This window comes from Camellia sinensis, chromosome 4, assembly GCF_055761805.1.
Source record: "Camellia sinensis isolate YWXY chromosome 4, ASM5576180v1, whole genome shotgun sequence".
Taxonomy (NCBI): domain Eukaryota; kingdom Viridiplantae; phylum Streptophyta; class Magnoliopsida; order Ericales; family Theaceae; genus Camellia; species Camellia sinensis.
In genome coordinates this window covers 6,442,924-6,515,012 of record NC_138964.1, presented here as the reverse complement: position 1 = coordinate 6,515,012, position 72,089 = coordinate 6,442,924, and the positions used below count along the sequence as shown (strand labels likewise).

Below are 72,089 nucleotides of genomic sequence, written 5' to 3'. Positions count from 1 at the left end.
TTATTAAAGAGTACAAAAGACGATAAATATATTGTAAGAAAAAAAGAATGTTAGTGAACAAATTTTGTTTTTTATTTCAGTGATTTAAAGTTTCTCTTTCTTTTCTCACCACGAAGTCAAAATCCATACACACACAAGTTAAACTTGTGGGAAGGGACTAAAAAGAACTTCATTCAAATGTCTCTGCAGTGTAACCCAATATGTTAGCAAGGAATCCAGTAATCAGATCTCCTTTAAGAGTAAAAAAGAAAATGTATGCAATTGCAATTTGCATAATCAAAGATTTAGAATTTAAAAGATAATTAACTTTTTTCTTTTTTTGATGATGAAAAAAAAAAACCAAGACAGTGAACAGCCATCAAATAAGAACAATCACGATATTCTTACAACCATTTTGTTCTTCTTGCCAGCAGATAAGAGCAGAACTTTGCCGCCCACAATGTCTTCAGCTTCAACCTTCTTGCCCTCGCTAGTGACTCTGCTGTTATTGAGATATAGGCCTCCTTGCTGCAGTAAGCGGCGGGCAGCTGATTTGGTCTCGAGCAGGCCGGTAGAAACTGAAAGATCAACAAGAGACAAGTTCAAAACCTGGTTGTAAGGCAGCAAGCAGGAGGGGACATCCCCTGCAATCCGTTCTATGGTCTCAGAATCCAATCTGGTCTCAGCACCGGGCCTCAGAGCGTCAGTTGCCTTGAGTGCCTCGTCCAAACCTTCTTGGCCATGGACAAGGAGGGTGACTTCCTCAGCGAGCCTCCGCTGAACTGAATTGGGCAAGTAGTCCGGTCTTTGCATTTTACTCTCAAGCTCGGCTATCTCATCCATGCTCAAGAAAGTAAGAGTCTTGAGGAATCGGACAACATCAGCATCAGGGACAGAGAAGAAATGCTGATAGAACTTGTAAGGGGATAACATGGAGTGGGAGAGCCAGAGGGCACCGTCCTCCGACTTGCCGAACTTGGTGCCATCGCTCTTGAGGAGAAGGGGGAAAGTCAAGCCATAGGCGGCACCCTCCTCCGCTGGCTGCAGGATCTTGCGAATGAGGTCAGTCCCAGCGGTAATGTTACCCCACTGATCGCTTCCCCCAATCTGAACTCTGACACCTTCCTTGTCAAACAGGTAGAGGAAATCGTATCCCTGCAGCAGCTGGTACGTGAACTCCGTGTAGCTCATCCCTTGTTCCGACTCCAGCCTCTTCCTCACGCTATCCTTGGACATCATCGTCCCCACCCTCGCAAATCGCCCCACTTCCCTGAGAAAATCCAATAATTTGACATCCTTCCACCAATCGTAATTGTTCAGGACCACGAACCTATCTTCTTCCGCCGCAGCGTTTCTTCGACCCAGAATACGGCGCACGGTGTCCACAATGCCAGCCGTATTCCTCTCCAGGGTCTGGGGATCGAGCTCGGGTCTCTCGAGGCTCTTTCCAGAAGGATCTCCCACGCGGCCGGTGGCCCCTCCTACGAGAGCGACGGCACTGTGGCCGCAACGCAGGAACCAGGAGAGGACGATGATGCCGATGAGATTCCCGAGGTGCAGGCTCTCGGCGGTTGGGTCGAAGCCGCAGTAGACCCTGAGGGGAGGGAGAGTTGGGTCGGAACAAGCGGACCTGAGATTGTCGCTGGTGAGGGTCTCGAGCAAACCCCTTTCTTCCAGGATTTCGACGACATTGGGACGGTGGATTAATTGAGTGGCTAAGGTTTCCTGAGAGTGCCTGACGGAAGAAGGAGAAGAAGAAGGCGACGACGATGATGATGAGAAAGAGCAATTGGGGCCAGACAAACGTGGTCGTCGATGATGATGATATCCGTTGGTGCTGTGAGTGGGAAGTAGAAGAGTCCGTATTTTAAAGACAGTAGTCAGGAAGAAGGAAGAGGAGAGTAGCCTCCGATTGCTGCCGCCCAGGAAAAAGGTACTCGAAGCAGCCGGCATCGCTTCCCTTCCCTGTGTTTTCCTCTCCGTGGTTTGAGGATTTGGGAATGAAAAAAAAAAGGAAATGACCCTCAAATCAGAAAGTACTCATCAGTGTTTGGTTTCAGTTTCCTTGATTAAGTTTTTTGGAAAATTAAATTTTTTAATTTTTATATTTTTTATTTTTAGTAAATATTTTTTTTATTTTTTAAATACACCTTACTTAGATGTACATAAAAAGTAAAAAATTTATGAAAAAATATTTTTTAAAATTAATAAATATATAAAAATACAAAAAAATATATTGAATTCTTGTAATTTTTTTATTTTTTTAGTATTTAGTGAATTTTTAAAAGATTTTTTTTATAACTTTTTCTCTTTAGGTGTATTCATGTTAGGCGTGTCTAAAAAGTAAAAAAATTACTTAAAATATTAAAAAAAATTAGTAAAAACAAAAAAACAAGAAAAATAAAGAAGTAAAATTTTCTGAAAAGTATTTTTCAAAAAGTGAAAACAAAAAAAAAAACAAAAAAATTCTAGCTATTTCAAATTGTGAATCGTCTGATCACATCACATGGGTCTGCATATCTTATGGGTCTACATATCTTAATTTAGAGTTGCTAATCTTTTTTCATGAAAAAATTGAAAATTTCAACCCTACACACCTCCACGGGTGCGTGGCATGGTTGGGATGGTTTTAAGGGTAAAATTATAAATTGAAGTCTTATTTGGTAACCTTTTGTCTTAGTTAAAAAAATCAAAAAATTACTATAAGTTGTCATATTACTCTCTCTATTTTTTTGTACATTTTTTCGTAAAAAGTCAAAAAATTAATAAAATAGATTGTTTCCAAACGATGCCTGAATAGTGGATTGGTAAATTACAGATTGAACAATTTTGGGTGATTTGACGGAATGATGAATATTTTAATCAATTATTAAGTTTTTGGATAATATATTAATCGCACAGAGTCGTCAAAAGAATTATGCGGATGTCCGAAGCAGAGACAGATAATATGAAGTTGGTGACCATGTGTTTATCAAAGTGACTCTTATGAAAGGGCAAACACGGTTTGGGATTAAAGGCAAACTGGCATCGCGGTACATTGGGCTGTATGAAATCCTTGAGAAAATTAATCTGGTGACGTTTCAAGTAGCCTTACCTCCAGTCATGGAAAATATGCACAACGTTTTCCGTGTTTCGATGCTTCGGGATTATTTACGGGATCTGTTACATATAATTGAACCAACACATGTACTTCTAAAAGACGATTACACGTATGAAGAACGGTTAATCCAAATTGTGAATCGTCGAATCAAAATATTGAGAAAAAAAAAAAGAAATTATATTGGTGAAAGTAGATTGGCAAAATCATAGAGGGACGTATGCGACTTGGGAGACCGAAGGGGATATGATGAAGAGATACTCTAATTTGTTCCCTCTAGATCTGATATTCTTCCAAAATGAAAGTAATTCGAGTTTGGAGGACCAAACTCTTCAAGGGGGAAGGCTACAACAACCCCAATCTGTGATTAGCTTGTTATCCTTAATTAAGAATGCTTGATGCGTAATTAAGAGAAAATTCTATATTAATTGCATGTGTTCTGTGTTAATTGTGCTTATATCTATCTGCTATAAGACTATCTGTTTGAATTTCTGATTCAATATGCGAATTGAAGGTCTTATTGGCATTTGAACATGAAATTGACTACGTATATGTGTTATTTAAAATTTTTAAAACCTTATGGTAAGTTTAATTAGATTTTGATTCGGAATCAAATAATTAAAATAAATTAATTATTAAAATAATTGAACTTAGCTCCAATAACATTTAATTAGTTTAAGCTAATTCAATCTATACATGCACTAACCATGAGCTTAGCTCATTATTTTGAGCTCAACATAACCTAGAGAATCTTAGAGAGAAAGAGAGACTACTCTTGAGAGAGAGACCATCATCTAACAAGGGTAAAAGGAAGAATTACTAACGAATTGAAGAGAATTAGAAGAATTGTATAAGAAATCGCTAGGATTCAAGGAATTGAGGATTCTAGGTAAGAATTTAACTCTCATTTTCTAAAATTAAACAACTTTGCATGTGAATTCAAGAGAAGTTAGAGATTACATACATGAATTGAGCTAAGGAAGTAGTAACGAGGAACAATCCATGCATGCATACATAAATCACCAAGTTTTGAGTTTAATTTCCAAGAATTCATATATTCAAGTGTATATTTTTGCTAAGTCTTGAGAGCTCACCATGATTTCACATTTAAACATTTCATTGTCCATGTTTTGGGAGTTTTGAATTCAAATCATTCCATTCACGTGTTAAGTACAAGTTTCAAGCTTGGATTTGGAAGAATTGTTATGGTTTTGGGCTTTGATTATGAGAATTGATCTTTAATTCATGTTTTTACATAAGTTTCTAAGTATTTTCCAAAGTTTTGGCCCAAATGAACAAGTTTTGTTGCATTGAAATTGTGTTTTGAACTTGGAAGCAAATCTGAAAATTTCAGAATTCGTGCTCTTCACTCAAGGGGTGGAGTTTGCGTTTGAGCGAAGAATGCGAGCTTCCAGTACTTTTGCAGAGTTTGGGGGTTAGCTCGAGCGACAGAACCTGCGCTCGAGCGACTACCTTTTGTTTTAGACCTTAGCTCGAGTGAAGGAAGTTGCGTTCGATCGTAAACTAAGAGCTCTCAGAAGTTTTGCAGACCAAGGGGTCCGCTCGAGCGACTAAAGTTGCGCTCAAGCGAACTGCCCTATTTTTGAAAATTTGACTAAGTGTTTCAACTTACATTTTGGCATCCTTATTGCATCTTAGGCATTTCTAAGCCTTAATTAAGATATAATAACGAGGATAAGGATTATAAACACACCAAGATTGAAAAAGAAATGAGTTAAGCGTTTTCCGAGTGTATGTTTCAATGTGTATCCGTTATGTATTTGTGTAGGTCACGTGCCATAGACTATTTGATCTGTTTGCTCTGTCCATTCTGCTACTGGAGCTATTTGTGAGTAATAACTCTGTAAAGCTATGTTCAACTTTAAGTATTTTCTGAATGAAATGATATGATCTGTTTTCTGAAATGCTACCTTATGATTGAATGAATGATTGTCTGAATTTCTAAAATGTATTCGTGTCATCTTTAGTATCATGTCTGTTATCTGTTACCTGGTACTAGAGGTTCCATTATGGAACTAGTTAAGTATAACCGTTATCTATTCTGTATACGTTCCTTTATGGGTCATCTGGTCACTTTACGGGTCATCTGTTCTGTTAGCGCTAATAGATGTACCACGTATGACTATTTGTGAATTCTGAATATGAATCTGTTTCTGACTCTGAACTCTGATTTTTGAATCTATTATGGATATCATTCATTAAAACCTTTACTATGTTATTATTCATCGGGCTCCAACTCATTATATTATTTATGTATGTAGGTGACTAGGTGCGTGACTAGGCTCAGTGACGACTGCCTAGAGATCTGTTTTGTCAGTCAACCATTGCGCCTCCCAAGGAGGTTCCCAAGTTTAAATGCTGTAATGTTTCGGCAACAAGTTTCTAAGTTTTGTGTGTTCTTCTGTTTGTCTGAATAGTTTTTCTATACTCTGTATTTAGGGCTTAGTCCTTTTGACTGTATCTGTGTTGGTGACGTGTAACAACCCTCATACTGTTTACCGATTAATGACTGATTAACTGCTAATCACTGTTAACCGCGACTGATTTTGACTGATAATTGAACTGCCTAAGGTACTGAACTGACTGACTGAGAACTTGAATCGAATTGACTGAGTATGTGTGTGTTAAATTGTATTCTATCTGTTTGACTGTTTGATTATCTGTTCCTGTGTATGCTTAAATTGCAAATTGAAGGCCTTATCGGCGGCCGAATCCAAAATTGATTGGTGTTTAATGATCCTCATAATTAATGTGATTTTATGGTAAATTCATCTGAAAACTGATTAGGTATGATTAAATTAGATTAAAATGAGTTAAATTTGCAATAGTTGCCTTATTTACCAAACTAGCCTTGTAGTGGCCCACTACCTCAAACCTTTTGAGCCTTATTACACCTAATGCATTTGATTAAAACAACATTTCCTCAGCCTTCTTCTTGTTCTAGCCGACCATGAGAGGGAGAGGGTGAGAGAACTTGTCTTCCATCTTGAATCTTCTTGCTAATTGAAGAACTTGAAGGTTGAGTGCATATTTGAACCTCTAAACTTGCATTCAAGGAACCTAGGTATGAATTTCATCCTTTTGATTTTGTGTTTGAACTAGTTCTTACATGGTTCATGCTTCATTGTAGAACTAAGTCATGAACTGGTCCATTAATGGTGAATTGAAGCTCAATCTTTGCATGCATGTTAGTATTGTTGGATTTTGAGTTGAGTTCATGGCAAAATGTTACATGCATGTTCACAACTATGTTTAAGTCCATGATTTCATCATGTTTTGGAAACAATTGGCTCCTTAGAGCATCAAATTGGAGCTTCAAAATGATTTGAATTCATGCATGTTGCATGTTCATATTGTTCATGAAATTGGTTTGAAAATTGAGTTTGAATAAAACACCCTTGGGCTTTGATTTCTCAAATTGAGTTTTGAATCATGTTTAACTATGAGTTTACATGTGTTTTCTGGAAATTTAGCCCAAGAGGTCGAGTTTTGATGCTTTTGAACTTGGTTTTGAGCTTGGAGGTGCAATCTGGGTTTTCCAGATTTCGCACTTCCGCTCGAGCGGGAGAAGTGCCGCTCGAGCGTGGAATCCGAGCATCCAGCATCTCTCTGCACTGTTTTGCAGTCCGCTCGAGCGGAGGATTGGGCGCTCGAGCGGAGTCATGTCTCACGCTCGAGCGGGCGTCGAGCGGAGATTTCACCCATCCAGTACTTTTACAGTACGCTCGAGCGGGAAAGTTTACGCTCGAGCGTGTACCTTTGTTGCATTGCCGCTCGAGCGGGGAAACATGCGCTCGAGCGGAACTCTGTTTTTCTGAAAATGCTTTTAAATGTGCGTCTTTGCATCCTCATCTCATTCTAGGCATTCTTAGGCCTAGTTGTAAACATCTTGATGAGGATATCGTTGTAGAACACACCAAGGCAAATTAGGGATTATATCGTTGTAGAACACACCAAGGCAAATTAGGGATTAAGTTATGATATTTCCCAACTGTGCAGCTTAGTGTGTTCAACCTGTGAACTGTGTAGGGTTGGCGACTGGGGAGACACGCTCTAGCATACCGTAGCCCAAACTCTGTGAGTAACAATTGTGTAAAAATATGTTCAACCGATATCTTTTGAATACTGAACTGAACTGTTTACTGAACTGGTATTACTGAATGAATGTATGTCCTTTATTTCTGAACTGTACTGTGGCATCCTTAGTACTTACTGTATACTGTTACTGTTACTGTTACAGAGATCTCTGTCGGTTCCCTCGTGGAGCCACTACTGTTTACTGACTGATGGCCATCATTACTGTTCGGTCTTTTAAGACTTACTGTTACTGATATGCTAATGGATATACCACATATGACTGTTTACTATACTGAGCAACTGAAATACTGATTGAAATGAACCGTTTTCATTACTGTAAGGACATTCATTCTAAACCCCTTTACGCTTTATGTTATTCACTGGGCTTTAGCTCACTGTTTATATATATATATATGTAGGTGCTCAGCCACCAGATCGGAGCTAGGAGCGTGGGTTAGACTCCAGTTTGGTCAAGCCAGCCTTTGTGCCTCACTACGAGGTTCCGAGTTGCCATGCTATGGCTTTGGGGCGTTTTGTTTGTTTTCCCCCGTCTGTCCCCATACTGTTTGGATTACTGCATAGACTGTCAGTTGCTAACTGTACTGTTATCAAGGGATTAGGTCCCTGTACTGTGTGACTGTAAATTTTGTATAGACTGTACTGTTTGTATATGTATGAATGCATGAAAAATCTTTTTGGCATACAGACTGTCACAGCTCATTGGACATTGTTTAATTACTGTATTGGCTTCCGCCAGGCCCTGTACTCTGTTTTACTGTATTACTGTTAAGCAGGCCTTCGGTAATCTCGGATTACTGGCCGGTTACGGTGCTAAACCCATAGGGCCGGGTTTGGATCGTGACATGACGTAAGACTAATATAAATATGATATCACATATATGTATACAAGTTTTAAATTTTCTGTCTCATGTATGTTCGCACAGCTCTATGGACATTGTATTTAATATTTGCTTCTGTCAACCCCTTTAATTTTGTTTAATTTGTTTAAAAGCTTTTGGTAATCCCAGGATTACTGGTCGGTTATAATGTTAAAACTATAGGGACGGATTTATGTCGTGACAGGTACTTGCACTTTTCTAATGAAATCGTTTTTCATTTTTATATTATATATATATAAATATTAATTTAAAAAATTTCAATTAATATACAAAGGTACTAATACTCTAAAACACTCAAAATATTTTTCAATTAAATTTAAAATATTAATTTAATATTTTTCAATTAATATAAAAAGGTATTAAAAATTTTCAATTAATATTTTTGAAAAATACCAATTAACACAAAAAAATATATGTTAGTGGCTTTTCAAACTCACATATTAATACATACGAACTGATTGGATTTCCTTGTAAAATAATGCTTTGATGTACGCTAAATTTTTTAAGTGAAATAAGTTCAATTCTTTTATTAGTTGATGTATGTTCATTTTTCTTAGTTGAAATTAGTATTTTCAAGGTGTTTGTATTATTTTTTGTCGTATGAGATATGGTCAATTAATTTAAATTTTTCCTAATCTTAGAGAATGATATATTAAAAATCATATTGTTTCTATTTTTATATTTATAGTTTTTATATAATAAGAAAATTAACAAATATTATATATGCAGTTGCAATAAAAAAACAATTGAAAGAATATCAGGTGCACCATTATGTACAACAAATAAGCAAAGTCCTGAATGAGTGAGGATAACAGATTTGATAGAGAGTTCATTACTTGATTTTCTGGTATATAATTTATCATCCTAATAATAATTAAAATTTTCAAATATCATGATTTTTCTTTTACTTCACCAAATTAATATTAATATTAATATTAATACACCATAAAATAAAAATATCCATATAGAATATACATTGTTCCTTCAAAGCGACAATCATTTGTATAGACAATTTGGATCAACCTTGATATATTCCTCGTAAAGTATGCAATAAGAAAGTTGATCAAACTAAACAAGAAGCAGAATGTAGTAAATGCAAGAATTCAAATTCAGAGTATCATTCAAGGTATGTGATAGTTCTACATAACAACACAAATTAATGCTTAGCATTTGTTAAATATCAAAATTACAACATCGAAATATACTTATCTTTGCCACATCAAATATTAGATATTTGATGAAACTTACAATGAGAGATGGAGAAAAACAACTGTATGTCACTATTTGAAGCGGCTGAGAAATTATTATATGTCTAGTAATTGAATTCATAGCATCCAAAGAAAAGATAAATTTACCAAATACATAAACAGTGTCACATTAGTAACATACATACATAGCAAAAGAAAGAATTTAATTTAAAATTATACTATTGCTATTGTTATTGCAAGAAAGTAAGAATAACAAATTTTGTAAGGCACTACATACATATTTTGCAGAAGACTGGACAAGATAAATGATAAGGATCTTTGCACAAGACTGGACAAGATAAATCACAAGGATCGCACATTTAAAAAGATTGTAGTAGCAGAAATACAAAATAACGAAAATCAATATGGAATGAAAAATAACAATATAACAAATTTCTAAAGTTTAAACGCAAAGAAGATCAAACTAGAGAATGGATAAATTTTATAAGAATACTTTACCTTTCAATTTCTTTTACTTATTTATTTCAAAATAATAATAATAATAATAATAATAATAATAATAAGAATACAATATTAGTTGGATGTTTTATTTCCTCGCCTTTAATAAAAATAATATTACAATGTTAGTTGATTATTTTATTTCTTCACCTTTTAATTACCAAGTGATTTTTACATATATACACATAACAAAATTCAAATAACTTGGTGAATTATATATTTAAGGGCCATTTACATACAAGTCCCATATTGTGAACTTATAATCCATTAAATTCTAGATAAAATTATTTACTTCTTTAAGTCTCATTAATTTTTAATAGACCAATTTACCATTTCAACAAGCTCCAGGCGGGCTATAATAGCTTGGTGGGTGCTCTAATGGGGGAGAGGCAGGGCCTCACCTTTGCTCTGAGAAGAGAGTGAGTTCCAGTGGTTCTTGATCGCGTTGTCGGTATGACCCGAGAGGAGTTGAGCGATCGTAGCCCATTTGTTGCCGAAATTTTAGGTTTTTTGAGGGGTTGAATCTATGGCGTCTTTGTGTAGGAAGGATGTGGATCAGATCATGGGTCCGTGGAGTTTGGAAATGACGAACTGTTGCAAACCCTGGTGCAGAGGCACGGGCCAAGGAACTGGTCACTGATCAGCAAATCGATTCCGGGTTGATCCGGGAAATCGTGCCGGTTACGGTGGTGCAACCAGCTGTCACCTCAGGTGGAGCACCGTGCGTTCACGGCCGAAGAGGACGAGACGACCATGAAAGCCCACGCAAAGTTCGCAAGATGGGTATGAAGAGGCTTCAGTGACTGTGTTTCTTAATATAGAGTGAGAGAGAGTCACAGAACAGCTAAGAGAGAGAGAAAGAGAGATCTAAGGATTTTTTGAAATCGAGTACTTTATCAATTTATAATATTCTTAATTTTAATTATAAAAAAATTAAAAAATTTGTCAAAATCGATAATTATAAATTTCTTAGTTTTGATAGTTTTGATAATATTCTCAGATCATATTAGGGGGGAAAAATGAGAAATTTCTTAGTTTTGATAATTATAAATTGAGAACATTTTCAGTTTTGAAATTGAAAACATTCTCAGTTTTAAGATTAAAGGGCAAAACATATTTTTACCTGTAAATGAGACTTATTAGTTCAAAAACTTTTTGAGAGGACCTAAGCTACCACTAAATATGTAGATAGGACTTTTAGGTAATTAATTCTATATTTAATAATAATTATTTTATTATTAATTTTAATTTACTTTTAAAATTCTTAAATATTAATATAAAAATATAAAATAATATGAGATAAAAATATAAAATAAAATTTTAAAATTATTTTATAATTAATTTTAATTTACTTTTAAAATTTTAATACTTAAATATTAATATAAAAATATAAAATAATATGTGCAACACACGAGAGTAATCTCTAAATGACTTTGTTATAGAGTGAGGCCTCATTTGAGAACATGCTATTTTAGTAATTTTTTGACTAAAATATGAGATAAAAAAAATTAATATATTTGGGGTAACTTTTTTACTTTTTACAAAAAGATGTGTAAAAAATAGAGAGAAAAGAAAATCTTTGACTTTTTGGTGAAGGTTTTACGTTTTTTGACTTTTTTAGTAACTTTTTGACTAAAATATTAACTTGCCAAACAAGACCTGAATGTTTGTCATATTATTTTATTTATATATTATCATTTTATCACCATTCATCTATTGATCACATCGAAAATTAATTATATACTGTGGATGTTTGAAAAGTTATCATTTTAGTAGACTATTTTAATTTTTAGCTATTTTAATTTTTAACTATTTTAATAGGCTAAAATTTTTATGTTTAGAAATATAGCTGATTTTTTTATAATTGGATATGATATTTATGAAAAAAAAAAATGAGATGATTATGGGTTTGATGTGATATTTTGTCTTATTGACTATTTTAACCTATTTTGCCTCCGTTTGGGAAGTGGGTTGGCTTTTTGGCTTTTTGGCTTTTTTGGCTATTTTAGCTTGGGCTAAAAAGTTTGGTTTGGGAAGAGCTTTTTGGCTTTTTTGATTTTTTTTGTGAGAGAAGAGTGCAATGATTATGGGTTGGATTTGATGTTTTGTTTGTTGTGGCTAAAATAGCCTGTTTTGTCTTTTATGGCTATTTTAGCCCCAACCCAACTTGCCAAACATATCTTTTTGTAAATTTTAGCCCAAAAAGCCAAAAAAAAACTCTTGCCAAACACCTATATCACATCAGTTGTGAGAAGCAGGCAATAATACATTTGTGAGTAAGCACACACCACATCAGCTTTAAATATAGAGAAATTTACATTTCAGAGGAAATTTCAAAAACTATTTGCAAATTCATGAGAAAGTATATAATTTTAAATTTTAATATTTGTAAAATTTGTCATTAATTTAAAAATATTTTTCCAAACATCAACTGATTTTGAATTACCCCTTAAAAATATACACTTCAGTCCATTCAACAAGTAGAAGACAATTTGGTGTAAATAGCTATCAAAGGTTCCAAATCTTCCACAAACACACTCCAAACTAATTTCATACGATGTCGTTTTCCACTTAACAGAGACACTATACTAAGGTCGTTCCGTAAGTCTCAATCTTTGCTATCAACATCGTAGCTTCTCTGAAAACAAAATCTCAAACTCCAATAAGAATCACAAGTTGATTAGTTCCATCCAACTTTAGAAAAAATAAATCTTACGTATACCATATGCCAAAAGACTCATTCACATCTCTAAGAAGAATAATGCAATTCCTGGGTATTGATAGAGCCTGCAGCAGAGGGACACTAGTTAACCACCAATGAATATAATGATAGAGTCAACTGATGAATAGAGTTTGTCGCCTCACTGGACAATTGCATCAAAGTCCTGATCAGACACCATCTCTCCCAACGAATGTAGTCTCAAATATCATTTGGTTATATGAATTGCATACAATTGTTTAAGCTCTACATGGGAGTCTCCAGCTTCCACTTCCAGATGGATAACATAGTAGCGTCAACACCAGAGAAAGGTTCTTGACTTCCATTTTCTTTGATCCACTCAATGCAAGTTTATCATCTTGATGTATGGTAGTCACCAGTCAGTCAGCCAAAAAACTCCTAATACATGTGTAGAGAACTAGTATTTTACAAGGGCTGGTAGTGAAGCATGAAGTTCAGCCAAGCATTGGAAGATCCAATTGAGCAGTTGTCCTCTTGGTAGTTCCAGAAGAAGTTCTGCCTACAAGACGGTAAAGGACATGAAGTAAGGGAACATGTGACGAAAAAAATTATCCCCAAAGTCTACGGGGTATGTCAACATCATATATCTTCGCTAACACTTTCCTAGGTAGATGGTTACATAAATGCATGAAAGTTGAAAAACAACACTTGATGGATCCCAACATGCAGGGAATGTGGAAGATATTGGAAAAGTATTCAAAGATCAGAACACAGATGGGTGTTTCAGCTATTGGCATTGTATGTCGCGTACATGGAACCATAGACACCTGCTCTATTAGATTTTGTTTCCATTGTCATGGAGCATCTGGAAGATATGGCCAATGGTACAACCATCCATCATATCTGCTAAAACTAACAAAAAGCATAGACATGAATGACATTTATATACATAAACACACATTAATACCTTAATTTGGTCATCCTTGAAACCCAGAGAATGACGGTGAACCTCAGATGCCATTGAATCTGTTACCAGCTTGAAAACCTTTTTACTCATGTTTGTTTTCATGCCAACCATCTTTCCTGAAGCATATATCCTTGTAATCCCTAGATCTGCTGCCATTCTTCTCACGTAAAGCTTTTTCAATAGGATTTCCATGGAGTAAGGCTCTTTTCCATATTGACGGCGCAGATTCTCGGTAAATTGCATCAAACTCCATATGTCTTTTTCAGCAGCATTTTCAGCGTCATTAATTATTTCCATGGGATTCTCCAAGTAGTTTATGTATTCAGAAGGGAGATGTGGTTTTATATTCAAATCGAGCTGGCACAAAAAAAAAAAATGAAAATTGTGTTATTCATTATTTTAGTTTGAGGGGTACTTCAGTATTTTGGATCTTCTAATATAAATATGAGTGTCTAAGAGGAGAATCCTAAGGTTTCTATCTATCATTAACAATATACTGGGTATCCTCTTCTTTCGCTTCCTCTTCTTAATTTCTTCTTTCTTTTTTGAATCTAACAAAAACAGATGGTGGAAATTAAAGATGTTATTGGTTTTCACTCTATACTCCAGATCAATTATAAGGTGGATTGTATATGCTCATTTATCCAATAGTTGCATTCATCTAATGAGACTAATATTTGGCCTAAATTTCTTCTAGGATCCTTCAAACTAAAACTACTGGTTGCACTACAACCTTGCCATTTGACTGAATTTCCCCAAAATTTAATATTATGTTGCCTCATCAAAAGTTTTAACAACTAAGTAACTAACTCATCCTTTATCCTTCAATGTATTAATGGAATCTGAGGAACTTTCATAACTCCAGGTCCTCATTTCATTTTTTACCAGGAATTAGTACATTTCCAAAATCAAATGCATAACCTTGGTCTGCTCAATTTTCATTTTTTTTTTGTACTAGCACATGTAAGAGTTTTGAGAATTGAATAATATATTCATCTCTGTAGAGTATATAAACATGTTACCAAGACTATAAACAAGAAATGAACAGAAATTAGGTCTGAATAAAAGCCTAAATCTAAGCCCTAATATACGTAATGAATCTTGAAAAATACATGAAAGGAAACAATTAATGGACAGCTGAGGTTGCCTAACAGCATGTTCCTTAAGTTAGAAAATACCTGTACAGATTGATAAGGAACTGAAATAACACGATGTTCTTCAACCTGGATCCCAAAAAGGAGATGTAACTAAGCGTGAACATGGAAAGTTGTCTACGGAAAATCTACAAACCACATTTCTTAGCAATTACAATAAAACATATCAAAAAACTGGTTGGCATCCATTTCCTTCTGTAACGCACTTCTACAATTTAGAAGTGCAACTTGTGCGGGTTCAACCCCAGCAACCCGAATATTTTTCGGGCTTGGGAAAAATATTTTTGAATTCGGTATGGGCTTGGACAAAAACTTAGAAGCTCGAATTAAATTTGGACGGACTTCGGCAAAGACACCAAACAACCCGAAACCCGAATTAGATATATATATATATATAAATATATAAAAATATTAAATAAACATATAAATTATTAGTCATTGGATGATATCAAAGTAATTTAGATCATTAGATCATATTGAATATATATTATATACACAAGTAAACAACATAAAATCTTACCTTTTTTTTTCTTACTCATAAATTGTAAAGACTATCATAATGGCATCTCTCTTATATTATATAAATTATTTGTTTTGATACTATTAATGATTTCATAAAAATATATATATAAAGTCTAATTTTTAAAAATTAATCTACTTAGCTGCACTAAAAAAGAAAAAGCAAAAAATTGAAATTTATGTACAATTCGGGCAATTTAGACAACTCAAGTTTAACTCAGGTCAGTCTTGGGTAAACAATCTCGGGTTACAATTCGGGCTTGGACAACTCTCAACACAACTTGGGTTGGGCTTGGACATCAAACCGTCCGAACCCACTCGAATTGCACCCCTACTACAATTACAATGACTCAATGTCATCCCTTATGCACTTCCTTTAGAGAACAAAGTAGAAAGAAGTTTAGCAAAGGGATTTCATAATTAAAGCTAAAAGCAAGAGCTTAAGAAGCACGGACACGGACACGAACACGAACACGGACACAGGAAAGAAATGTATTTGATGATGTGTATTTTTTTTTATATATCTCTCTTGGAATATATATTGTATATATATATTGGGTAGAGATATGAAACTTGATCACAATAGAAGATTGTGCGGATGAAATGAGAAAGTATTGAAAAATTTTGAGAAAGTCCGAGACATTAATATAGACATATATTGTATTGACATTTCATTTCATGTTCATTGTTTTTCTTTTGAATTGGCATTGTTAAGATCACTTTTGAAATGAAAATGGTTTTGTGGAACAAATGTTGTTAATAAAAATGGTTTTTGTGGAACAAATGTTGTTGATGAACCGTTTTGAGGTAAATATGGTGAGAAGTCCTGTTAGGGGGTGTAGTTTGAAAATTAAGTTGGCCTGAGTGTCCTTGGTGCAAGACCAGAAACACACGCGTGCAGGTGCCTAAGCCCTCAGGTTAGAAGCCGGTAAGGTAGGATTTGGTAGTGTTTGATAAGCCTACTTGCAGACACTAGCCCTGGGGATTTGCTTGAGTCATATTTACCACTCTTTGTTGTTACATGGATATCATTGGATTAATTATAATTTATATATATTTTTTAGACATGCATTGTACATAAGGCTTTCAAAAGAGAAAAATTATCTTTTTGATGTTTTTAAATGACATGTGCATCCATCTCATGAGACTGTATAAAATGTATATACTTCGTTAAGAATTCTCTATTGGGTTTTGTGCTCACCCCTAGTGGATTTTGTTGCAGGAAAAGCTGTTGTGACCTCGCCAAAGTAGAGGCGTGGAGAATAGTTTTGGGAGCACGAGGCTCTTATCTTTTGTTGTTTCATTTTTGACAAGTCAAGGACTATATTTGTGTGGGTTAGAAAACCATTTACTTGCGATCCAGGCAAGGCCTTGGAAATTTGTAGCCTTTAAGGCATTACCTTGGATAAAACTGAAGAATGATTTGACTCGATTATGTCAATTGGTTTCATGTTGTAAATCAAGAAATGTAATGAAACAAGTAGTTAAATTCTGTTGATTCTGCATGTTTAAAGGATATTGTGATGGATTAGTATTTCTATTTTTTTTTGGGGGGGGGGGGGGGGGCGTTACAACTTGGTATCAGAGCTAACGGTTTGAATACCTTGAGCTCGTGGGATGTGGCTTTTGCCACAATGGGTTTATCATGCTAGGAAGGGACGTTAATTTACCTTGTATGCTTTATGTGTTTATGTGACTATGTGGGTATGGGGTCAAGCTTCTAGGATACAACTTGAGCCTATTGCATTCATCGAAATCCTTTTGGAAAAGGCACCTGATTAATGTTTTTTCCACTTGGAAGTCTTTGAGCGCCATGGGACGAGTTGATATCTTAGGAGAGTGATCTGCATGTGCTCGACTATGTGCTTATATGGTTTGCCTTATGTGAAAGTAGGTACATGTATAGGCATATGTGTAACTCGTGTATGGCGTGTGAGATCTCATGTGGAGTATTTAAGTGTGGGTTAAACCTTATTTCTATTTTCTTATAGGATGTAAGGACGAGAGTGACCCCAAATGGGGGAAAAACTTTTGGGACTTGAATCTTTGGCACCACTTTTATTGGTAAGATATATCGTTTTGGGATCACGTGAGAACGCGATTATGAGATTGGTGTGGAACCTTAGTTTACCGATTTTGTAAGTTCATGAGAAGCAATTGTGACCTTATGATAGTAGAGATTTTATTGGATGGTGAACTATTTGTGGTTATGAAGACTTGAAATTATCTCATAGACTCACATTGAAATTTTGGAAATAGGCTAGAAGGGAAGTCTTGGAAGTGGAGTGAGGTATGGATTAAACCTTATGGTAATGCACATTGATAGAGGCCTTAAGGACGATTGGAGTGACCTAAGGATAAGTGTTTTGGAATGTTAATATCGGAATACAAGAATTAGTTTTAAACTTTTTCAAACTAGGTGAAATTAGTTATGTTTAACTCGGTTGGCGGAGTAACATAAGGAAGAGGCTATGTGATGGGTGTCTTAAGGGTTGGCTTCACAAGTATTGATACTGTGACTCAAGCTTGGAGTTGTTGTGAATAAACAGAGACTTATGATAGGTATTTTGAAATAATTGATGTGGTTAGGATAGGAAAATTTTCATAAGAGGTTGTATTTGGCTTGCTGAGACAAAGAGGCGTGCCCTTCATGTTCCATCATTGTTATGGGGTAAGAGTTATGGATACGGGAAATGTAAACAATTGTTTGGGGTTGGTTTTGATGCATGCCATGATGGAGTGAGTATAATTATGTTCTTGATATACCGAATTAGTAGTGTCATTGAGTTTAGCCGAGACCTTCAATTTAGAATGATTGATAATTGTTAATTATGACTGTTTCGGATTATGAGTTCAAGTTTTATAAGAGTTATATATATGAAAGAGTTATGAATGGAAATGGTGTAAATTGTGGCGATACAGGTTATATGGTTAAGGCTGAGGTTGGCTTCTTCACTATGTTCAATAGGCTATGATATTATTTAAATTACATTGAGTTAATATCAATTATCTAGTGGTCTCACCCTAAATTTGTCTTACGGTTAAAGGGGAAGAAATTTTGTGTAGTAAGGGATGTGCTTCTTAGAGAGTTTGTTTTGTTCAGAATTCTGTTGTAAATCATAAGTGAACGAACTAGGTAAAGAATTTTGTAATAGATTGGGAGAGATTGGCCTTGTTTGGTTTGTGTTTCTCAAAAAATTTTGAGAAAAATTCTCTATAAATAAGTTTTCAAAAGTAATCAAACCAAACAAATTTTTCCAAATTTTTTTTCCAAAACTTGTTTGGTTTACAAATTTTCCAAACAAATCTCTCTCTCATACACATCAAATCAATCACTTTTTCCAAAACTCTCTCTCAAAATAATTTTTCAAAACATCTTTTGAAAAAAAGCTAAACCAAACAGATTTTCGTACTTTTTATCTCAAAACATGTTTCTCAAATACAAACCAAACAAGGCCATTAAATTTGATTGGGATTGCGCCATTTGGTGGAATTTCTAGTAGTAAAATGGTGATTTGTGAGTAGACATTTTGAGATGTGTAGCCAAGTTTTGAATGTTTTCGAGTTTGGTGGAGTCAATTCTCTTAGAGTTGGTTGTTGAGGTACTCAAGTGCAAAATAGGAATGTTTAGGGATATGATGTGGTCAGTATCTCAGGAATTGTATTAGAAAACAAATGTTTTTAGAGAAATTTTTGAAATGATTTTGTGAGAATGCTGTGATTTTATGGAGATTATGATTAGGTGCCTTGAGATGGTTGATATGACTATGATTTGAGTATTTTTATAGAAATTTATGCTTGATCCACCGTGAGAAATTAATGTTAATTTTTATAGTTACCGTTAAATATATGTCATATATTATGTAAACCGGGGGTACACATGATTGTGTTGGGTTAAGTTTGGTGTGTGTTGTGATGGTGTGGATTAGAGAGCTAAAATGGAGATTTATTTTGTATCCCTTATCCTTTAACCATAAGTTGTCTGGTATCCTTGATGTGAAATTTTTGAGTTCCTTGTTAGTCCTTTGTTTCCCTACGAGGGTGGTGAGAATTTTGTTGTTGGTGCATTAGTCTAGTATTGTCAATGAGTTTAAGAGGGGTGTACTTGAGCTTAAGTGAAATTACGAGGTGCTTAGTTTTACTTGATAAAGGTTGATTTCTTATTTTAATTTTATCCCATCGTGTTTTGTGGTGAAATATTTTAGAAGTTATTCGGTTGACCCTTCGTTGGGAAAAATTGGTATGAAGTGCTTTTATTATTTGGTTAGTCATGGAGATTGTTTTGGAATGACCGTTGTTGACAGAGAAATTTTTTTAGAGTGAATGAGTGGTATTATAACTTGTGGTTGTATATAGTTTCAGTAAGAGTGAGCTGACTTGAGACTTTGGAGGAAATTTGAAAGTAACTACGACTATGAGTATTTGTTGGTGTAGCCTTTCGTCTTGAGTTGCGTAGGCTTTTGTGGCGGGTTTGATATGGTAGTTGGTGTTGTCGTTTTGTGACCTGAGCAGCTGTGAGAAATAGATTTTATTTTCATTTTGGTAAGCTGTGGTAAATGACTTCCTGAGTTAAATTATTTTTCAGGGATGGAGCAGCTTTAGTAGTTATTGGGTTAAAGTATTGAAAATATGATTTTGTTAGAATTTTGTAATAGAGGCGTAGTATTATTTTGGTGAGAGATGCATATTGAATTTCGTTAGAGAGATTTTATTATAATCTGAGATTAATTTATTTGTTAACAAAGTGAATATTTGTCATTGAGTAAGTTCATGTTATAGAAGGTATTGAATTCAGGTTTGACCTCGTGGGACATCATAATATTAGTGTGGTGTGGAGTTGTGTTTCATCTTTGGAGTTAATATCATGGCATTGACTTCAGGGAAGGTAGTGTGTTGTGCAAGTATGGGTAGATGATTTTTCCTTATGTGGTGTGTTAGTTATTGTTGTGGCATCAGGAGAGGTTAACTAGGAGTCACCTCAAAACTTGTCTTAAGTCTAGAAATGAGACTTGTGGATGAGAATTGTTTGCTTGGTGTGTGTGTGTGTCACTCGTGGGAGTGACAAATCATGCTACTTGCTCAATAATTGTTTCTAGTTGGTCGCGTGCGATACCCAAGATAGGATAGTTGCGAAAATTGCTTTTGAGAGTTGGAAAATTTTAACGAGTGGTCGATGAATTGTGATGATAGTTGTGAGGGAAAAACGATTTCAGAAGTTTATAAGTGAAGTTTATTTGTTGTTTTATTTCACCTTATCGTTATTGTTTTGAATTATTGTTGCATGTATTATTGCGATTGGTTTGTGGCATCACCTTGGTGATGGGATCATTAGTTGGGTGACGTTTGGAAGTCACCGGTTGAAATATGTCTGAGAAAAGAGTTGAGAACATTGTTTTCCTATTAAGCATGACCTTATTTTCGCCGAAATTGAGAATTTATCGTTATGGAGAAACTAGTGAGTAAAGGAGAAATAGTCATAAAGAGGACGTATAGAGTCTCATGATATGTAAACCCTTAACTATTTCATAAAATAAATAAATTTCTTTTTCAAACTCTTCAATTTTACAAATCACTTGTATGCGTCTGAAACATTCATTTTTTATACATATAAAGTTTTCTACCAAGAGTAATCTCTTTTAATTTCAAAAGTCAGGAAATATTTTTTTTGGGTGTTTTTGGTTCTGAAGTATTTCAAAAACAAAATTGAGTAAATGCGTGGGCATGGAATACTAGTTGTGTTCTAAGAACGTAGTTCGTGATATTTTGGTTTTGTTGGGTTGTGTTTTGTCGAAGGCCATGATTTGTGGATGGAACTTTTATTAGAATCTTTTCTTCTCATGAGAGGGGGTTGAGGACTTATGTGGTAGTGTGAGGTAATTGTTTGAAGATTTGGTTGCTGAGTGACCGGTAGTTGTTTCTTGGGGTGTGAATGTGATGTGAGAGCTTCTTTCTAAGATTTAAGGTCGTTAGATAACCGATAATTATTCCCTTAAGGTTGAGTCTGTTTGAGACGCGAGTACTATGGGGTTTGTTAGTTGACACCTGTTACTTGACTTTTGTTTCGTAGGATCGATGGACTCTTGTGGCTTGTAGAGGTAATTCTTGTGAATTAAGTTGAAAGAGAGACGGACCACTTTCGAATTGTTGTTCACATCATTTGGGGTGTTGTCAGAATACCAGTGTGGGACTGAAATATGAAAGTTTCTTTTAGATTTCGAACTAGATTTTGAGTGGCTATTGTAATTCTATTGGGAGTTATTCTACCCCTTATATCATTGGGTTGCTTTATCTTCTTTCGTGAGAGCTGTTTCTTTTTCATCATGTGTAATCTTTTGCGTTGGGAGAATCTTCTAGAAACTCATTGTTGAGTAGAGGTCGTTTGTGATTAGTTGGTGGGAGTGTTAATTGCAATATTTGTTTCATTTCGGTTTGTCCAAACTTTAATTCTTGAAGTGTCTAATTTCGGGGACGAAATTTCCTAAGGTGAGGAGAATGTAACACTTTGTATTCCTTGGACTAGTGGGATTGCTCTTGACACTCTTATTATTGTACTTTGAGCCTCTTTGATTCATTTTAGAATATTGATTGAGGTGGTATCACAATAGTGAAGTAGGATTGAACCAAAAACATTGGTTCAAATAATTGTCCTATGAGCTGTCTTCACTCTTTTACTTTTTTCTATTTCCACACTTTGAATCTGGATGTGAGGCTAGAACCATTGGAAAGCTTGTTTCTGGGACTTCGATTTAGACATAAGAACGACCCAAAATGGAGTCTGGATGAGGGAGTTATACCCGTTTGAAATTTAAGTACCTGTGCTGGAAGCAAGTCCACTCGAGCAAACTTTTGGCAGCTTGAGCGGTCTGCGTGAGTTACAGAGCTTTCTTTCACCACTTGAGCCAAGTTTTGACTGCTCGATCAGTTTGTTCGAAATTAGGCATTTTAAAGCCACTTTTTGGCTCAAACTTTTCATTCTTTTTTCCTCTCTTCTCTTCCTTTCCTCCATACCCGAAACCCTAGACCTTCAAAACTTGATTTCATCTATTTTTCACCAAGAATCCACCATAGATTTTGTATTAAAGGTGAAGAACAAGAGAAGATCAAAATTTTGACCGATTGGATATGACTTCGTGAAGAGTTCTTCTTGAATCTTGCTCCTTCTCCCCTTCTTGCTTTAAGGTAGGGATTTTCTTTGAGTTTTATATATATATATATATATATATTTGCAAGTCTATGGTTATTTTGATATTGTTTGGAGTGTGTTGAATTATGATTTGATTTTTATGAGATTATGTTTTGCTCAAAGAGGGGTTTTCTCAAATCTTTCTTCAAATCTTTTAATTTATGAACTATGAGAATGTTTTGGGAGTTTCATGAGCAAAAACTTTTGTTTAAATGAGGAAGCCCTAATTTTGTGACAACCCTAGGCTTAAGGAATTTTGAGGGAAAAATTGTATCGATGAAAAATATGAGTTGTGTGATAGTTGGAGTTTCTAATTGCATTAAAAAAAAAAATTTAAAAAAGGAGAAACTCTAATTTTCTTTTGTAAAAACTTAAGACTTAGTGAAATCATGAATTGTTGAGATTCAATTTTGAGAAATGATGAGAAAATTGTTATATTTATCCCTATTGTTGAAATCCCTTGTAAGAGAGAAGTTGATATTGAGAAAATAGTAAATAGTATGTTGTTGTACTTATCTTGAAAAGATGAAGATTGGAAATGATGATTTTCATGTTGAAATTTATTTGGTTTAAAGAGGAAAGAAATGTATTTGATGATGTGTATTTATATATATATATATATATATATCTCTTGGAATATATATTGTATATATATATTGAGTAGAGATGTGGAACTTGATCACAATGGAAGATTGTGTAGATGAAATGAAAAAGTATTGAGAAATTTTGAGAAAGTCTGAGGTATTAATATAGACATATATTGCATTGGCATTTCATTTCATGTTCATTGTTTTTGTTTTGAGCTGGCATTGTTGAGATCACTTTTGAAATGAAAATGGTTTTGTGGAACAAATGTTGTTATTAATAAAAATGGTTTTTGTGGAACAAATGTTATTGATGAACCGTTTGAGGAAAATACGGTGGGAAGTCCGATTAGGGGGTATAGTTTAAGAATTAAGTTGGCTTGAGTGTCCTTGGTGCAAGATCAGAAACACGCGCGTGTGGGTGCCTAAGCACTCCGGTTAGAAGCCGGTAAGGTAGGATTTGGTAGTGCCTGATAAGCCTACTGGCAGACACTAATCCTGGGGATTTGCCTGAGTCGTATCTACCATTCTTTGTTGTTACATGGATATCATTGGATTAATTATATATATTTTTTTTGACAGGCATTGTACATAAGGCTTTCAAAAGAGAAAAATTATCTTTTTGATGTTTTTGAATGACATGTGCATCCATCTCATGAGACTGTATAAAATGTATATACTTTATTAAGAATTCTTTATTGGGCTTTGTGCTCACCCCTAGTGGATTTTGTTGCAAGAAAAGCAGTTGTGACCCCGCCAAAGTAGAGGCGTGGAGAATAGTTTTGGGAGCACGAGGCTCTTATCTTTTGTTGTTTTATATTTGATAAGCCAAGGGCTATATTTGTGTGGGTTAGAAAACCATTTACCTGTGATCTAGGCAAGGCCTTGGAAATTTGTAGCCTCTAAGGCATTATCTTGGATAAAATTGAAGAATGATTTGACGTGATTATGTCAATTGTTTTCATGTTGTAAAATCAAGAAATATAATGAAACAAGTAGTTCAATTCTATTTAAGTAAAAAGAATCGCATGTGTGCATGTCAAATAATTACACGAGAAGTTATAATTCTGCATGTTTAAAGGATATTATGATGGATTAGTATGCCTATTTTTTTGGGGGACGTTACAGACACAGACACAGACACGGACATGGCAATTTGAAAAAAATAATAAATTTAAAGACAAGATATAAATATTCATGGTGGGGATATGGCAAAAATATATATATATATATATTTGCTATGTATATAAATATAACAACCACACAACCAAGAATAATAAAAAAGTAACACTAATTGAATAATGAAAAAGCAATTAACTTCCAGAATAAATAGTCTGTCCATCAAAAATATATAAATCACAAGTCAAACAATATAACAACCAATACATCATTACAATCTGTGATATACAGAGTGTGTCCGAGCCGTGTCTATGTTTGATACATGTTGGACACTGCCACGACACCCATTTTGGCGTGTCCATGGTTCCTAGGCAAAAACAAATAAATGATTCATCACATTAAGCTGAGTTGCATCTTTCACCTAAAAATTGAAGTTAAATAACAAAAGATCATGAAACAGAACATACCTTAGACAAGCTCTCAAAAAGCATTTCAAAGAAGAGATCAATGCCAACATTACCAATGTCCCCTGTTTGCTGCTCACCAAAAATATTGCCAAAACCTCTTATGGCCATATCTCTTTCTGCAAGTTGGAAGCCTTGGCCAAGATCACGACACTCTTCGAGGGCTACCAGCCTCTCCTAGGTACCAAAACTGTGAATATTACTTTACAACATATAGGAAAGAACACAATATTGTCTCAGAAATAAGCCAATGGGTTCATAAAAAATATAGAAATGCAAAAACTGTTTGCTTCAGACAGAAGAAATGGTAACACACAAAGGCAGGATAACATCCAGACATTTCATATGGAAAATACCAGTGCTTGATCAGAAAGCAGCGACTTATTGGGGTAAAATAAGTGTGCGTGAGCTTCCTTATCTGCCCTCCCCACCCTTCCACGCAGCTATTGACGAAGATCCCCCCCCCCCCCCCCAAAAAAAAAAAAAAAAAGGAAAGAAAAAAGAAAAAAAGATTCAGAAACCAATGACATCTCATTTTATCCAATAAAACCATCACCACAAATAGAAAGGTGGGTTAATCAATTCTAGCATGAGAGAGCAGGAATTTGACAAATAATTCACAAATTTGTATAAGCAAAGCCATGGTACATAAATATTTCTTTTTGACAAATAATTCATGGTATTTGCAAAACTGTCACTATTTAAGCTGAACTTGAACTTTAACAAAATGGGAAAATGTGTAATTTGAATATGAAGACCCAGTGTAATTTTTCCAAACTAATGGGGCCATTGTCTTTATCCCAAATAATAGGGAAGGTCAATGTAATTTATCCTAATATCAAATATTAACGCAACTAAAAAAGGCTCTAAACCCTCCTTGAAAGATAAACCCTAAGCACCTGCTACGCATCGTTCTTGACAACATTTTTTATGCAGTCCACAAGGAGGAAAAAAGTAAAAAATAAAGAGGCAACCAACTTTAGAAATTGGTTGGTTTCGTGCTAAACTCAATTGGGATTAACTGGAAACATCTATAATTAAGTTTTTAGGCTTCATAGAGTCTAACACTATGACTATTTAGACTAGGTATTAATTTAGTCAATCTTCTAAATAATTTATTAAGATTTATAGCTCAAGAATATTTTGGAAATTTTTAAAATTCGTGGATATAGGTTGTAGGGATAGCCCATGGGTCAAATATGCAATGGGGTTTTATTTATGGGTCTCATATTGGTTTAAATAGGTTTTGGAAGTCAAAGCCCTATTAGGACCAGGAGTTCTATGAAGTCTATGTAAGATCACGAAATATTTCTAATTCAATAGAATTGAGCTTTTAGAGAATTGTCAGAACATTGATGTGACTTCTGCATTTTTTTTCTTCCTCCTTTTGAACTATTCTTATTCTTCTAAATGCTTTGCCTTCTGAATTCATCTTCTGTTGAATTTCTGAATTCTTCTTATTCTTTTGAATTTCTGAAATTTGAATAATTTTCTTCAAAAGAAAAATAATTCAGAAGCAGAGGACTCAAGAGAAGAATTCAGAAAAAGAAGATTCTAAAGAAGGTGTGATGCCTAAAATTAGGTACAATGACTAGACTTTCTTCTTTCTTTTCTTTTTCTGCATAATTTGCATTATCAATCAAATTCCAACAAACTACCAAGCTTATAATCTAGTCAGATCTCTTCCATCATCAAACCTTAAATTGAAGCATTATATAATACAACCATCCCCTAAACTTATTGTTCAAGGGTACTGCTCCCAGCACCCTAAACAACCTCAAAACTTTAAATTCCTTGTTTTAATTCAAGCCTTCAACTTTAACTTTTTTTTATACCTTTTATAAACCCTAAAGCCCAAAAATTTCACTATTTTCACTTTTTCAGAATTTAAAAAAAAATTTTTTAAATCAAAACGAGTTTTTGAAAACAATACCAAATGAACCCCATAAGAATTCTCTTGAGCCCTTCATACGAAATAAGATACCAATCTATGAAGTACCAACACTTCAAAATAGGTGTCGGAGCCATGTCGAACACTTACAGGACACAAACACAACAGGTACATGTGTCCAACATGCCACATGGGTCCGACATGCCATGTGGCATGTCCATAAAATAATGTTTTTCATTCGACATGGTGGGGTCTTATTTTAATTTATAAAAACTAATTTCAGGGCTCATATTATAATATTTGAAACACGAGGGTTGGAATTAGTTTGTTCTGAATGCTAAATTAGTGTTAATTTTTATTAATTTTGGTTTTTTATGGACATAATATTTATATACACAGTAAAGTACATATATTTTCCGTATCCCCATTATTTCCATGCATTGATTTTTTTGAAATCGCCATGCCCCGTATCTGTGACCGTGTCGATTGTGTGTCTGCCTTGCAGAATTTTCAAGCTAAGAATTTTCTGCAATTGCTCTTTCAAATTCCATGAATCATTAGAAACTCAAATAAGAAATTGTGCAAGAGTGTGAACAAACAAGGAAAAACCTGGTACAATTGTGCCAGGCCAAATTGTTGAACATCCTGAATTATGATGGTATTTGCATTTTGAATGTCAAGCCCACTTTCTACAATGTTTGTGCATATGAGAATCTTGACTTCACCATGTGCGAATTTTTCCATGGTTTCTTCAAGTTGCTTTGAGTATTGCTGCCACAAGGATACATTAATATGTTAAGATAGTACATAATAGTTGATGTTTTGTTCATTCATATAAATGTATATATGCATATATAATAATATAATCATGATTTACTCCTGAAGCATAAACATGAGCTAGTACAGCAAGAAAGTAAAACCCTATGGTAGCGTTTGGTAGAATTTTGTAAATGTGATTTGAGAGTATGAGTTGTATTTTGAGTTTGTGTGTTGTAGAATTATGATTTGAGTGTAGAAAATTTGTTTGGTTAAGAGTTTTGAAAAGGGTTTTGATTTGAGTGGGGAATTATTGATGTGACATTTGATATGTGATACAAAAATTTATAACTCATAACTAAACATACAACTCAAAATTATTTTAAAGCACATAAATTTTTTTTAAAAATTTCAGAAAATGTTTTTTTCGATTATATAAATCAATTGCAAAAAAAAAAAAAAAAATTCACTATTCCGGATGACCGGCCGGACGTCCCGTCAGGCAAAATTTTCAAAAAAAACGCTGAAATGCGCGGCTGAGACAGAGCAGAGACAGAGCTCTCTGCAGAGCGTTTGAAATGTGATTCCAAAACACTAAACAAACATCATACTCAAACTATGGTGTAGAATCACGTTTTGAAATCACAACCAAACACAGCCTATGTTTTTTTGTAATGCATAAGAAATTATGAGATCATTGCACTGAGTATCGAGTAACATGTGCTGCAATTAATATCGTGGGACAACTAGATAACCAGTCATCATACAGAATCAAAGTAACAAATTTTGACTATTTTATCTGCTATATTCATTTATCAACTAGAGAAGTAAATTGTTCGAAGTCACCAAGTTCTCAGTATCATTATGGAATAAAGAGAGATCACAATAGGTTCAGGAATGTTAAAACTGGACAACATATGAAAAGCCCAACAAAGTTTAGGAAAGGAGTTACATGACAATGATTAAGATACTAATGGATGACTTGTGAATTCCTAGTAGCATCCCAGCCTATGTGCCAACCGAAAAATAAAATGCATGCTATAGTTCTAAAATTGAAAGAACTAGGGGTCGCAACAAATTTTCACTATTGGACAATAGCACGGGCCTAACATTGTTTTGGTTGTTTACTTCTTGTTATAGATTTATGTAAGTAGAACAGAAGAAGAAGAGAAAAAGATAAAAATTGAGAAGAGTTGAGGCAGAATACGTAGCAGAACACATAAAGCTGAAAGTACAAAAATGCCCCTTCTAATAAATGATAACTATCACATATTGGGCAACAGTTTCATATAGAAACATAAAGTTCAATGCATACTCCCATTCCTGGTTACAAAATGAAACAGCTTACCAGAATCTTCTCTTCACCTTTTTTTTTTTTTCTTTTTCTCCTGAGATGTATATCTGCATTGTTTGAGATAGTTTGGCAATGTGCCACGTAAACATACTAGCACAACAATGAGAAGTGAGTTTATCCAAGTCAAAGATGCAAAAGGACAAGAGGAAAGCTGAGAAAGACATGGGGTTGAGGTTGTGAGAAAGGACATGATTGACTTGGATTTGACCAAGGATATGGCTTTTGAATAGAGCCCATTGGAGAAAACAATCTCCACGTAAACCATCCTCAACTAATTTGGACTAAATCTTGTTTAGTATGTGTACCTACATCATTTAGAGGAATTTGACCTCATGACCCTTAAATGTTGTTTATGCATATGAGAATTTGATAGTTGCCGAAATGTACACATTAAGCCCCTTAAAGTATACTTGTTAGGTCCTTTAATCATTGTTACTTGATGATTTTAATATGTTTGTGTATGTGCAGGCCACTTAAGCTTATGAGTAGAAATTGGACTTTAATTTCATATTTTGTAAAAGAAATTGATAGAGAGAGAATAAATTGTATGTATTATTGATTGATATATGTTATTAATTACAAATGGTGAGGGGCTCCTTATATAGGAGATGTAGTGGAGTAGGTGGTAGTAGGTGGTAGTGGTAGGTGTGTAATAGGTGGTAGTAGGTGGTGGTAGGTGTAGTAGGTGGAGTAGGTGATGGTAGGTTTTAACAGCCCCCCGCAAACTCAAGGGGGATAGGAACTAACCAACTTGAGTTTGGAGAGAGTAACAAAACAAGAAAATAATCTGAAAAATAAAAAATGGATAGGAGACACTGTATGGTCGTGTCAGACCGTTGTAGAAGACTGTATGTTTATGGCAGACTGATGTAGAAGACACTGGCTCGTGTTGGACCGATGTAGAAGACAGTTTATGGGGTCATGTCGGACCGTTGTAGCAGACAATGTTGGGACAGTTGTTGTGACAGTTTACGGAGTCTTGCTGGACCCTTGTAGAAACTAACCGAAATCAATGTCGGGACAGTTTACAGAGTCTTGTCGGACCCATGAAGGAGCTAACCGGAATCAATGTCGGGACAGTTTACAGAGTCTTGTCGGACCCATGAAGGAGCTAACCGGAATCAATGTCGGGACAGTTTACTGAGTCTTGTCGGACCCATGAAGGAGCTAACCGGAATCAATGTCGGGACAGTTTATAGAGTCTTGTCGGACCCCTAAAAAGTCGCACCCTCAAAAGGTGTGCCCAATCTTTCAAAAGGCGTGCCATCAAAAGACGTGCCATCAAAAGGCGCGCCCAAGTTGTCGGCGAGCACCGAGAGGCGCATGATGCGCGTGTCTGCCTCTTCATCATGGTCTTTATAAACCGAAGCGGAGGCTGAGGCTTGGAAGCATAACAAACCAGTTGAAACCTCTTCGTTCTCTGAGAGCTTGTCGCTAAGAGCTGCAAATCTTGAAACACTCTGTAAACACTCTGTAACCAACCTTTCTCTGAAACACTCAGCAACCAATAACATGGCCTCGTCTTCCCGTTCAGCTACCCAGAATATGACCTCTTCGTCCCGTGGTCTGCTCACTCTCTTTCCCGACCTCAACGAGTCAACAAGGGAGATAACTGGTGCGGTGGCCAGTGAACCTCAACCAAGCGCCTCTGGTTTTGCTCCGTTGAACTTTCCGATGCGGTCGGTGGAGCAAAAAATGGCGGTGCAAACGGATATTGAGGTCAATCAGTATACTTTGAAGTCATGTGTGGAGACCATGACGGCGGTCACAAACCTGTCGCACCGGCTGCAGAGTAGGACAAATGAGGTGCAGCAGTTAAACGCCCAACTGGCTCTGCTCCAACGCATGTATAAGGATGCGCGAGCAGAGATAAGTGTGCTAAAGGCGGAAAATAAGGAGCTGAAGCGGAAGGCCACCGTGATGTTCCGATTTGGAGGTCCGCCATATGCTGTAGTGGAGGAGCAGGGTGGAGTGATCGTGCCCAGTGGAGTGGGAAACACGGAGGCAACACCGTCAAGGGCCGCCCAGGACGGAGGCAAGAAGAAAAGACCGGCGGAATAGGCGAAGAAGTGAGGTCGATTGGTGGCCGGCTGCAGAAAAGAAAACAAAGCTTTTGGTGTTGTGTGGTGGTTTGTTGTTGTTGTTGTTTTTTTTTTTTTTTTTTTTTTTTTGTGTAAAATTGTGATCGGGGTTGATCCCTGAGATGAATAAAATATGATTTGGTGTGCAAAGCTATATGGTATGAATGGAATTGGAAAAAGATTAAAAATAATGTGAAAGAAAAATAAAGAAAGAAATAATAAAAATATATTTGAAATCAAAAATGAAAGATGGGGGAAATAAGGAAAGTGGTTTGGAGAAAATAAAGAAAAAATAATGGAGTTTGAAATCAAACGGAGGAGAGATGATAATGTTTTTTTTTTTTTTAATATAATATAATAAAAAGAGATATATATATATATATATATATATAAAATAAAGAAAGTGGGGAACAAGAGTGTAATGAAAAGAAACAATATAGGTTGGAGAATCTGAGCATCGTGGGGCACATGGGTGAGTGGTGGTAAAGGAAGTAAAAGAAAAAAATAAAGAAATGAGTGGGTGACCCGGTGGATGTCCTTGAGTAGAGAGAGAGAGAGATTTACACATTCAGAAATTTTGCTTCCAGCAGAGTGTGTAGAGTGAGCATGCCTTCAAAACCTGAAATACCTAACACCAATTTATCTCACCTTCCTAGACAGCAGAGAAATCAATCTTGGATGATTTTAGTTTTTATGAGGAAAGAGAAAAAAAAAGAAAAGAAATGGAATTCAATTTATATATATGTATATGCTTACATATTAAAATATAGATAGAAGAAATTATGATGAGGTGTTGGGTGGGAAAAATGATAAATTATTGTAAGAGAGAGTGGGTGGTTCATGTGAGTAGTCTCGTGGGTGATGAGAAAAAGAAAAGAAAAGAAAGTGGAAGAGAGTGTGAACATATTGATGAAGAAAAGTGGGAACCAACCCATGTGGGGGGAGGTGGTGTGTAGGGTATTCAAACACTTAATTAAAAGGAAGAGAGAGAGAGAGATTGAGTGGGTGCCCCCATGTGCGTTGCAGAGAGGACTGGTGTGAGTTGCCTGCTGCTATGGCCAATGTTCACTGGGTGGAAACCATCCACATCTTTCTCAATTGAAACAACATTTAAGATTTTCTGCTCATTCATATGGGAAGGCAGAGGTAACTGAACAAGAATGCCATGTACTGAGGGCTCATCATTGAAGCCTGAGATATACTTAAGCACTTCCTGTTCTGTGGAGTCTTCAGGCAAATGCGCTTCATAGGAATTGATCCCCACAGATTCACAAGCTTTTTTGTTGTTGCGTACATAAGTTGCAGAGTCCTTCCTATCACCAACTAGGATAACTGCTAATCCTGGAACAACACCAATAGCATCCTTCATCCTTGATATTTCAGCAGTTATCTCATCTCTGATTTGCTTTGCAATTGATTTTCCATCAATGATCATTGCAGAGGTTGCAGATGCCATGACAGCAGTGAGAACAGAGGGAGAAGAAGATGAGTGACCGTTGGCGACGATGGTTCTCAGGAGGCTATGATTCGAAGGTGAAAACTTGAAGGGCATCGACCAGTGAGAGTGAAGGACGCTGAGTCGACTCAGGGGCAGAAACCGAGTCGCCGCCGCGGTAGAAGATGAACAGTCCGCGAAAATCACCGACGCCATTTCGAGGAATTGGACTGTCAGCCCTATGCTGAGAAACTAGGGTTTTACAGGTTCTGTGTGTGTGTGTGTGTCTTTCTCCCTGAATTTCAATACAGAGAGAGAGAGTTGAAGATGCAGCGGAGTGAAGGTATGTGTAGAAAACTCTAGCGGGCAGTGAAGGCAAGGTTGCCGGCCGACTGCCCGCCGGTGAGAAAGAAATATAGGCCTAAATCTTATAGCTCTGATACCATGTAAAAGAAATTGATAGAGAGAGAATAAATTGTATGTATTATTGATTGATATATGTTATTAATTACAAATGGTGAGGGGCTCCTTATATAGGAGATGTAGTGGAGTAGGTGGTAGTAGGTAGTAGGTGGTAGTGGTAGGTGTGTAATAGGTGATAGTAGGTGGTGGTAGGTGTAGTAGGTGGAGTAGGTGATGGTAGGTTTTAACATATTTGAAACCCGAGACCAAGCTCCAACTCAACTCTGAAGGCCTAGAAGAATCTAAATGATTTTAATCAAGCAAGAAAAGCCCAACCCATGAAGTTTGAAAAAATAAAAGTTAGATTTGATGCAATCCCGCTAGAAGAGTCACTCTGCACAATATTCGGTATTTTGGACATATCTCTCTCATCTGATACCGGATTAAGGTGAATCAAGAAGTATTGCAAAGCTAACGTAAAGGGTTACAATTTTGTGTGAAATAGGAATTCTCCAATTTTGACATTTACTAGGTCAAAATGGGTCTGCAAAATGAGTAAAAAAAGCTGGGAATAATTCTATCCGAATTTTCCTTTTATTTTGGAGAATTCTAGCCTTTGTATTATTTAGATGTGTCTTATGTATGTAAATAGAGGAGCCTATTGATCATTAGGGTGATTGAGGATTCTAGAGAAAAAGTGAAGAGAGGCAAGGAGAAGATGTTTTTCACCTCAACAATGAGCGGCTAATCTTCTTCTTTAGGATTGAGATGAAGCCCTAATCAAGTAACTTGTATTAATCTATTGTGATTTTAGTTTTGATTTAGTTTGGATAATCATTGTATAACTTTCAAAGATTATTTATTCAAGTAAAGTTTTTATCTAATGAATGTATTTGATTTCTCGGTAGAGGGAATTGTTAGGGGAAGGGGCAGATTTAGATTGACGTGAGCTAGTGTAGTAAATAGAGATATGAATCTCCTTAATTTGACTAACCAAATCGCCTTCAATAGAGTTGAGTGGAGAAGAAGGATTCATGTGGCCGACCCATTTGATGGGACTTAAGGCTTGACTTGGTTTGATTTGGTTTGGTTTGGTTTGTTTTAATGTATTCGATTTTTGTCATTGAGAATATATTGTTATACAATTGTTTTATTCGTTTGTATATACAAACTATGAGACGAGTCATACCTAAGGAAGACGAGTTATGTTATAACCCTAGTTTAGTGTAGACAATTCGTACCAACCGAAGATGATTCATGCCTGCGATTTGATTATCCTCATTCTGCTGACGATAATATCAAGGCTTGTAGCCATGATACATCGCTATTATCCGAATCATTGATTTACTAGAATTCAATAAATTAATTACTTGTTATGAGATTAGAGGTGGATTCCAAAACCCCAAACTATTTTCTACTTCAATTCCACCTCAATCTTTCTTTTTGTATAATAATTGTTTTTAGTTAATTTCAGATTAAAATCAAAATATTCATCTGATTTGAATTAATTAAGAATTGATTTTCTAATATTTAAACAACTTAGTCTATGAGTCCCAGTGGATCGATACATGAACTTATCATTATTCTATAGAATTGAGGTTTAGTTTAGTTCTTTATTTTTTATGTGAAAACGACCTACCAGAATTCAATGCATTATCAATGGTATTATAGACTTTAAAGATTTAATTTTTTCTATCTTATGTGTCAACAAATTGAACTAATTTTCAATTAAAAGAAACCTATCATGCAAAACTGCTAATTAGGTGTTATGCTGATTTGATAAAGAGATCATCATATTTGGGTGTTGGAATTCTAGAAGATGATTAGAAGAAACCATCCTCAGTTGTATTAACATATTCGGTTCGGTTGCTGGTTTGAGGGCAAAACCGACTTGAACCGACCCATGAACACCTTTAGTGTGCACTAAACCAACTAACATTTTAATAGCAATTAGACAATCACTATGAAGCACATATACTTTTAAAAGGGAGGAGTCGTACCCATATCATACCTGTATTGGATAGCGATACTTCTCGGATATTCGCACATACATATTTGATACTTCCTAAACATATTTGATACTTGATCTTAATTTTGAAAAGTATTAGACACTTTTTGAACACTTTAAGTCACGTATCCAAACTATTATGAATTGAAATTGTAATAAATTTTGCATATTATTAGAGTATAATTGTTAGAATAAATACAAGAATAGTTTTCCAATATTTTCTTATTTATTACATGAGAAGAAAATAGTGAAATTGAAGCAGTACTCTACTATTTCATTTTTTTATCAAATTAGTGTATTCATTGAAAAAAAGAAACAGAAGTAAATTGACTATTGGCTCTTAAACTAATATCTAATTCTTAAAGAATGGTTTCTCACTATTTTTTGACTTCGTGTATGACATATTACCGAAAATTATAAATAAATAAAAATTCAACGTATCCTAGCCGTAGCAACGGGTAGGGTATGGGTCTGGGGGGCCCTAGTGGGAGAATATTAGATTTTATGTATGTATGGTAGTATATATATTCTGTATATATATTAGGGATTGAGTGTATATTTTTGTTTCCTTTTCAGTTCTAGGGTTAGATTGCTATATAAATCGATATATTCTTGTATTACAAAAACACAATTGAATATACAGATTCTTCAGAAATCTTATATAGTATCAGAGCCATGCTTGAAAACCCTAATCAGCCTCCGAAGTCGTGCTCACTATCAGCCTCTGATCTCGTTAGAATAGTGACCCACCAACCGGAATCACGACCCATCTCTTCTTGTGAAGTTCCTTGTTCCCATCTTTACTTCCATTCACAAACTTGAACCCATCTGCCTCATGACCCACCTAGTTTCTGGTTCGTGAACATCAAAATCGTGACTCTCTCTCTTTATCTCTAGTTTGTGATTTTGTTCTCACTCATTTGACTTCAACTTTGACTTCAGATTCTGATTCGTCTCTCTCAACTTCAGTCTCCTTCCGTCCCTCTCTAGTTCTCGAAGTCTCTTTCTGTGGTTCTCGATTTGTTCGGTGGTTCTCAGTACTGCTCTCAGACTACTTGTGTATTACACTTAACACCCTATTTTAGGTTTATTACACTAAAACCCCCAAAGTTTCTGTTTATTATAATTTGCTCCATTAGTTCTCTTCTTTTTTTGGTTCATTACAATGTGAGAGGATAAAATTCAAGCAATCAAATGCAAACTCATTGGTGCCAATTATGCTTATTGGTCCAGTGTTGTGAAAATTTTTCTACTTGGTCGAAAAAAATGGGGATATGTTTTTGGTTTTGTTCTTCGTCCATCGAACCCGAAACAAGAAAGATATCTAACTTCCTGTGACACTTGGGATTGTGATAATGCCCAAGTTTTGACCTGGTTTCATAATTCTGTGGATGACCGCATTTGAATGATGATTTCCAAATACAGCACTGCCAAGGAGGGGTGAGATTATTTATCGGGTGTTTATCAGCAGTCTAACTTTGCCAAACAGTATGAGGTGGAAATAGCTAGTTAGAGTGCTTGCCAATGGGATTAGACTATACAGGATTTCTATATTGAGATGACATGTCTCTGGGATCGGTTGGCTCTCATAGAATCATCTAGCCTTAAGGTACTAGACGCTTATGTTGAGTTTTGGGAGCAGGATTGTTTAGTGCATTTCTTAACGGCTTTCTCCCCTTAGTATGAGGCTATCCGTGGTGGCATCCTTCACTGGTCTCCTCTTTCCTCTGTAGATGCTATTGTTCGTGAGAAAATCCATCTTAAGAGGGCCAGTTAGACTCTGCCTCCCTCTGTCTTCTTGGCTCTTGCTAAGCCTTCTCTGTTATTAACCCCGCCTCCTCATCAGCTTCATGCCACTACAAAGCCCAAGAAGGGGCAATTAGGTCTAGATGAGTGTGCTTTCTACCATCAGAGGGGTCATTAGAAGCACAACTATCCCAAGAAGGGACATTAGCCTGCTCTATCTTCTCAGCCACCTTAGATACAATTCTGACTGCTCTGCTCTGTCTTCTCAGTCTGCTCTGCTCTGAGTACTTTCCGACCTCCTGTTGCCTATACTGCATTTGCTTTGGCTCCTGATCCTGACTTGGCTTCCTTGAGTGCTCAGATTGCTCAACTTTAACATATCTTGTCCACCTCTCAGCCATTCCCATCTACCTCCACTCTTACTTCTCTTCATTCAGGTTTGCTTGGGTCCTCTTCGGGCATCCCATCTTCTGTCTGACTTTTTTATTCTGGTGCCTCTTATCATGACTCCTCACCTTTCATTACTTCAGAACTGTATTCCCCTTCATGTTCTTATTACTGCTCATACTACTAATGGATCTGGTATGTCTGCTCTATCTATTGAGTCTGTCTTACCCTCTGCCATGTTTGCTCTTACTATTCCCTTTGTTTTTTATGTCCCTCAGCTATCTGTTAGTTTATTATCTATCAATCAACTTAATGCTTCTAGTTTTAATGTTATCTTTTCTTCTTCTGTCTGTTATGAGTAGGATCGGGTGTCTAAGAAGCAGCTTGGGATCGGCCATAGAGTTGGAGATCCCTATGTGGTAAAAAGCTTGCATCTCCCTTTATCCACTTCTCCAATTGCACTTTCCTCGTTTCAGTTAGATTTTTAGTCGAGTCAGTTTTATTTATGGCATTCTCGGCTAGGTCATTTGTCTGTTGACTGCTCACGGTCTTTAGTACAGTCAGGATTGTTGGATAAAATTTCTCCTAGTCAAATTGATGAATGTTGGTAGTGTAAACTTGCCAAAATGTCTGTTTTACTATTTAATAAAAGTACTTCTATTTCTGTTTCTCCTTTTTCTCTTGTGCATACTGATGTATGGACCCTTGTTCTCACTAAAAGTGGTTCTGCTTACTATGTGCCTTTTATTGATGATTGCACCTGCTATACTTGAGTTTATCTTATGACTCATAAAATCCGACTTCTACTAGATATACTGTACCTTTCAGTCTTTGATCACTACACAGTTTGGATCTACAATTAAATTGTTAGAGTCTGACTTGGGTGGGGAATATTTTAAAACTAAGTTCTGTGAGTATTTGGCCAATTTGGATACCATTCATCAAACTTTCTGGACTAATACACCCGCCCAAAATGGTCGCGCTAAGCGTAAACACCATCGTCTTAAGATAGCTAAGTCTCTCCTCTCTGCCTTTGATCCGGCTTCTTTTTGGAGTGAAGCAGTTCTTACTGCTGTTTTTCTTCTAAATTGTATGCCTACTGCCCTTCTCTCCGGTCATTCTCCTTATGAGACTCTGTTCTCCCAATTTCCTAATTACTCCCATCTGCGTGTTTTTGGTCTGCTTGTTTTGTCCTTCTCCCCATTAAAGATTGGACCAAACTTAGTGCACGATCTGTTCTGTGTCTTTTTGGGCTACAGTCTTACCTAGAAAGGCTATCGTTGTTATGACTCTATTTCTCGTCGCCTTTATGTCTCCTGCCATGTTGCCTTTTTCGAAAAACTGTCTCACTTTCAACTTCCTCGTATCATTGCTCTGGTTTCTAAAAAGATTTGATTCACATCGATCCATTTCCTTTTGAGGTCCTTCCAGATGAATACATCTCTACTGTCTCCCATGAGCTTGTTCTCTGTATTACCCTTCCTACTGAGTCCTTCTCCACTGACCCTCATAAGTCTGTTTCCTCTTCTCCTCCCCCTTCGGCTCCATCTCTGTCACTTCCTCCGTTGTTAGTCTATTCTCGTCGCAAGGCTCCCCCTCCACCAGTTGTCTCTGCTCCTGCCATCGATCCTCTTATCTCTGACGACTCTGATCTTGCCAATCGTAAGTATCTCCTTCGCATCCATAAACAGGTAGTCAAACTTGGCTTTGCTAAAACATGTTTTTCTCCTTCATAGTGAACTTTTCTGTTTGCTATTCACTCTTTTTCAGAACCCCAGTCTTACAAAGAGGCTTGTCAGGATCCTAATTGGATTCGAACTATGGAGGATGAGTTGTACGCCTTGCAAAAGACTTCTACTTAGGAGTTGGTTCCTTTGCCTGCTGGTAAGAATCTGATTGGTTGCAAATGGGTTTATAAAGTCAAGACTCATTCTGATGATTCTCTTAAGCGCTACAAAACTCGCCTAGTTGCCAAAGGCTTCTCACAAGAGTATGGTATTGATTATGAAGAGACATTTGCCTTTGTTGCCAAGATGACTATTATCTGTATTTTGATCTCTATCACTATTGTTCATCATTGGCCTCTTTATCAGATGGATGTTAAGAATGCTTTTCTTAATGGCCATTTCATTGAGGAGGTTTATATGTGTTCTCCCCCTGGCCTTCTTCATTCCACTGGATAGATTTGTCGTCTTTGGCGTGCTCTGTATAGTTTGAAGCAATCTCCTCGTACTTGGTATGATCGCTTTCAGATAGTTATTACTGAGCTTGGGTTTCATCCTTGTGCCCATGACTCCGCTTTGTTTCTCCTTCACAAATGTGCTGGTTTTGTTGCCTTACTACTGTACATGGATGATATGATCATCACTGGCTCTGACTGTTCTACTATCTCTTCGGTAAAGCAGCATCTCTTCCGCACCTTTAAAATGAAGGATCTGGGCCCATTGCGGTATTTTCTTGGTATTGAAATAGCTTATTCTCCCAAGGGCTACTTTTTGTCTCAGGCTAAGTATGCCAATGAGGTTATTCATCATGCCGGTGTTACTGACGCTAAGACTTCTGATACCCCCATTGAGCTTAATATAACAATACTACTGATGGTATTCCTCTGAATAATCCAACTTTATATTGAGAGCTTGTGGGTTGCTTAGTCTATCTGACGATTACTCGTCCTGATCTTGCCTATGTTGTTCATGTGGTAGCCAATTTGTTTATGCTCCTCGTCCACACATTGGGCTGCATTGGTTCGGATTCTTCGCTATATCCGAGGTACTATATTTTAGGGTTTACTATTGTCCTCTACTTCCTCTTTGGACTTGGTGGTGTATGTTGATTCTGATTAGGCTGGTGATGTTACTAATCGCAAGTCCACGTCTGGATTCTATATGTTTCTTGGCGATTCCTTGATCTCTTGGAAAAGTAAGAAACAAATTGTTGTTGCTCGCTCTACTGCCGAAATTGAGTATCGTGCTATGCCTCATGCTACTGCTGAGATTGTTTGGCTTCGTTATCTTTTATCTAATTTGGGTGTCCCTCAGTCTTCTTCGACCTCCTTTTACTGTAACAACCGTAGTGCTATTCAGATTGCCCACAACACTGTCTTCCATGAGCGGATGAAGCACATTGAGATTGATTGTCACTTTGTCCGCCAACATCTGCAGTCTGACTCTATCTCACTTCCTTTTGTCTATTCGGCTCTGCAACTTGCTGACTTCTTTACCAAGACTCACACTACTACTCGGTTTTAGTTTCTTCTTGACAAACTCTCAATGTTTTTTGCTAAAACACCTTGAGTTTGAGCAGGGCTGTGAGAATATTAGATTTTATGTATATATTGTAGTATATATATTCCGTATATATATATTAGGGATTAAGTGAATATTTTTGTTTCCTTTTCAGTTCTAGGGTTAGATTGTTATATAAATCGATGTATTCTTGTATTACAAATACACAATTGAATATACAGATTCTTCAGAAATTTTACAAATACCCCATCCCACCTCCATTTCCGCTGCTTGCCCCCACCCCCGACCTGACCCTCGTGAAACTCTCCCCCACCCCGACCCTACTTGATATGCAACACAATAAGAAATTTAACAATAATATTAAATTTAATAATTAAAACTAGAAAATGCTATTTATAATTAAAAATATATATTATATATTGTACATATAATCCATACCAACTTTGTAACACACCTAACCAATAAGACAAAATGTCACATTAAACACATTATCATTTCATTTTTTCTCTTACAAACATCACATCCAACTATAAAAAAATCCAACCATCTTCCCATACACAAATTTTAGCCTACTAAAATAGCAAAAAACTCTAAAATAGCCAAAAATTCTAAAATAGCCAATTTCCCAAACGAGGCCATTATATATATAACATTTTTTTGGGATAAATAATCAAACTTTATTAAAAAACATCAAGACGATGCAAAGAATACAAAAAGTCAACCCAAAAAGGGCCCAACTATGCAACACCATCAACAACCTACTCTCTAACCATGATACGGAATGGCACACATCCTGAAAAACTCGCCTATTTCACTCCAACCAAAGCAAACAATGGGATGCAAGTACCCAAGCCTTCCGACGCCTCTTCCCCACCCTAGCCCCACCCCAACTTTGTAACACACCTAGCACAGACCCTGGTTGCACCCAAACCAAACCAAACCAAACAAAGCAATAATAAAACTCCAAAGTCAAGACGTAACCGGCCAATGAAGAAGCAAGTGATCCACCATTTTCGCATCCTCACAGCACATGCAACACCAGTTGACCTAAACATGCCTCTGCTAGATTAAATTGGCAATAGTCAAAATATGTCCCAAAGTAGCTGTCCAAACGAAAAAAGCACCTTAGACGGTGATCCCGTTGCCCAAATACTCTTCCATGGAAACACAACAACACTACCCTCCACCAACATACCATAAAAAGAAGATACCGAAAAAACTCCTTTGGATCTCGGACAATCCCACACCAAAGAGTCCACCCCATCCCCCCTCATACCTCAAACCATACAAAAACCGCAGAAGGTCCACCAACTGATCCAACTCCACTGGATGGTGTCTCTTCTGCTTGGATTAGGGGATAGATCCACTGGCATCCAGTCCCTAGCAGCCGACAGGTATTTGCGTGAGTCTATCCTTGAAAAAATAGATCAAATACGGGGGTTTTTGTTTTATCCAGCGGGGAAAGGTCTTTTGGAAACCACTTATCTCAAGTATCTAAAAGAGATTCGGTTGTGCTTCTTCTTTGGTATTTTTACCGAATGCCTTAGGAAGCTAGGACAAAGCATTGTTGACAAAGCCGAGTTCTTGAGACAACAAATGAGTAGCCCAACGAATTAGGTGGAATGGAATTAGGGACGCTTGCTTATGCTAGCCTTTGCCAGCCCGATGGACTTGCTCATTTACTCGACTCGAACAGAAGAAAGAGCAACTTAGGCTTATCCTAAAGAATCCCCTAAAAAGCTAACTAAAGATCTATATAAAGAATGAGCACAATAAGATATTAAGGAATTAGTCTTCTCTCTATCTTCCTCCAATGTGCAGACGGTGCCGATGGAATATCCCAAATCAGTTGGTTATGGATATGGATCTTACACCTTGTAAGATCTAGGATACAGACCAAGATAACCTGGTGATTTAATTTTATTAAAGAATCAGGAAAGTTTGTTGTAACACTGAACTGAGGTTGGTGTATTTATAGGTTAAATCTTTCCAACTACATGAACCTTCTCAAGATAGAACTCAAAATCTATCTTGAGCTAGCTACTCTACCTCACCAGCTCTATGCCATAAGCCAATTCGAAAGCTTGATCACTAATAAGACCTAAAAGCAATGAAAGCAACCAACAACACAGCTAATGTCTTTCCTCTATTCAACAATATATTATACGCATATTACTTATATATGTAATATTATTATTTATTTATTACTATATTTGCGGGTCGGGTAGGGTTCTGGTAGAAAAATACTCTCCCCCACCCCCGACTTAAACCCAATTAGGTTTTTCAAAAGTTTCCCCAAATCCGACCTACCCTATTCAACCACCCCCAAACCCATCCCATTAGGGTCGGGGGGGAATCAGGGACCCGGTGGATTGGGACATTTTGCCATCCCTACCTGTATCTTAGTTTTAAGATATTTTCATATTACCGTATCCGTATCTATATCCATGCTTCATAGGACAACCGTAACTAATATTATAAGTATAAATAACATATCATTGATAAAAAAAAATGCAGACCTACAAAATCCAATTTCCAAAACTTCAAATACTAACAAATTTATGATCCTTAATAAAAATACATACATACATACATACACACACATATATATATGTGAAATATGTCAATTTTTCATATAACATCAAGATAATTATGTCACCTTTCCATGAGCAATAGCAATTTTAACATTTGGAAATGACTGTTCGAGAAATTCCATCACTTCTTCAAGTCCTGAAGATGGTGGTGAAACTCAAATCAAGAAACAAAAATATAAAATAACAAGAGACGTACTCAGAGGAAAGAAAATTATAGAATCCTCAATTATTGATTTTCAACTTTAACATGTCAACTTTGATTTTGTTGTCTCTCTTTTTATTTTGGGTAAATTACATTGACCTCCCACGAGGTTTGGAGAAAATATAGTAAGCCCCACAATTTTTGGTATAATTACACCGACTCTCATTTAGTAAGGTTAAAGGGTCGAAACTAATGAAGATAGTGTGAAAACATAAAAATAAACAAAGTAGAATATACGTTTCAATGTAAAAGAGATAACAATATTATTTTTTCATCCTTATGACTAACGAATTATTGATAAAAATGGGGTTAAGTGTTATGTGAATTAAAACTTTAAGGGAGCTTAAAGTAATTATGCCAAATCTGTGGAGCTTATTGTGTTTTCTTGAAACTCAGGGGAGATCATTGTAATTTACCCTTTTATTTTTTACCATCTAAACAGTAAGCTGTGATCCAAAGGCAAGCATATTAGATAATATACTCATGTATCATACTGCCTACACGGAAAGAAAATGAGATTTTGTTATTACTGTATTGAAAATGAAAGGTAAATATGTTACCTTTGATACGAGGCAGAACAAAGAAAACTTGGCCACCACGGTCCAGCTCATAGTTGATTGCTGATATTACCTTTTCTTTACTGTATGCTGAAAGATGGGTTCTTATGGGAACTCTTTCAGGAGGTGGCGTTGAAATTAAACTGAATGAAAAAGAAAGATGCCAAGGAATGAAGTACAATCTTAGGACCAAAAAGTAGTCACTATGAATCTCCTAATAGGATGAGGTCAGTCGTGGGGCACACCTAAGTTAGTAAAGAACTCATTTTCATATATCAGTTGGCTTTGGTAACTCCTATGATTTTGTACTATAGTTCCTCTAACAAAATTAATCACAACAAACCAGACATATACACTATTTTTGTATCAGTAAACCTTCCATGAGAACCCTAATACTATGGAACTCATCAATGAACATTGATGAAAATATGATGGACCTGTCAAGGGATACTGCTATTAAATCCAAACTATTCTGCATTACGTTGTACAAAATTAAGGAAATATACTATAATGTTTTAATATATTTAAGTTGCCAATCGAATATACTGTTCTTGTGGCAGATTCCAACACTATCTCTATGCCACTTGGAATATGCAGGTTAAGTTTGCAAGATTTATGTCTTAAATAGGATAAATTGATCTTTCTAACCACGACCAATATCTTCACATAAATTTTACTTTCATCAATGACATAAATCCACAACTTCCCATAACCCCACAGTTAAGTTAATCTGAAAAATAACAGAATTGAACTGAAGATACTCTACTCCACAAGTCCATAGTATTACCTAGCATCACGAAACCCAGTCAACGCTAAATAAAGGGTTCTCGGTATAGGTGTTGCAGAAAGTGTGAGGACATCAACTGAAGTTTTAAATGAAGCAATCTTCTCCTTCTGTTTGACACCAAACCTCTGTAAAGCAAAGAAACATCGCACATGTAAGTCAAGGATCCTTCCACTAGTCAGGGAGAATGCACAGAACTAGAGTGTTCAATTTCCATTCCCCAACACTTTTTTCTTTTTTTTGGCACTTACACAAAGGTGGGAAAGACTCATTATAAAATTAAAGATGAAAGTGTTTCAAATTTTCAATGTTGATTCTGAAATGATTACATATGCTCCTAAGTTTTCTGACTTCATATTGCATAATAATTATCACACATAGGAGACAGGAGACAGGAGACAGTAGGAGAGAACACCACCTCTTAGAAGAAAGTCTTGTGTAATTTACTCATAAGATATTAAGTTGGTAAAAACTGATAACCGGTGCTAATAACAGCAACATATGATAACTCATTAAAGCATTTGGCAACTATAAAGTTGAAAAGAAAGCTATCAGTTGCACTCTGATCCAGCATTCTTCATCTACTAACCCTTCCCCAAACCTAGCCCCACCCAAGGGTTTTCTCCATGTAACATCATATCTCATCATGAAGAACAGCACCTTATAAGCTCAATTAGATATAACGGGGGAGGGGGAAAAAGAAGACTAATGTAAGTAGTTGGATGATGAGATTGACACATGACAGCTCTCTCAGAAAATGGTAGAACACAATGCACAGGACCTTTGAGGTGGATGAGGAGAGAGTGGAGGCACCCGAGAGAGAGAGAGAGAGAGAGAGAGTTGAAAGATCTTTGGCTCGTCAAAGGGGAGCAAGGTGATTGGCTCTCTCCCTCTCAGGCCAATTAAGGTGGAGCCACCCCAAGAGGGAGCTAGCCAAGCATCAACTCTAGCCTCCAAGCCATGTATCTTCTAATGATCTTGAGTGGAGTTCTCAAGCCCTGCGCTTAGCCTAGGCATCCTTAGCCATGTTAGAAATTTCAGTATCACCAAGTCGTGTGGGTGGACAGTTCTAGTTCAGTGTAGGAGATGACAGCCAAGTAATGTGGAGGAAGTGTGCTCGGTTGGAGAATGACCACACCCAAGGCAAAGGAGGGTATGCCATGGTGGGGAACCACTCAACCCAACTGAGGAAGTACCCAAGGATGCCTCACCAAGTTATTCTAGCATCATTACCAAGTGCCATAGCTCAAACAAAGTCTTAGCTTCCCTAGCCTATTATATTTGGTGGAAGAGTGGACAAGGGCCCGTCAGCCCGCTCATGATTTATACGGCTTGAAAAATACATTTATGCTCATAGGGCTAGGCTGGGCAATTTTTTAGGTCCGTTTACAATTGTGGGCATGCTTAGGAATAAGACTTGAAGCTCAGTCCACAAATTATACATATATACAAAAGCTCGTGCAAGGCACAGGTCAAATGCTAAAATGCAACAGTTTGTATGAAAAATGTAAATTAATTAAATTATTTAAGTTGATTACTTGTGTACTATCATTTATGAGATCATAGACGACTTAACTTTTTATAAACTTTAGGCACTAAAATTTAAATGAAGCATTTTATATATTTTAATAAATAAATCATTAAGTCAATTAACAGTTTTTAATGATATAAGAAATATTTTTCAATAAATAATTTTGATAATTTTTTTTTATTGGCACTAGGGTGTTCGGATCAAAAAGCCTGACTAATCTCCAAGGGTGCATAGGTCCTCGGCAAGGAGTTTCTCACAAGTGTACCACGGTTAATTCAATGGTTTCCCCCCAATCCGATGGCCCCAAGGAATTGTTTGCACCTAAGAGGTTTCGATCCTTGAACCTTGGAGGGAGCACCCCCCAAGACCCAAGGCCTTGCCACTAGGCCAACCTCTTGGGGAATAATTTTGATACTTTCATTGTTGCATAAGAGAATAGTTATTTATTTGTAAGATTGATATTTTAAACAAACCTCATGAGTATATTTGTAATTTATCCAAAAACAAAATATTCATGTCTCATAACTGACCAAGATTTTGTGCATAATTATGACAAAAACCTTCATCTAAATTAGTACCACCAATATTGGTAAATATTACCAAAAAGAGAGGGCAAAATGGGAAAGAAAATACAAGCCTCCTAAACTCAAGCTATTCTAATATAGATAGAGTAGATATAACATATTTATACAAAGACATAATTGTTATTACATATATTCATATTTTATACTATTCAATAAATTACAAAGAGATTGGTTAAAAAAATTCAAGCTTTTAACCTAGAGCTTACAAGAAAACACCCAAACCATTTTTCTTGTTATCCCTACCATAGAATCTTGGAGATAGACATGTTCCTTATTGTTAAAACCTATCACCTACTTCACCCACTTAAACCTACTCCACTAAACCTAACCCACTACACCACTGCCACCTCACCTACTCCACTAAACCTAACCCACTACACCACTACCACCTCCACTTCACCTACTCCTTACCTACTACACACTCACCCTCTTCTATATATAGGAATCATGAATCATTGTAATAAATATAACATACATCAATCAATAATACATCTTTTTTCTAACATGGTATCAGAGCTATAAGATTTAGGCCTGTATTTCTTTCTCACCGGCGGGCAGCCGGCCGGCAACTTTGCCTTCGCTGCCCGCTGGAATTTTCTACACATAGCTTCGAGTTCTTCGCCATCAACGGCGGCGAAGACAGGCGTATGAGGCCGCACCACCACCAGAACCACCTTTACTCAATTCAAAAATCTCTCTTGTTCTCTCTCTTACCTTCTAAAATGGTCTTTCCATTTAAACTCTTGTTGGGTAGTCTAACATGGGGTGATCAAAGGGCAAAGATATTCAGTGGAGGTCAGCTTCTGTCTCTGTCTCTAGACAAGACCTCTGGCTCTGGATTTATATCAAAGAAAGAGTATCTGTTTGGGAGAATTGATATGCAGCTCAAACTTGTTGCAGGCAACTCTGCTGGCACTGTTACTGCCTACTACTTGTCTTCTCAAGGGCCAACACATGATGAGATTGACTTTGAGTTTTTGGGAAACCTTAGTGGTGACCCTTACATTGTTCATACTAATGTGTTCACTCAAGGGAAAGGAAATAGAGAGCAACAGTTCTATCTCTGGTTTGACCCTACCAGAAATTTTCACACCTACTCCATTGTCTGGACCTCCCAGCAAATCATTTTCTTGGTGGATAACACTCCCATAAGGGTATTCAAGAATGGTGAATCAATTGGTGTCCCTTTCCCTAAAAACCAACCCATGAAGATCTACTCTAGCCGCTGGAATGCTGATGACTGGGCCATGAGAGGCGGGCTAGTGAAAACTGACGGGACAAAAGCACCATTCACAGCATACTACCGCGGCTTCAATGTCCAAACCTGTACTGGTTCATGCACTTCTTCGGTCTCAGGCAGGACATGGCAGAACCAGGAACTTGATGCATACAGTCGAAGGGGATTAAGATGGGTTCAAAAGAATTTCATGATTTACAACTACTGCTGGACTGACATCAACATTGACATCGATCAGTGGTGCCGCAGGACGAACCACCACCTACACCCTCATCTCCGAATCTCTCTCTCCTCCGTTTGATTTCAAAATCACTTATTTTTATTTATTTTTTCCAAATCACTTTTAATCTTTTTCAAATACCCACTCTATAATAATATATCTTTTGCAGGGGCACTACCCCCAACTTTATTTTGAAACATCCATCATCCACCTCACACCGATCTTTCTCAAATCACCCATCCAAAAATATTTTTTTATCTATTTTTTATTTTATTTTATTTTTATTATTAAACAAAACAACAACACAAAATTCCACCAAAAAAAAAAAAAAAAAAAAACAACAACAACAACAACAACATTCCACAAACTTGTCATTTCTTCATGCCGGGGATCAACCCCGAGCAGAATTTTACACCAAAAAAAAAAATAAAAATAAAAAAATCACACAAACAAACAACCAAAAACAAAACAACCACATCCACAGGTGGGATTTTTCTTCTCTACTCTGCCGCCGGTCTTTTCTTCTTGCCTCCGTCTTGAGCAGCCCTTGCCGGTGTTGCCTCCGTGCTTCCTAGATCACCAAGCAAGTTGCCTCCTCCCTACTCCTCCACTACAGCATATGGTGGACCTCCAAATCGGAACATCACGGTGGCCTTCCGCTTCAGCTCCTTGTTTTCCGCCTTTAGTACACTTATCTCTGCTCGCGCATCCTTATACATGCGTTGGAGCAGAGCCAGTTGGGCATTTAACTGCTGCACCTCATTTGTCCTGCTCTGCAACCGGTGCGACAAGTTTGTGACCGCAGTCATGGTTTCCACACATGACTTCAAAGTATACTGATTGGCCTCAATATCAGTTTGCACCGCCATTTTTTGCTCCACCGACCGCATCGGAAAGTTCAACGGAGCAAAACCAGAGGCGCTTGGTTGAGGTTCACTGACCACCGCACCAATTATCTCTCTTGTTGACTCGTTGAGGTCGGGAAAGAGAGTGAGCAGACCACGGGACGAAGAGGCCATATTCTGGGTAGCTGGACGGGAAGAAGAGGCCATGTTTTTGGGTTGCTGAGTGTTTCAGCGACGCAGCAATTTCCGACTGGTACTTTCAGAGAAGGATTGGTTACAGAGTGTTACAAAGTTTCTCTCTCCGAAAACGCAGAGTTTTTCAGAGAAGGGTTGGATCCAGAGTATTTTCAGAGTGTTTCAGTCTGACAATGTTCAGAGGTTTCAGCCTGGTTTGGTTTCCACAGCCTCCGCATTGGTTTATATCGACACTGACGACGCGGCCGACACGCCACTCTGTCGCTCACGTGCCTCGCCGCGTCTCCGGCTCACCTTTTGATGGCTCGACACTTTCTGTCGGGCACGCCTTTTGATGAAGTGGGCGCGCCTTTTGAGGGCGCAACTTTTGAGGGCTCACTATATATATCCATATATATATATATTTGGGCAGCCTATATACACCATCATACAGTGTATTTTTTTATGGGTCCGACAAGACTCTGTAAACTGTCCCGACATTGATTCCGGTTAGCTCCTTCATGGGTCCGACAAGACTCTGTAAACTGTCCCGACATTAATTCCGGTTAGCTCCTTCATGGGTCCAACAAGACTTTGTAAACTGTCCCGACATTGATTCCGGTTAGTTTCTACAAGGGTCCAGCAAGACTCCGCAAACTGTCACAACAACTGTCACAACATTGTCTGCTACAACGGTCCGACATGACCCCATAAACTATCTTCTACAACGGTCCGACATCACCATACAGTGTCCTCTACAACGTTATGACACCCCCATACAGTGTCCTCTACAACGTTATGACACTACCATACAGTGTCCTCTACAACGTTATGACACCACCATACAGTGTCCTCTACAACGTTATGACACCACCATCCAGTGTCTTCACCAATGGTCTGACACGACCATACAGTGTCTCCTATCCTCTTTTATTTTTATGTATTTTCTTGTTTTGTTACTCTCTCCAAACTCAAGTTGGTTAGTTCCTATCTCCCTTGAGTTTGCGGGGGGCTGTTAAAACCTATCACCTACTTCACCCACTTAAACCTACTCCACTAAACCTAACCCACTACACCACTACCACCTCACCTACTCCACTAAACCTAACCCACTACACCACTACCACCTCCACTTCACCTACTCCTTACCTACTACACACTCACCCTCTTCTATATATAGGAATCATGAATCATTGTAATAAATATAACATACATCAATCAATAATACATCTTTTTTCTAACACTTATGAATGAGACGGCCAAAATTATGACAAAGGACCACTTCTGCAAAGTTTTCCCACACCTGATTGGCCTCACTTACACTAATCAAGGAATTCGTTCCATGATTGACCATCATTTAATTAACAAAAGCATCAATGTGATTTTTCTCTCTTAATTATATATAGATATGTCACAAGTGATAATAAGTGTGCACAAATATAAACATTAAATGCAAAAAGTACCAAAAATAATAGGAAGCCAACCTGTTCCTCATCAACCACAAGGAGGCCAAGATTGTTATACACAACACGACTACCAAGAAGTGAGTGAGTTCCGACAATGATGTCCAAATGCCCGTGTTTGATCATGTGCAGATACTGCTCTTTTTCTGCTTTGGTCTGCATGTAGAAAGAGATCTTGTTAGATCTTGTTAATCCCACCACAAAGTAATAGTTAGTATAATTCCATTATGTTGTCCCAGAGTAGAGCCGTGAAATGAGGATGAATTGCCTGGCTGACGCAAATACTGAAATACAATTGCTAAAGGTTCAGGCTGAAGTAATCACAATTTAAGATACAACTTCTTGCAGATTCACTCGGCTTCGTCAAAATTAGGATTCTAGAATCAACAAGGAGGTCTTAGGATAGAGATCAGAATCAAGGATCCCACACAACAGAAAGAAGCATATGAAAAATGGGTGACCTAGTGCACAAAGCTCCAGCTAAAGTGGGGACTAGAGAGGGTAAGATGTACGCAATCTTATCTCCATTCCACTATATGGTAGAAACATAAAGTATAACCACTTATCAATTCAGGTTGGAAGAAGCAAAGAGAGAAAAGATTTGAAAGTCAACCATAGCTTCTTTTTTTTTGACATAATGGTAATGAACAGGAGGAGATGAAAAAGAAACTTTACAAATGAACATTGAAAGTTAGAGAACATATTGAAAAGTGCATTGAAATCCTAAACAAACTTAAATATTAGTACTTATGATCAAAAAAAGAAAATAAAAAATAAAAAATCATCCAAACACCTTTTACATTAAAACATTCCATCATTTGAATGCAAGGTTCTGACATCAACCTTTAACACTTTCTCATCTTAATAAAACAGAACTTCATAACAAACAATTGATCAGTGTCTGGCATGTAATGCTCTGATCCTATAGCAACTAAACAACAATTTGTCTAATCCAGATATAGACAATAAACAAGCTCGAAAACGTATCTTACCTGAAACCTGCTCAGGAGTCCAACCTTGATATTAGGATACTTTGAAAAACGCTCTGTAATAACATCAAAATGTTGTTTGGCTAAAACAATTGTTGGTGCAAGTACCATAGCTTGCCTCCTTGCTGAGACCACACAAAAGATAGCACGTAGTGCAACTTCAGTTTTACCAAACCCAACATCTCCACAAATTAATCTGTCCATTGGAGTTTCTCTCTCTGTCAAATCCTTCTCAACATCAATAAAAGCCTGTCATAAGATTCTGAGCTCTTAAAGGCAAAAAAAATAAAATAAAATCCTCTAACGCATGTAAGCTCACAAAAGTTCAAAAATGAAATATTCACAAGATATTTTATGAATAGAAGGACAAAAACCTCATTCCCCATAACCTGATAAATGTGCGGTACAACAAAGTAAATCCTCAGATAATGACAATTATTAACTATGAGAAAAAGAACCTACTGGAGCCGAAATATAATTTTACAATGCATGGGCAAGAAGTATATAAATCATACCTGTTTTTGATCCGGTGTAGGCTCATAAGGAAATTGAGCAGCAAATTCAGCCATGGCAGGACTCTTTGGGTAAGGAGGCCTTCTTTGCTTTAGCCTATGTAGATATAATTCCATTAAGTCAACAACCATTTTCTGAACTGCAACCTTCCCTTTTATCCTTCTCCTCTCCCATACGCTAGTGTCATTTAATTTACTTAAGGTTCGTGGCCTTTTAGTTTCATTTGGGCTGGAAAAAGAAGATTATATATGTCACAATGATCAAACCACAGGTATAACAAACACTCTAGATTTAAGACTTTATTTGTAAAGTCCATGCTAATCAAAGTTGTTAATCTTGTACCAGTCAGGAGACCTTTTTTGTTATTGTTATGGTTACATACACTTAGAAAATATGAGGAAGAAGAACTCCGAAAATATGAGGAAGAAGGAATATATTTCTGTTATATTCAAAACTTCTTATCTTACAAGACCAAATGACACTCCTTATATAGGAGATATTACAAACATCATTATAACCCATTATATGCCACTTACATATTATATATTACCACTATCATATTATATACATGCCACTATCTGCCACCAACACCACTATCATATTCTATACATGCCACTATCTGCCACCAACACCACTATCATATTATATACATGCCACTATCTTATTATATACATTAACACAAATTTCCAGCACTCCCCTTCAAGCTGGTTTGAACTGGTTTGAAGATATCGTCCATAGCCAGCTTGCTAGTCAGCTTATCAAATTGCTTCTTGTGTAGTCCCTTCGTTAGCACATCAGCTAATTGTTCACCTATTGGAAGGTAGGTCATACAGATTATGCCAGCATTGATTTTCTCCTTGATGAAATGTTTATCCACTTCTATATGTTTTGTGCGATCATGTAGAACTGGATTATGAGCTATAGATATAGCTGCTTTGTTGTCACAATAGACCTTCATAGGTGTCGGGTGAGAAAGCTTTAATTCTTCAAGAATTCTTTTAATCCACATTACTTCACAGATTCCATGGGCAACAGCTCTGAACTCTGCTTCTGCACTACTTCTAGCTACCACATTCTGTTTTTTACTCCGCCATGTAACTAGGTTCCCACCTACAAAGGAGCAGTATTCGGATGTTGATCTCCTGTCTGTAACACTTCCTGCCCAGTCTGCATCTGTGTATACTTCAACTTGAAGATGTCCATGTTTCTTGAACAGTAAGCCTCTCCCTGGAGTTCCTTTCAAATATCTTATGTTAAAATTTATCAATAAACCTACCACCACTACCACCTCACCTACTCCACTAAACCTAACCCACTACACCACTACCACCTCACCTACTCCACTAAACCTAACCCACTACACCTACATCTATATACCCACTACACCTACATCTATATAAGGAACCATTTGTAATAGACAGAAATACAATAACATTATATCAATCAATAATACAATTCTCTACTTCTTTTTTTATACATTGAATTTCTTACATGGTATCAGAGCTAGGTTAAGAACCTAGCAATTTCGTTTCACCGGCGGGCGGCAATCTCGCCTTGGCCGCCCGCCGGACAAACCCAAATTTCCTAATTTCTTCTTCCATGACAGCTTCTTCAAACGTGTTTCAGAATGATCAAACGCTCAGAGCTTCCAGTACCTTTGTAATTGACTACATCAATATATTCATGGCCCCCTCTAGGGACCTTCCCACTTGACAATCTTTTCTGCTGCTGTTCTCAGTGTTGTTGTTGTTGTTGTTGCTCCTTAATATATCTTGTCCAGAGTTGAACATATAGGAGTTCATTCCACGTGTCAGGTACACCAGGAAGGCACCAATGGCTGCAATCTTGGAATCTCAATGGTGATCGTCTCTCCTCCTCCGTGAAGTTCAGCTTCCTGTAAATTGATGGGTGTGCATCCTTGCGATAATCTGACATTCTTGTGATGTTCAGATAGAAGACTGGTGTCTTCATCCCTTTCATCAACCCCTCCAACACTCTCATTTTCTGTGGATATTCAGAAAGATATGTTGCATTCTTGATTGGCTCTGATCCACTGTCACATTTCCCTCCAGAATTCCATTGTCCACCTCTAAAATGCACAGCAGATGCTTATCCATCAGGGCAAAGTTCTCAAGGATTCGCCAACATTGGAGGAAAACAAAGTTGCTGAAAAATAGTTTTGTTGTCATCATGTTATCTAAGAACAAGGCATCAGGTGGGGCATCAGGTGCGGCCTCAACTGCATCATCTGCACCTTCAACTCAGGCCCAGCCAGATAGTTTTTCTGCTCCTCCAGCACAGCTTTCTGCTCTTTCTCTCTCCTCCTTTGTTGTGTGAGACTGATGATGGGTAGCACAGCAGAGATGCTCCACTACGATGGTAGTGTCTTTTTTAAAAACATAATCATCTCTCCCACCAAACCAACATCTTTCACATACCCACCATGCCCCTTTTTTATTTTTTAAAACCCATCTTCTCCACTACCCCATATATATCTATATATATCTTTTTTTTTATTATAATATATTACTCAAACACACTCTCTCTCCTCCTATCTCCCATCACTTTGCTGGACAATGAGCAAATTCTCATTATCATTCTTATTATTTTTATTATTATCACATGGGCGTGTTCCCCCTTCTTTAAAAATTAAATTAAAAAAAAAAAAAAAAAAAAAAACAACAACAACAACAACAACCATTTACAAATTTGCACCACACTCATATTTTATTCATCTCCGGGATCAACCCCGATCACATTTTACACACACACACACAAAAAAAAAAAAAAAAAAAAAAAAAAAAAAAAAACCACAAAACAAAACAACAAACAACCACATCCACAGGCGGGATTTTTCTTCTCTACTCTGCCGCTTGTCTCTTCTTCTTGCTTTTCTCTTGGGTGTCCCTTACCGGCGCTGCCTCCATACTTCCCACTCCACTGGGCACGATCACTACTCCCTGCTCCTCCACTGCAGCATATGGCGGCCCTCCAAATCGGAACATAACGGTGGCCTTCCGCTTCAGCTCCTTGTTTTCTGCCTTTAGTACACTTATCTCTGCTCACGCATCCTTATACATGCGTTGGAGCAGAGCCAGCTGGGAGTTTAACTGTTGCACCTCATTTGTCCTGCTCTGCAGCCGGTGCGACAAGTTTGTGACCGCAGTCATGGTTTCCACACATGACTTCAGAGTATACTGATTGGCCTCAATATCAGTTTGCACCGCCATTTTTTGCTCCACCGACCGCATCGGAAAGTTCAACGGAGCAAACACAGAGGTGTTTGGTTGAGGTTCACTGGCCACCGCACCAGTTCTCTCTCTTGTTGACTCATTGAGGTCGGGAAAGAGAGTGAGTAGACCACAGGATGAAGAGGCCATATTCTGGGTAGCTGAACGGGAAAAAGAGGCCATGTTTTTTGGGTTGCTGAGTGTTTCCGAGAAGGGTTGGATACAGAGTATTTACAGATTGTTTCAGAATAACAAGTTCAGAGGTTTCAGTCTGGTTTGGTTTCCTCCGCCTCCGCATTGGTTTATATTGACACTGACGACGCGGCCGACACGCCGCTCTGTCGCTCACGTGCCTCGCCGCGTCTCCGGCTCACCTTTTGATGGCTCGACGCTTTCTGTCGGGCACGCCTTTTGATGAAGTGGGCGCGCCTTTTGAGGGCGCGACTTTTGAGGGCTCACTATATATATCCATATATATATATATATATATATTTGGCCAGCCTATATACACCATCATACAGTGTATTTTTTAAGGGTCCGACAAGACTCTGTAAACTGTCCCGACATTGATTCCGGTTAGCTCCTTTATGGGTCCGACAAGACTCTGTAAACTGTCCCGACATAGATTCCGGTTAGTTTCTACAAGGGTCCGACAAGACTCTGTAAACTGTCCCGACATAAATTCCGGTTAGTTTCTACAAGGGTCCGACAAGACTCTGTAAACTGTCCCGACATTGATTCCGGTTAGTTTCTACAAGGGTCCGACAAGACTCTGTAAACTGTCACAACAACTGTCACAACATTGTCTACTACAACGGTCCGACATGACCCCATAAACTGTCTTCTACATCGGTCTGACACCGCCATCCAGTGTCCTCTACACCGTTATGACACCACCATACAGTGTCCTCTACAACGTTATGACACCCCCATACAGTGTCCTCTACAACGGTCTGACACCATCATCCAGTGTCTTCACCAATGGTCTGACACGACCATACAGTGTCTCCTATCCTCTTTTCTTTTATGTATTCGTCTATTTTCTTGTTTTGTTACTCTCTCCAAACTCAAGTTGATTAGTTCCTATCCCCCTTGAGTTTGCGGGGGGCTGTTAAAATTTATCAATAAACCTACCACCACTACCACCTCACCTACTCCACTAAACCTAACCCACTACACCACTACCACCTCACCTACTCCACTAAACCTAACCCACTACACCTACATCTATATACCCACTACACCTACATCTATATAAGGAACCATTTGTAATAGACAGAAATACAATAACATTATATCAATCAATAATACAATTCTCTACTTCTTTTTTTATACATTGAATTTCTTACATCTTAAGATCTTATAAACGGCCTCAAAGTGCTCTGCCCCTGGTGAGTGCATGAACTGACTTACTATGCTGACTGCAAAGGCAATATCAGGCCGCGTATGAGACAAGTAAATCAATTTCCCTATAAGTCGCTGATATTGTTCCCTCTCTTTGACTTCTTCAGCCTTAGCAGCTTGTAACTTCAAATTAGGCTCGATCGGAGTCTCTACCATCTTACAACCAAGCATACCTGTTTCTCCAAGGAGATCAAGAACATATTTTCTCTGATTAACGAATATACCTTCCTTGGATCTTGCAAATTCCATTCCGAGGAAATACTTGAGGGCTCCCAGATCCTTAATGTGAAATTCTTTTGCGAGTTTCTCTTTGAGGGCTGCTAACTCTGCTTCATCATTACCAGTTAAAATGATGTCATCAACATAAACAATCAAAATTGCAATTTTACTGTCTTTTGAATGTTTATAAAATATTGTGTGATCTGCTTGACTCTGCGAGAAGCCACAACTGATAACTGCCTTCCCAAAGCGTTCAAACCACGCTCTTGGTGATTGTTTGAGTCCGTATAATGACTTGTTCAATCTGCATACTCTGTCGCTTCCAAGTCTCTGCTCAAATCCCGGCGGTAGGCTCATGAACACCTCCTCTTCAAGATCACCATTGAGAAATGCATTTTTAATGTCAAGTTGATGTAGAGGCCAATCTGAATTTACTGCAAGAGATAACAGTACTCTGATGGAATTTATTTTAGCAACAGGAGCAAACGTCTCCTGATAGTCGATCCCATAAGTTTGAGTGAAGCCTTTAGCCACCAGTCTCGCCTTGTATCTCTCAACGCTTCTATCTGCGTTACATTTTATCGTAAACACCCATTTACACCCAACTGTTTTCTTGTCTTTGGGTAGATCAACTATCTCCCAAGTACCACTTTTCCTTAAAGCATTCATCTCCTCCATGACTGCTAATTTCCAATTCGGATCATCCAATGCTTCCTGTATATTCCTTGGAACAAACAAGTGTGAAATCCTAGATGTGAAAGCTCTATGGTTTTTAGACAGTCTTTGATAGGAGAGGTAATTTGCAATAGGATGTTTAATGCAATTTCGGACACCTTTCCTAATTGCTATAGGAACATCAAGGTCGGAAATAGAAGGAATGGGATTACCTAAAATTTCGATGCCAGAACTCGGGTGGACATTCGAGTCATTAGGATGGACATTCGGGTCATTATTCCTCAGATGAAATCGCTTCCTAGTATAAACCTGAAGCTCAGAATTTAGATCATTTTGTAGTACTTCTCCCCCTAAACAAGAATCTTCTTGACTAGGCACCATAGAACTTGGTTCTCCTAAGTGATCATTATCAGACAGATGTGGTTTTTGTGTAGGATAAATGACATTGGGGAGCGGGATAGAAATATCCCCAAATTGGTCTTCTACTCCACTTGTCTCCCCCTGAAGAGAAGTGTTGGGGAAATAGGATTTTGTTTCCACAAATGACACATCCATACTCACATGAAATTTCTTGGTTTGAGGATCGAAACACTTATACCCCTTTTTGTTTGAGGAATAACCCAAAAAAACACATTTTATAGCACGGGGGTCAAGTTTTGAACGACATTGACTGGGAACATGAACATAGGCAGTACATCCAAAAACTTTGGCGGGTAAATCAGAAAACAACCTCGTGTCAGGAAAAAAAGTTTTGAGACAATCAAAAGGTGTTTTGTATGTTAACACCTTTGTAGGCATCCTGCTTATCAAATAAGAGGCTGTTAAAATTGCTTCACCCCATAAATATTTAGGAACATGCATGTAAAACATTATAGCACGTGCTACTTCAAGTAAATGTTTATTTTTTCGTTCTGCAATGCCATTTTGTTGAGGGGTATCCCGACATGTAGATTGATGAAAAATCCCCTTTTTTTTCAAAAACTCACCCAACTGCTCATTGAAATATTCTGTTCCATTATCAGAATATAAAATACCAATTTTGGTTTGAAATTGGTTTTCAATCATATTGTAAAAATTTGTGAATAAATTTTTCACGTCAAATTTTTTATTCATCAAATAAATCCAACATAAGCGGGTATGGTCATCAATAAATGTAACAAACCATCTTTTACCAGAAAGAGTAGTGATTTTAGAAGGGCCCCAAACATCACTATGAATCAAATAAAAAGGTTTGGAAGCCTGGTAAGGTTTTGGCAAATAAGTAGAGTGATGAAATTTTGCAAAAATGCAACTTTCACAATGAAAAGAAGAACAATCAATCCCTTTAAATAATTCTGGAAATAAATGTTTCAGATAAAGAAAACTAGGATGTCCTAGCCTATAGTGCCATAGCATTATTTTTCCTCGAACAGAGATTGAACTAGTACTATTAAAGCTCTGAGCTTTTTTATTACTAACAGGTACTTCATCAAAGTAGTAAAGACCTTCAAGCATCCTAGCACGCCCAATCATCATCCCCGAGTTCTGGTCCTGAAATTCACAATGGGATTCAAAAAATGTAACACGACAATTAGAATCCTTAGATAGTTTACTGACAGACAAAAGGTTACAGGCTAAGTTGGGGACGTGAAGAACAGCATTGAGATTAATTTTCTCAGTTAATTTAATAAATCCTTTTCCTGCAATAGGTGAAAAACTACCATCGGCTATTCTGATTTTGTCATGACTAGAACAAGGGAAATAGGTACTAAATAAATGGGAAAAACTAGTCATGTGATCGGAGGCACCGGAATCTATGATCCACGGAGAGAAGTTTAGGCAAGAGAAGGCTTTAGGATTTCTACCTGTTTGTGCCAACAAAACACTAGGAGTACCGGATGAGGAGTTGGATTTTATCAGCTTTAAGAGTTGATCAATCTGCTCTTTGTTGAAGGGACCTGAATCGGCTTCATTAGCGGTAGGAAAGCCACGATTCTTCTCTCCTTGTTTGCTGCTTTTCCAGTTGACAGGTTTGCCATGGATCTTCCAACACGTTTCGCATGTATGGCGAGGCTTGTTGCAAAAATCACACCAGACCCGTGGCTTATCATCAAACCTGCGCTGGTAATTTGCAGCCTTGTTGGCCGCAGCATCGCTAATTAAAGCAGAAATTTCAATTGATTCACCAGTACCTTTTTTCTTAAGCATGACGCTCCTTCGGCTCTCTTCCCTTCTGACTTCGGCAAATACTTCGCCAATGGATGGGAGAGGAGGTCTGCCAATAATTCTTCTTCGCACTTCATCGAACTCAATGTTGAGGCCGACAAGAAACTTGTAAATACGGCTGTCTTCCACAGTTTTCTTGTGGTGGTTGCAGTCGTCAACCGATTTCCATTCGTATGTGTTGAAGATGTCAAGATCCTGCCACAACCTTTTCAACGAATTGAAATATTTGGTGACGGAATCATCTCATTGACGAATCTCTCCCAACTTCAAAGTTAATTCGAAAACTTGAGATTGATTTCCTAGGTCAGAATACATCTGACTAACATTATCCCACAATTCTTGTGCAGTAGTATAGCACATGTAATTAGAGCTTATATCCTCCTCCATGGAATTGACCAACCATGTCATAACCATGGAGTTTTCAGCGTCCCAACTGTCGAACAGCGGATCATTAACAGCAGGAGCCTTCTTGTCACCAGTGATGTAACCGATCTTTCCTTGCCCACGGATATACATCCGGACAGATTGTGACCAGCGGAGAAAATTATCACCATTTAGGCGGATGGTGGTGATTTGGACAGAGTGAGAGTTGGACGTTTTCACCGGAATGGCAGCGGCAGGGGTTGAAGTGGTTTCGGACGTGACTTCCGACATGGCTATGACGGTTTTAGGGCTGCTGTGTTTTTTGTTGCTCTGATACCAACTTAGAAAATATGAGGAAGAAGAACTCCGAAAATATGAGGAAGAAAGAATATATTTCTGTTATATTCAAAACTTCTTATCTTACAAGACCAAATGACACTCCTTATATAGGAGATATTACAAACATCATTATAACCCATTATATGCCACTTACATATTATATATTACCACTATCTACCACTATCGTATTATATACATGCCACTATCTGCCACTAACACCACTATCATATTCTATACATGCCACTATCTGCCACCAACACCACTATCATATTCTATATATGCCACTATCTGCCGCCAACACCACTATCATATTATATACATGCCACTATCTTATTATATACATTAACACAAATTTCCAGCACATACCAATACTGCTGAGTACTGACATACCATTTTGGATTTATCATTATAAAGGCCTTTTACTTTGGAATTTGATGTAGATTGATACTCAATATCAAATATTTTAAATAACTTTACATGGTTACGAGATATGTGAAATTAAAATATTAGTAATTCCTTCCAAAGAGAACAAAATCCAGCAAATAGGTATGAACAGTGGGCCAATGTTAAAATCTCTTCAATATCAGGCCTGTCCCCCCCCCCCCCCCATTACAACAAAACCATAATAAACAAAGAGTGAGTGAGCGAGAAAATATGTAACTCATCAACACCTACAAAACAGTTGGAAGAACAAAAACAAAAGCATAAAGGAAAATGAAAATCAAAACCAAAGAAAGAAAACTAGGTAATTTAAGTGCAATAATAAAATTTTAAAAAAATTGTAAAATAAACTGTGTTTACCCCCCCCCCCCCAAAAAAAAAAAAAAAAAATCTCTTTCAAAATTCTTGTGGGGTCAAATACATAAAATCTTAAAATTCTGAACAGACGTTTACGAGTTTTAAAGTTTCAGTAGTGTCAATTGACTGCACTAAGTTGTTCTTGGTTCCGCCCTTAGCGTAAGATGGTTTGGCAATATGTAATGCACACCAACAAGCAAAACACCAAAGAGGAGATATGTGATCCAAGTTGAAAGCTCTAAAAAGACAACGTAAAGACCAAAAAGGATATGGATTAGGGTGATGGAAAATGGCATATAATTCCCTTATATTAATCAAGGGCATCACTTATGGTAAGAATCAATTGGAGAGGACCAATCCTTGTAGACTACATTAAGTAATTGTGAATTCCAATTCAAGAGTTATGTAGTTGAGATGATATAAGTTCAAAAGTTGGGCTGGATAGGGCAATCCAACCATATAGAAAGAATGGAAAACACTCCACAAACTGATTATTGCACTATCTGCTTGGGACATTCAATGCTGAAAAAGCCTTTGGCCATTAAAAAAAGGTGAAATGACATTCATACTCCATATTTAGCCACTCACACTAACCTTATGAGTTGCCTAAAAAAATATAAATAAAATAAAGGGTGAGAAGCTAAAGGTGGGTCCAGTGTTTTAAAAGGCGCCTAAGTGCGTGCTTAGGCGCAAGGCGCACCAAGGTGCACCTGGGGCTCCTCAGACAGCTTGAGGCGAGGCGCAGTAGAAAAGGCGCATTTGAGGCATTTGAGGTGCGCACCTTAGGCTTGGGCGCGAGGTGCACGCTTCATGCGCTCCATTTAAATTTTTGCTCCATCCTTATTCTCTTGTGTGTGTAACCATATGGAATTACAACTCCTTTAATATAAAATGTAAACACATGCTTTGAACCCCAATTTTCATATCAAAAAAAGCTCTCGGATTGCAAGTTGAATATATAGCTTTTGGATTCCTTTCAATGTAGTAAATTACAATAGTTTCAGGCCAATTATTGAAGCTATCAAGCAATTTGATCCCGATTTAAAATTAAAACCACTAAGGTATGGTGTGAGTTCCTTATCTAAAAAAAGAAATGAATCACGCTAATAAATTGATAAAGAAAAATAAATAGTATAGGGCAAAGTAAGATTGAATGTTATTTTTGAAAAAAAATTGAAACGTTGAAATGTTATTTTTCATGATTTTTGGAATATTGAATGTCATTCTATTTTTATTTATTTTTTAATTCTAAGAATATTTGTTTTACGTTAAAATTTTGCCTGTATTAATATTTTGATTATCTTCAACAACTTACGCCTCACTTCGAAGTAAGGCTCGCCCCTCGCCTTGCGTCTCACACTTGAGCTCCAAGAGACCTTAGCACCTCAATGCGCCTAGAGCTTTTTAAAACACTGGGTGGGTCGTAAATACCATCTCCCAAATATAGTCAAAACACACGATTGGGCTGAAATGGCCAGCCCATCTCTGACATGCATGGCTGGGATGACATCTCATACATTTTAGGCATGAAATGCAAGGAGTTGAAAATACTTTGCAATTATTTTCTTCGCAGACAGTGGAATAACTTTGGCATAAAAAATCTACAAGTAAAGCAAGATTCCACAAATTAAAAAGTAGTTCAAATAAAATAGAAGTAGAGAAGACTGCAAGTTTTCTGAATGTTTTTCTATATATTCAATTGTGTCATACAAAGAGTACAACCGAGTTATATAGATTTAATCTAAAAAAGGAAATAAGAATGAATCTATATTCTTACAATCAATCTAATATATTTACATAATTAACATAATATTCTCACACCCCCGCTCAAACTCAAGGTGTTTAAGCAGAAAATACTGAGAGTTTGCCAAGAAGGAACTGAAAACGAGCAGTGGTGTGAGTCTTGGTAAAGAAGTCAGTAAGTTGAAGTGCCGAAGAGACGAAAGGAAGCGAAATAGAGCCAAACTGCAGATGCTGACGAACAAAATGACAATCAATCTCAATGTGCTTCGTCTGCTCATGTAAGACAATGTTATGCGCAATCTGAATGGCACTGCGATTGTCACAAGAGAAGACTGAGATACACCCAAATCAGATAAGAGACAACGAAACCAAACAATCTCAATAGTGGCATGAGTTATAGCAGGGTACTCAACCTCCGCAGTGGAACGTGCAACAACAGTTTGTTTCTTGCTCTTCCAAGAAATCAATGAATCACCAAGAAACATGCAAAAGCCATAAGCAGACTTGCAATCAGTAACATCACCAGCCCAATCAGAATCAGCATAGGCCACCAAGTTCAAAGAGGAAGTGGAGGACAACAGTAAGCCTTGAAATATAGTACCCCGAAGATAGTGTAGAATGCGAACCAAAGTAGCCCAACGTGTAGAACAAAGGGTAGAAATAAACTGGCTAACCACATGAACAACATAGGCAAAATCAGGGCGAGTGACAGTTAGATAGACTAAGCAATCCACAAGCTCTTAATATAATGTAAGATCATTCAAGGGACACCATCAGTAGTGTTAAGTTTCACATTAAGCTTAATGAGGGTATCAGAAATCTTAGTGTCAGTAAGACCGGTACGGTGAATAACCTCATTTGCATACTTAGCCTAAGACAAAAAGTAGCCTTTAGAAGAAGAAACTACCTCAATACCAAAAAAATACAGCAAGGGGTCCAGATCCTTCATTTTGAAGGTACGAAAGAGATGCTACTTGACCTCAGAGATAGCAGAAGAGTTAAAACCAATGATGATCATATCATCCACATACAATAACAGGGCAACAAAACCAGCAGAGGTGTGACGGACAAAGAAAGTAGAATTCTAAGTACAAGGATGAAACCCAAGCTGAGTGACGGCGGCCTGAAAACAATCATACCAAGCACGAAAGGATTGCTTCAAACCATATAGAGTACGCGGAAGACGACAAACTTGTCCAGAGGAATGGGGAAGGCTAGGGGGAGGACATATATAAACTTCCTTAGTGAGATGGCCATTAAGAAAAGCATTTTTAACATCCATCTAATAGAGAAACCAATGACGAACAGCAACAACAAAAATCAAAGTACGGACAGTAGTCATCTTGGCAACAGAGGCAAAGGTCTTCTCATAATCAATACCATACTCTTGAGAAAAACCTTTGGCAACGAGGCGAACTTCGTAGCGCTCAAGAGAACCATCAGAGTGAGTCTTGACTTTATAGACCCAATGCAACCAACCGGATTTTTGCCAACAGGCAACAGAACTAGCTCCTAAGTAATAGTCTTTTGCAAAGCAGACAACTAATCCTCTATAACTCGAACCCAATTAGGATCTGACAGGCCTCCTTGTAAGACTTGGGTTCTCAAAAAGAGTGAATAGCAGACAAAAAGGTGCAGTATGAAGGAGAAAAACATACTTTAGCAAAGCCCAGTTTGACTACTTGTTTACGGATGCGAAGAGGATACTTACGGTTAGCAAGATCAACGTCATCAGAAGCAGGGGGATCAACAGCAGGGGCAGAGACAATTGGTGGAGGGAGAGCCTTGCGACGAGAATAGACTAACAACGAAGGAGAAGGAGTAGGTAAGAGAGGAGGAGAAGGAGCAGGAGGAGAAGGCAGAATAGACTTATAGGGGTCAGGGGAGAGGGACTCATCAAGCAAGGTGGGACGAAGAGAAGAGGGAACAAGCTCATAGGAAACAACAAAGATGTACTCATCAAGAGGGATCTCAAAAGGAAATGGATCAATATGAACCAAATCTGTTAGAATATAATATGTAAAATGTTGCTTTAATAATTAGGTTAGTATAATAATTAGTATAATAATTAGTATGCTTTAATAATGTACCTTTAATAATGTTGTTTGGTTTGTGCTTCTACTTTCGATTTGTAATTGTTCTCCCTCTCCTCTATAAAGGAGAGAGCTCAACATAACATACAATATACAACAATCAATAATACAATCATTTCTCTTTATACATTAAATTTCTACATGGTATCAGAGCAAGTTTAAGAAGCTAGTAATCCTGCTTCACCGGCGGGCGGCAGCTCGCCTTGGCCGCCCGCCGGACCTCTACACACCCACCAAGTTTGTTCCACTCTTTCCAATCACAATAACAACCCTTCTTCTTCAAGCTTCAATTCACACTTTCCCTCTGCATACTGAACTCTCTCAGTCACTCTCTTCTTCTTCTCTCTCTAAAATCCATTGCTGAGAGAGAGAGAGAAACCCAGAAAAATGCGTTTCCTCCTCCTCTTCCTCCTACTCCAGTTCCATCTCCACAGCTCCGCCGCCGCCAAACCAGGTCGCTTTCCGGCCTAAACCTCACCGCCTTCAAGTGATGATATACTTCTACACCCATCTTCATGGCTTCTGTGAAAGAAGAAGCCCCAACAGGAAGAATCATAAACTCCTGCATTGCCAATTTGTTGCCAGCATGTGAACCCCCATTGATGACATTGAATGCAGCTGTTTGGGTTTGCAGACAAGTATAGAGGGTCTTACCAGGGTTCATGCCCTTTCTATTGCTCTTACTCTGGCTATCAGGATGAGCTGTTATGGGCTGCGGCATGGCTATACAAGGCAAGTGGAGAAAGCAGCTACTTGAACTATGTCGCGAGCAACCAAGGTTGGAGTCAGGCAGTATCGGAGTTCAGTTGGGATAACAAATGTGCAGGAGCTCCGCCACGCCTCCGACCTCCAAATCTTCATCACATCCGACAAACAAGGACAACACAAACCCTCCAATTTCAAACCCTTGTCTTCTTCCCTTCCACCTCTTAAATGCCCCATGGCAGGGACATTCTACCGAAGTCCAGCACCTGGTGAACCACCGCTTGTTAAGGTTGGAGACAAAGTACAGAAGGGACAGGTTCTCTGCATCATTGAGGCCATGAAGTTGATGAATGAACCCACTTTCAACTCCACATTCTTTTTTTTAATCAACCCACTATCTCTCTCTCTGGTTCCTTTTTCTCTCTCTCTACTCAAGGATCCACCACTTTGTCCACTTTCCAACCCCTTCCTTCACCTTTTGCACTCCACTCACCATATCTTTACCGATTCAGGGGACAAAGCATATATATCTTTTATTATTATAATATATTACCCACACTATTATCCTTCACTCACCCTATATCTACTGATTCATCAATATATCTATATAATAATTTTTTCACAAACCTTTATTTTATTTTATTTTATTTTTTCTATCTTTCTTTTTCCTCAATATTTCAATATTCTACAACTCAGTTGGTGAGTATCATCCTTTTTCCATTCTCTTTTTATTTTATTTTATTTTTATTCCCATACCAAAAAAAAAAAAAAAAAAAAAAAACCAAACAATTTACAAATTTGCACAACACCCATATTTTATTCATCTCCGGGATCAACCCCGATCACAATTTTACACAAAAAAAAAAAAAAAAAAAACCAACCAAACCAAACCAACACAACCACCTCCACAGGCGGGATTTTTTTCTTCTCTACTCTGCCGCCGGTCTCTTCTTCTTGCCTCCGTCCTGGGCGGCCCTTGACGGTGTTGCCTCCGTGTTTCCCACTCCACTGGGCACGATCACTACTCCCTGCTCCTCCACTGCAGCATATGGCGGACCTCCAAATCGGAACATAACGGTGGCCTTCCGCTTCAGCTCCTTGTTTTCCGCCTTTAGCACACTTATCTCTGCTCGCGCATCCTTATACATGCGTTGAAGCAGAGCCAGTTGGGCGTTTAACTGCTGCACCTCATTTGTCCTACTCTGCAGCCGGTGCGACAGGTTTGTGACCGCCGTCATGGTCTCCACACATGACTTCAAAGTATACTGATTGGCCTCAATATCAGTTTGCACCGCCATTTTTTGCTCCACCGACCGCATCGGAAAGTTCAACGGAGCAAAACCAGAGGCGCTTGGTTGAGGTTCACTGGCCACCGCACCAGTTATCTCTCTTGTTGACTCGTTGAGGTCGGGAAAGAGAGTGAGCAGACCACGGGAAGAGGAGGCCATGTTCTGGGTAGCTGAACGGGAAGACGAGGCCATGTTATGGGTTGCTGAGTGTTTCAGAGAAGGGTTGGTTACAGAGTGTTTACAGAGTGTTTCAAGATTTGCAGCTCTTAGCGACAAGCTCTCAGAGAACGAAGAGGTTTCAACTGGTTTGTTATGCTTCCAAGCCTCAGCCTCCGCTTCGGTTTATAAAGACCATGATGAAGAGGCAGACACGCGCATCATGCGCCGCTCGGCGCTAGACGACAACATGGGCGCGCCTTTTGATGGCACGCCTTTTTATGGATTGGGCACGCTTTTTGATGGCACGCCTTTTGATGGCACGCCTTTTGAAAGATTGGGCACACCTTTTGAGGGTGCGACTTTTACAACGGTCCGACATGACCCCATAAACTATCCCGACATTTGATTCCGGTTAGCTTAAACTATCCCGACATTTGATTCCGGTTAGCTTTTCCAAGGGTCCGACAAGACTCTGTAAACTGTCCCGACATTGATTCCGGTTAGCTCCTTCATGGGTTCGACAAGACTCTGTAAACTGTCCCGACATTGATTCCGGTTAGCTCCTTCATGGGTCCGACAAGACTCTGTAAACTGTCCCGACATTGATTCCGGTTAGCTCCTTTATGGGTCCGGCATGACCCCGTAAACTGTCCCGACATTGATTCCGGTCAGCTTCTACAACGGTCCAGCATGACCTCGTCCACTGTCCAGACATTATCTTCAACAATAATCTGACACGACCATACAGTGTCTCCTATCCTATTTTATTTTATTTTATTTTTCTACTCTCTCCAAACTCAAGTTGGTAGGTTCCTATCCCCCTTGAGTTTGAGGGGGGCTGTTAGAATATAATATGTAAAATGTTGCTTTAATAATTAGGTTAGTATAATAATTAGTATAATAATTAGTATGCTTTAATAATGTACCTTTAATAATGTTGTTTGGTTTGTGCTTCTACTTTCGGTTTGTAATTGTTCTCCCTCTCCTCTATAAAGGAGAGAGCTCAACATAACATACAATATACAACAATCAATAATACAATCATTTCTCTTTATACATTAAATTTCTACAAAATCCTCTTTGGAAACTGAGGCTGTGAGAGGAGGAAGCTGAAAGTAAGGTAGACGTTCAAGAAAGACAACATGGTGAGAGACATATGGGCGACAGGAAACAGAATCATAACAGCGATAACCTTTTTGAGTGAGATTGTAACCCAAAATGACACATACGACAGACTAGACACTCAATTTTGTCCTATCTTTATGGGGTAAAAGGACAAAAAAAACAAACCTAAACACACGAAGGAGGGAGTAATTGAGAAGTTGAGAAAACAAAGCCTCATAAGGACCGACTAGAGAGAAGTGGAGTAGGCCTATGGTTGAGAAGAAAAGCAGCAGTAAGAATTGTCTCACCCCAAAACAGAGCTGGAATAGAGGTAGAGAGGAGAGACCTAATTGTCTCAAAGAGATGCTGATGTTTACGCTCAACGCGATCATTTTGGGCATGTGTATTAGTACAGGAAGTCTGGTGAATGGTACCCAAATTGGCTAAATACTCACAGAACTCAGTTTTAAAATATTCCCCACCCAGTCAGACCGTAACAATTTAATGGTAGACCCAATGTGTGCAGTGACCATGAACTGGAAAGTATGATATGTTTGGTAGAAGTCATACTTATGAGTCATAAGATAAACCCAAGGGTAATGAGTGCAGTCATCAACAAATGATACATAGCATGCAGAACCCTTTTAGTGAGAACAGGAAAAGGACCCCAAACATCAGTATGAACTAAAGAAAACGGTGTATCAGATGTAGAAATACTTTTACGAAAAGGTAAGGCTGTCATTTTGGCAAATTTACATCCCCGACACTCAGTAAGTTGACAAGGAAAAACTTTAACCAATATACCTGACTGAGCTAAAGAGCGTAGGAGAATCTAACTGAAATGCCACAAATAGAGGTCTGGAATGCCACAAATAGAAAGGACTTGACAAAAGAGGAAAAGGCAGTCGAAGAGATATTCATAGGCAGATGTAAGCTCTCCACCACATAGAGGTCTCCAACTCTACGGCCGGTTCCAATCTGCTGCTTGGACATCCGATCCTGCATAGAGCAAATAGAATAAGAAAAGATAACATCAAAACCGGAGGCATCAAGTTGATTGATTGATAATAAACTGACAGATAACTGAGGAACATAAAGGACAGATGGAATAGAGACAACAGACAGTAGGACAAACTTAATAGATATAATAGACATACTAGACCCATTAGTAGCTTTAACAGTAATAGGAAAGGGAAGGGGAATACAATTTTGAAGTAAGGAGAGATGATGAGTCATATGATGAGAAACACCAGAGTTAAAAATCCAGACAGATGAAGAGATACCTGAAGAAGACCTAAGCAAACATGAATGAAGAGAAGAAACAACCGAAGCAGACAGGAAGGGCTGGGAGGTAGATAGTATACACTGAAATTGACTAATATGAGCACTCAAGGAAGCCAAGTCAAGATTAGGAGTCAAAGCAAATGCAGTGGAACTAACGGAGGGACAAAAAGTACTCAGAGGAGGAGCTCGAGATTGAGTTTGAGACTATTAAAAAGACGAGGCAGGCAGACATCCCTTTTTAGGACAGTGATACTTCCAATGACCCCTCTAATGGCAAAAGGCACATTCATCTGAAGCCAGAGACATCATAATAACCAAAAGACTGAGGGATTCAAGTGTAATAAACCCAAAATAAATCAAAATAGCTGAACCAGGGGTTCAAGTGTAATAGCCAAAAATCTGAGGGGTCAAACTGTAATACACCAGAACCAGATGACCACAATGTAATAATTAGAAAAATGCATGGTCCAAAACGTAATAATCGACAAATTTATACTTAAAGATCAAACCAATTACGAAAGGTCGTGGACAGAGGCAGATAAAGAGATCGACCTTGCGAGAGAACCAAGAGTCACGAACAGAGGCACAGAGAGAGAGATCGACCTGGCGACCTCACAAACTGAAGAGAGAGAGAGAGAGAACCCTCGCACAACTCTTCGAACCGGAAAGAGCCCTCAAACTGTGTCGCACGCACAAGTCGAAGGATCGCGAACAGGAGAGAGAACCAGAGACTGAGATGCATAGCAAAGGAGATGGGTCACAGTTTTGGGTTGGATGACTCGCAACAGCTATTCAAAGATGACTTCAAAGAACCAAAAGGTGTTCACGAACTAGAGAGCCAAGCATCTACCTCCAACGATACAGAGAGAACCGGTCGTGCATGAGACCCAGTCACGAAGGAAAACCAGTTAGCAAACAGAAGGAAGACTACGAACCAGATGAATCTTCAAACAAAGGGAAACTTCAAACCAAATTTGATCAAACTAGACGAACCCGAGAAAGAATCAGTTTGTGCAAAATCTTAGCCACCACGAGATCAACAATCATGTAGCTCTGATACCATGTAAGTTTTCTGAATGTTTTTCTGCATATTCAATTGTGTAATACAAAGAGTACAACCGCACCTAATCTAAAAAAAGAAATAAGAATAAATCTATATTCCTACAATCAATCTAATATTCACACAATCAATCTAATATATTTACATAATTAGCATAATATTCTCACCATCATGAACACTAGTATTGGATTTAAAGGGCCAGTGACAGAGCTAGTAAAGAGCCGGGGGGGGGCAAGTGTTTTGGGAAATTACATTTTTAGTTTAGGTTTTGAAAATGTTTTAATTTTTTTCCTTCTAAAGTTATATATATACCCTTTAATTTTTTCATATTCTTCTTCACACGAACTCAACCCACCATTAATTAGAATATTGACAAAGACTGACTCCTTGTTTAATTCATAAATAAACTTAAGAAAATAATTTTGGTTATTGTGCGTATTTAATTGACATTTATTTTTCTTCCATTTCATATTACTTGAAAGTCGTATAGATATTGATACTATGATGATTTTTCTATAGTGATATGTATGATATTGGAATAGTTTTGAAATTTTGATAATTGTTTTTTTTTTTTTTTATTTACCATACTAAACCACCGTAAAGGGCTACACAATATTCAGCTGAAAATGAAAATATATTTCTATCTAGTGAAAATGAAAACTGCAAAACAAATATATTGAATGCATGATAGTGAGGAAGGGAAGGTGAGGATAGTATTAGTGTATTTTATTTTATTTTATTTTATTTAGTAAAGAAAAGGTAAACCAAAAAGGAGAGAGAGAGAGAGAGGGAGAGAGAGAGAGAGAGAGAGAGTAGAGGAGGGAAATGAAGGAAGGACCTACAGATTATATCGATAGAGCATGCGAGAGGCTTGCTTAACAGGGAGCTTTGCCATTCCATCGGCATACTCTATGAAGACATACTCAATTGGTTCGGTGGAATCTTTGGGAACGTCGAACTTAATCCCAACAAATCGTCCGATGCCGACCCTCTTGTGCACAACGTAATCTCCGGAGCGAAGAGTGTAGGGGTCGACCTTGTAGCTGAATGCTCCTCCTCCAACTCCAACCATATCACCCCCCATGCCCCTGCCCTTCAATTTCAATTTCTGCAAACCCCTCTGCTGCTGCTCCTTCACCAACTGAATATACCTATCGGCCTCCTCCGAGTCCACAAGGGGCATCGAAGCCTCTCTCTTTCCCGCCTGGTCTCGGCGTATCCTCTCGTTCAGAATTGATATGGCGTCGCTCTCCGACTCGATATTTTCCTTCCGTCGAGGGGGCAATTTCGTGGTGGTGGTGGTGGTGGTGGTTGCGGCCCTGGACCTGGACCTGGAGATGGAGATGGGAGAGAAGAGTGTCGAGACAGTAATAATAGTAGAAGCGGACGAGCCGAATCTTTTGGAGAAAACCATGGGAGAACAAATATCGGGCTCCCATAGGGAGATTGGGAAGACACAGAATTTAGCATTAGCAGTAGCAGTAGCAGCCATACTTGCTACCGAAACGTTTTGTTTGTCAAAAATAATTAAATAAATGAGTTACCTCCCATGAGATTTCTATCGGGCCTTTTCTCAATATAAGCCTTTTTTTCATTGTATTTTCAAAACTAGGTCAACTTCTGATGGAATTCCAAAACTAAGTTAAAGCGCCATTACTATTCGCGCTTTTACTGTTAGGAGCATAAAAGTAGATGAACAGGAAAATCGCTATTACAAATAGCGACTTTGGTTAAGAAGTCGCTGTTACAAATAGCGCTTCTAGCGTTAGTTTTTGTCCGGATAAAAACGCTTTTCTTATTAGCGCTTTTTACAAAATTTCCCAAAAAACGCTATTTCTAATAGCGATGATAACAAAAAAATTTTCCCAGAAAAAACGCTATCTCTAATAGCGATTTCAGTTCAAATTTTCTTGCCAAAAAACGCTATTGCTAATAGCGATTTTAGCAGATATTTTTTTTTTTCGCCCAGCGT

General features: G+C 37.6%; 2 protein-coding genes and 2 pseudogenes across 7 annotated transcripts; 1 reads left to right on the top strand and 3 right to left on the bottom strand.

Moving 5' to 3' along the window:
* Positions 1-50: 50 nt before the first annotated feature.
* On the bottom strand, positions 51-2,032 carry EMB2768 (Tyrosyl-tRNA synthetase, class Ib, bacterial/mitochondrial). Its single transcript, XM_082924182.1, has one exon. It carries the CDS (start codon positions 1,930-1,932, stop codon positions 373-375), a length of 1,560 nt encoding a protein of 519 aa, XP_082780308.1. The 5' UTR covers positions 1,933-2,032; the 3' UTR covers positions 51-372.
* Positions 2,033-12,194: 10,162 nt separating this feature from the next.
* Positions 12,195-71,663, bottom strand: LOC114272105 (DEAD/DEAH box helicase). Of its 4 annotated transcripts, none has more exons than XM_028213775.2 (13): positions 70,960-71,663; positions 51,450-51,675; positions 50,938-51,183; positions 49,967-50,101; positions 43,895-44,019; positions 43,111-43,250; positions 42,414-42,484; positions 26,950-27,111; positions 24,806-24,892; positions 24,453-24,626; positions 14,605-14,649; positions 13,427-13,783; positions 12,195-13,018 (listed from the first exon to the last, which is right to left on the bottom strand). In XM_028213775.2, the coding sequence occupies exons 1-13, from the start codon at positions 71,607-71,609 to the stop codon at positions 12,917-12,919; spliced, it is 2,520 nt and encodes an 839-aa protein (XP_028069576.2). In that variant the 5' UTR covers positions 71,610-71,663; the 3' UTR covers positions 12,195-12,916. The 4 variants fall into 4 exon arrangements, with proteins under 4 accessions (XP_028069576.2, XP_082780306.1, XP_082780305.1 ...); XM_082924180.1 differs by having other exon boundaries at positions 51,450-51,543; XM_082924179.1 differs by lacking the exon at positions 24,806-24,892.
* LOC145823225 (bifunctional protein FolD 4, chloroplastic pseudogene) lies at positions 31,505-32,421 on the bottom strand (annotated as a pseudogene). The gene has a single exon (XR_014365511.1). The product of XR_014365511.1 is annotated as a bifunctional protein FolD 4, chloroplastic pseudogene (transcript).
* LOC145789971 (xyloglucan endotransglucosylase protein 1 pseudogene) lies at positions 46,548-47,544 on the top strand (annotated as a pseudogene). The gene has a single exon (XR_014328527.1). The product of XR_014328527.1 is annotated as a xyloglucan endotransglucosylase protein 1 pseudogene (transcript).
* Positions 71,664-72,089: the final 426 nt, after the last annotated feature.

What these genes read in the sequence shown, in the direction of transcription:
- EMB2768 (XM_082924182.1), bottom strand. Translation starts at nt 1,932, where the DNA reads ATGCCGGCTGCTTCGAGTACCTTTTTCCTGGGCGGCAGCAATCGGAGG.
- LOC114272105 (XM_028213775.2), bottom strand. Translation starts at nt 71,609, where the DNA reads ATGGCTGCTACTGCTACTGCTAATGCTAAATTCTGTGTCTTCCCAATC. An exon ending in ATGCTCTATCGATATAATCT is followed by an intron (nt 51,676 to 70,959) that starts GTAGGTCCTTCC and finishes TTCTTTTTCCAG; the next exon opens with CCCAAATGAAACTAAAAGGC. An exon ending in TTCCTTATCAATCTGTACAG is followed by an intron (nt 13,784 to 14,604) that starts GTATTTTCTAAC and finishes TTTTTGTGCCAG; the next exon opens with CTCGATTTGAATATAAAACC.